Source organism: Coregonus clupeaformis, unplaced genomic scaffold (genome assembly GCF_020615455.1).
Source record: "Coregonus clupeaformis isolate EN_2021a unplaced genomic scaffold, ASM2061545v1 scaf0168, whole genome shotgun sequence".
In the NCBI taxonomy this organism is placed as follows: domain Eukaryota; kingdom Metazoa; phylum Chordata; class Actinopteri; order Salmoniformes; family Salmonidae; genus Coregonus; species Coregonus clupeaformis.
In genome coordinates, this window is record NW_025533623.1 from 305,402 (window position 1) to 366,349 (window position 60,948).

Genomic DNA, 60,948 nt, shown 5'->3' on the forward strand with positions numbered 1-60,948 from the left:
TGATAGATACCACTACCATTACAGTACCACCTAACCCTGATGATAGATACCACTACCATTACAGTACCACCTAACCCTGATGATAGATACCACTACCATTACAGTACCACCTAACCCTGATGATAGATACCACTACCATTACAGTACCACCTAACCCTGATGATAGATACCACTACCATTACAGTACCACCTAACCCTGATGATAGATACCACTACCATTACAGTACCACCTAACCCTGATGATAGATACCACTACCATTACAGTACCAACCTAACCCTGATGATAGATACCACTACCATTACAGTACCACCTAACCCTGTTGATAGATACCACTACCATTACAGTACCACCTAACCCTGATGATAGATACCACTACCATTACAGTACCACCTAACCCTGATGATAGATACCACTACCATTACAGTACCACCTAACTCTGTTGATAGATACCACTACCATTACAGTACCACCTAACCCTGATGATAGATACCACTACCATTACAGTACCAACCTAACCCTGTTGATAGATACCACTACCATTACAGTACCACCTAACCCTGATGATAGATACCACTACCATTACAGTACCACCTAACCCTGATGATAGATACCACTACCATTACAGTACCACCTAACCCTGATGATAGATACCACTACCATTACAGTACCACCTAACCCTGATGATAGATACCACTACCATTACAGTACCACCTAACCCTGATGATAGATAGCACTACCATTACAGTACCACCTAACCCTGATGATAGATACCACTACCATTACAGTACCACCTAACCCTGATGATAGATACCACTACCATTACAGTACCACCTAACCCTGATGATAGATACCACTACCATTACAGTACCACCTAACCCTGATGATAGATACCACTACCATTACAGTACCAACAAAACCTAACCCTGATGATAGATACCACTACCATTACAGTACCACCTAACCCTGATGATAGATACCACTACCATTACAGTACCACCTAACCCTGATGATAGATACCACTACCATTACAGTACCACCTAACCCTGATGATAGATACCACTACCATTACAGTACCACCTAACCCTGATGATAGATACCACTACCATTACAGTACCACCTAACCCTGATGATAGATACCACTACCATTACAGTACCACCTAACCCTGATGATAGATACCACTACCATTACAGTACCACCTAACCCTGATGATAGATACCACTACCATTACAGTACCACCTAACCCTGATGATAGATACCACTACCATTACAGTACCACCTAACCCTGATGATAGATACCACTACCATTACAGTACCACCTAACCCTGTTGATAGATACCACTACCATTACAGTACCACCTAACCCTGATGATAGATACCACTACCATTACAGTACCACCTAACCCTGTTGATAGATACCACTACCATTACAGTACCACCTAACCCTGATGATAGATACCACTACCATTACAGTACCACCTAACCCTGTTGATAGATACCACTACCATTACAGTACCACCTAACCCTGATGATAGATACCACTACCATTACAGTACCACCTAACCCTGTTGATAGATACCACTACCATTACAGTACCACCTAACCCTGATGATAGATACCACTACCATTACAGTACCACCTAACCCTGATGATAGATACCACTACCATTACAGTACCACCTAACCCTGATGATAGATACCACTACCATTACAGTACCACCTAACCCTGATGATAGATACCACTACCATTACAGTACCACCTAACCCTGATGATAGATACCACTACCATTACAGTACCACCTAACCCTGATGATAGATACCACTACCATTACAGTACCACCTAACCCTGATGATAGATACCACTACCATTACAGTACCACCTAACCCTGTTGATAGATACCACTACCATTACAGTACCACCTAACCCTGATGATAGATACCACTACCATTACAGTACCACCTAACCCTGATGATAGATACCACTACCATTACAGTACCACCTAACCCTGATGATAGATACCACTACCATTACAGTACCACCTAACCCTGATGATAGATACCACTACCATTACAGTACCACCTAACCCTGATGATAGATACCACTACCATTACAGTACCACCTAACCCTGATGATAGATACCACTACCATTACAGTACCACCTAACCCTGATGATAGATACCACTACCATTACAGTACCACCTAACCCTGTTGATAGATACCACTACCATTACAGTACCACCTAACCCTGATGATAGATACCACTACCATTACAGTACCACCTAACCCTGATGATAGATACCACTACCATTACAGTACCACCTAACCCTGATGATAGATACCACTACCATTACAGTACCACCTAACCCTGTTGATAGATACCACTACCATTACAGTACCACCTAACCCTGATGATAGATACCACTACCATTACAGTACCACCTAACCCTGATGATAGATACCACTACCATTACAGTACCACCTAACCCTGTTGATAGATACCACTACCATTACAGTACCACCTAACCCTGATGATAGATACCACTACCATTACAGTACCACCTAACCCTGATGATAGATACCACTACCATTACAGTACCACCTAACCCTGATGATAGATACCACTACCATTACAGTACCACCTAACCCTGATGATAGATACCACTACCATTACAGTACCACCTAACCCTGTTGATAGATACCACTACCATTACAGTACCACCTAACCCTGATGATAGATAGCACTACCATTACAGTACCACCTAACCCTGTTGATATATAGCACTACTATTACAGTACCACCTAACCCTGATGATAGATACCACTACTATTACAGTACCACCTAACCCTGATGATTGATACCACTACCATTACAGTACCAATAAACCTAACCCTGATGATAGATACCACTACCATTACAGTACCACTTAACCCTGATGATAGATACCACTACAATTACAGTACCACCTAACCCTGTTGATAGATACCACTACCATTACAGTACCACCTAACCCTGATGATAGATACCACTACCATTACAGTACCACTTAACCCTGATGATAGATACCACTACCATTACAGTACCACCTAACCCTGATGATAGATACCACTACCATTACAGTACCACCTAACCCTGATGATAGATACCACTACCATTACAGTACCACCTAACCCTGATGATAGATACCACTACCATTACAGTACCACCTAACCCTGATGATAGATACCACTACCATTACAGTACCACCTAACCCTGATGATAGATACCACTACCATTACAGTACCACCTAACCCTGTTGATAGATACCACTACCATTACAGTACCACCTAACCCTGATGATAGATACCACTACCATTACAGTACCACCTAACCCTGATGATAGATACCACTACCATTACAGTACCACCTAACCCTGATGATAGATACCACTACCATTACAGTACCACCTAACCCTGATGATAGATACCACTACCATTACAGTACCACCTAACCCTGTTGATAGATACCACTACCATTACAGTACCACCTAACCCTGATGATAGATACCACTACCATTACAGTACCACCTAACCCTGATGATAGATACCACTACCATTACAGTACCACCTAACCCTGATGATAGATACCACTACCATTACAGTACCACCTAACCCTGATGATAGATACCACTACCATTACAGTACCACCTAACCCTGATGATAGATACCACTACCATTACAGTACCACCTAACCCTGATGATAGATACCACTACCATTACAGTACCACCTAACCCTGATGATAGATACCACTACCATTACAGTACCACCTAACCCTGTTGATAGATACCACTACCATTACAGTACCACCTAACCCTGATGATAGATACCACTACCATTACAGTACCACCTAACCCTGATGATAGATACCACTACCATTACAGTACCACCTAACCCTGATGATAGATACCACTACCATTACAGTACCACCTAACCCTGATGATAGATACCACTACCATTACAGTACCACCTAACCCTGATGATAGATACCACTACCATTACAGTACCACCTAACCCTGATGATAGATACCACTACCATTACAGTACCAACAACTAACCCTGTTGATAGATACCACTACCATTACAGTACCACCTAACCCTGATGATAGATACCACTACCATTACAGTACCACCTAACCCTGATGATAGATACCACTACCATTACAGTACCACCTAACCCTGATGATAGATACCACTACCATTACAGTACCACCTAACCCTGATGATAGATACCACTACCATTACAGTACCACCTAACCCTGATGATAGATACCACTACCATTACAGTACCACCTAACCCTGATGATAGATACCACTACCATTACAGTACCACCTAACCCTGATGATAGATACCACTACCATTACAGTACCACCTAACCCTGATGATAGATACCACTACCATTACAGTACCACCTAACCCTGATGATAGATACCACTACCATTACAGTACCACCTAACCCTGATGATAGATACCACTACCATTACAGTACCACCTAACCCTGATGATAGATACCACTACCATTACAGTACCACCTAACCCTGATGATAGATACCACTACCATTACAGTACCACCTAACCCTGATGATAGATACCACTACCATTACAGTACCACCTAACCCTGATGATAGATACCACTACCATTACAGTACCACCTAACCCTGATGATAGATACCACTACCATTACAGTACCACCTAACCCTGTTGATAGATACCACTACCATTACAGTACCACCTAACCCTGATGATAGATACCACTACCATTACAGTACCAAAACCTAACCCTGATGATAGATACCACTACCATTACAGTACCACCTAACCCTGATGATAGATACCACTACCATTACAGTACCACCTAACCCTGATGATAGATACCACTACCATTACAGTACCACCTAACCCTGTTGATAGATACCACTACCATTACAGTACCACCTAACCCTGATGATAGATACCACTACCATTACAGTACCACCTAACCCTGATGATAGATACCACTACCATTACAGTACCACCTAACCCTGATGATAGATACCACTACCATTACAGTACCACCTAACCCTGATGATAGATACCACTACCATTACAGTACCACCTAACCCTGATGATAGATACCACTACCATTACAGTACCACCTAACCCTGTTGATAGATACCACTACCATTACAGTACCACCTAACCCTGATGATAGATACCACTACCATTACAGTACCACCTAACCCTGATGATAGATACCACTACCATTACAGTACCACCTAACCCTGATGATAGATACCACTACCATTACAGTACCACCTAACCCTGATGATAGATACCACTACCATTACAGTACCACCTAACCCTGATGATAGATACCACTACCATTACAGTACCACCTAACCCTGATGATAGATACCACTACCATTACAGTACCAACCTAACCCTGATGATAGATACCACTACCATTACAGTACCACCTAACCCTGATGATAGATACCACTACCATTACAGTACCACCTAACCCTGATGATAGATACCACTACCATTACAGTACCACCTAACCCTGATGATAGATACCACTACCATTACAGTACCACCTAACCCTGATGATAGATACCACTACCATTACAGTACCAACCTAACCCTGATGATAGATACCACTACCATTACAGTACCACCTAACCCTGATGATAGATACCACTACCATTACAGTACCACCTAACCCTGATGATAGATACCACTACCATTACAGTACCACCTAACCCTGATGATAGATACCACTACCATTACAGTACCACCTAACCCTGATGATAGATACCACTACCATTACAGTACCACCTAACCCTGTTGATAGATACCACTACCATTACAGTACCACCTAACCCTGATGATAGATACCACTACCATTACAGTACCACCTAACCCTGATGATAGATACCACTACCATTACAGTACCACCTAACCCTGATGATAGATACCACTACCATTACAGTACCACCTAACCCTGATGATAGATAGCACTACCATTACAGTACCACCTAACCCTGATGATAGATAGCACTACCATTACAGTACCACCTAACCCTGATGATAGATACCACTACCATTACAGTACCACCTAACCCTGATGATAGATACCACTACCATTACAGTACCACCTAACCCTGATGATAGATACCACTACCATTACAGTACCACCTAACCCTGATGATAGATACCACTACCATTACAGTACCACCTAACCCTGATGATAGATACCACTACCATTACAGTACCACCTAACCCTGATGATAGATACCACTACCATTACAGTACCACCTAACCCTGATGATAGATACCACTACCATTACAGTACCACCTAACCCTGATGATAGATACCACTACCATTACAGTACCACCTAACCCTGATGATAGATACCACTACCATTACAGTACCACCTAACCCTGATGATAGATACCACTACCATTACAGTACCACCTAACCCTGATGATAGATACCACTACCATTACAGTACCACCTAACCCTGATGATAGATACCACTACCATTACAGTACCACCTAACCCTGATGATAGATACCACTACCATTACAGTACCACCTAACCCTGATGATAGATACCACTACCATTACAGTACCACCTAACCCTGATGATAGATACCACTACCATTACAGTACCACCTAACCCTGATGATAGATACCACTACCATTACAGTACCACCTAACCCTGATGATAGATACCACTACCATTACAGTACACACCTAACCCTGTTGATAGATACCACTACCATTACAGTACCACCTAACCCTGTTGATAGATACCACTACCATTACAGTACCACCTAACCCTGATGATAGATACCACTACCATTACAGTACCAACCTAACCCTGATGATAGATACCACTACCATTACAGTACCACCTAACCCTGTTGATAGATACCACTACCATTACAGTACCACCTAACCCTGATGATAGATACCACTACCATTACAGTACCACCTAACCCTGTTGATAGATACCACTACCATTACAGTACCACCTAACCCTGATGATAGATACCACTACCATTACAGTACCACCTAACCCTGTTGATAGATACCACTACCATTACAGTACCACCTAACCCTGATGATAGATACCACTACCATTACAGTACCACCTAACCCTGATGATAGATACCACTACCATTACAGTACCACCTAACCCTGATGATAGATACCACTACCATTACAGTACCACCTAACCCTGATGATAGATACCACTACCATTACAGTACCACCTAACCCTGATGATAGATACCACTACCATTACAGTACCACCTAACCCTGATGATAGATACCACTACCATTACAGTACCACCTAACCCTGATGATAGATACCACTACCATTACAGTACCACCTAACCCTGTTGATAGATACCACTACCATTACAGTACCACCTAACCCTGATGATAGATACCACTACCATTACAGTACCACCTAACCCTGATGATAGATACCACTACCATTACAGTACCACCTAACCCTGTTGATAGATACCACTACCATTACAGTACCACCTAACCCTGTTGATAGATACCACTACCATTACAGTACCACCTAACCCTGATGATAGATACCACTACCATTACAGTACCACTTAACCCTGATGATAGATACCACTACCATTACAGTACCATCTAACCCTGATGATAGATACCACTACCATTACAGTACCACCTAACCCTGATGATAGATAGCACTACCATTACAGTACCACCTAACCCTGATGATAGATACCACTACCATTACAGTACCACCTAACCCTGATGATAGATACCACTACCATTACAGTACCACCTAACCCTGATGATAGATACCACTACCATTACAGTACCACCTAACCCTGATGATAGATACCACTACCATTACAGTACCACCTAACCCTGATGATAGATACCACTACCATTACAGTACCACCTAACCCTGATGATAGATACCACTACCATTACAGTACCACCTAACCCTGATGATAGATACCACTACCATTACAGTACCAACACCTAACCCTGTTGATAGATACCACTACCATTACAGTACCACCTAACCCTGATGATAGATACCACTACCATTACAGTACCACCTAACCCTGATGATAGATACCACTACCATTACAGTACCACCTAACCCTGTTGATAGATACCACTACCATTACAGTACCACCTAACCCTGATGATAGATACCACTACCATTACAGTACCACCTAACCCTGATGATAGATACCACTACCATTACAGTACCACCTAACCCTGATGATAGATACCACTACCATTACAGTACCACCTAACCCTGATGATAGATACCACTACCATTACAGTACCACCTAACCCTGATGATAGATACCACTACCATTACAGTACCACCTAACCCTGATGATAGATACCACTACCATTACAGTACCACCTAACCCTGTTGATAGATACCACTACCATTACAGTACCACCTAACCCTGATGATAGATACCACTACCATTACAGTACCACCTAACCCTGATGATAGATACCACTACCATTACAGTACCACCTAACCCTGATGATAGATACCACTACCATTACAGTACCACCTAACCCTGATGATAGATACCACTACCATTACAGTACCACCTAACCCTGTTGATAGATACCACTACCATTACAGTACCACCTAACCCTGATGATAGATACCACTACCATTACAGTACCACCTAACCCTGATGATAGATACCACTACCATTACAGTACCACCTAACCCTGATGATAGATACCACTACCATTACAGTACCACCTAACCCTGATGATAGATACCACTACCATTACAGTACCACCTAACCCTGTTGATAGATACCACTACCATTACAGTACCACCTAACCCTGATGATAGATACCACTACCATTACAGTACCAACCTAACCCTGATGATAGATACCACTACCATTACAGTACCACCTAACCCTGATGATAGATACCACTACCATTACAGTACCACCTAACCCTGATGATAGATACCACTACCATTACAGTACCAACACCTAACCCTGATGATAGATACCACTACCATTACAGTACCACCTAACCCTGATGATAGATACCACTACCATTACAGTACCACCTAACCCTGATGATAGATACCACTACCATTACAGTACCACCTAACCCTGATGATAGATACCACTACCATTACAGTACCACCTAACCCTGATGATAGATACCACTACCATTACAGTACCACCTAACCCTGTTGATAGATACCACTACCATTACAGTACCACCTAACCCTGATGATAGATACCACTACCATTACAGTACCACCTAACCCTGATGATAGATACCACTACCATTACAGTACCACCTAACCCTGATGATAGATACCACTACCATTACAGTACCACCTAACCCTGATGATAGATACCACTACCATTACAGTACCACCTAACCCTGATGATAGATACCACTACCATTACAGTACCACCTAACCCTGATGATAGATACCACTACCATTACAGTACCACCTAACCCTGTTGATAGATACCACTACCATTACAGTACCACCTAACCCTGATGATAGATACCACTACCATTACAGTACCACCTAACCCTGATGATAGATACCACTACCATTACAGTACCACCTAACCCTGATGATAGATACCACTACCATTACAGTACCACCTAACCCTGTTGATAGATACCACTACCATTACAGTACCACCTAACCCTGATGATAGATACCACTACCATTACAGTACCACCTAACCCTGATGATAGATACCACTACCATTACAGTACCACCTAACCCTGATGATAGATACCACTACCATTACAGTACCACCTAACCCTGATGATAGATACCACTACCATTACAGTACCAACAAACCTAACCCTGTTGATAGATACCACTACCATTACAGTACCACCTAACCCTGATGATAGATACCACTACCATTACAGTACCACCTAACCCTGATGATAGATACCACTACCATTACAGTACCACCTAACCCTGATGATAGATACCACTACCATTACAGTACCACCTAACCCTGATGATAGATACCACTACCATTACAGTACCACCTAACCCTGATGATAGATACCACTACCATTACAGTACCACCTAACCCTGATGATAGATACCACTACCATTACAGTACCACCTAACCCTGATGATAGATACCACTACCATTACAGTACCACCTAACCCTGATGATAGATACCACTACCATTACAGTACCACCTAACCCTGATGATAGATACCACTACCATTACAGTACCACCTAACCCTGTTGATAGATACCACTACCATTACAGTACCACCTAACCCTGATGATAGATACCACTACCATTACAGTACCACCTAACCCTGATGATAGATACCACTACCATTACAGTACCACCTAACCCTGATGATAGATACCACTACCATTACAGTACCACCTAACCCTGATGATAGATACCACTACCATTACAGTACCACCTAACCCTGATGATAGATACCACTACCATTACAGTACCACCTAACCCTGTTGATAGATACCACTACCATTACAGTACCACCTAACCCTGATGATAGATACCACTACCATTACAGTACCACCTAACCCTGATGATAGATACCACTACCATTACAGTACCACCTAACCCTGATGATAGATACCACTACCATTACAGTACCACCTAACCCTGATGATAGATACCACTACCATTACAGTACCAACAAAACCTAACCCTGTTGATAGATACCACTACCATTACAGTACCACCTAACCCTGATGATAGATACCACTACCATTACAGTACCACCTAACCCTGATGATAGATACCACTACCATTACAGTACCACCTAACCCTGATGATAGATACCACTACCATTACAGTACCACCTAACCCTGATGATAGATACCACTACCATTACAGTACCACCTAACCCTGATGATAGATACCACTACCATTACAGTACCACCTAACCCTGATGATAGATACCACTACCATTACAGTACCACCTAACCCTGTTGATAGATACCACTACCATTACAGTACCACCTAACCCTGATGATAGATACCACTACCATTACAGTACCACCTAACCCTGATGATAGATACCACTACCATTACAGTACCACCTAACCCTGTTGATAGATACCACTACCATTACAGTACCACCTAACCCTGATGATAGATACCACTACCATTACAGTACCACCTAACCCTGATGATAGATACCACTACCATTACAGTACCACCTAACCCTGTTGATAGATACCACTACCATTACAGTACCACCTAACCCTGATGATAGATACCACTACCATTACAGTACCACCTAACCCTGATGATAGATACCACTACCATTACAGTACCACCTAACCCTGTTGATAGATACCACTACCATTACAGTACCACCTAACCCTGATGATAGATACCACTACCATTACAGTACCACCTAACCCTGATGATAGATACCACTACCATTACAGTACCACCTAACCCTGATGATAGATACCACTACCATTACAGTACCACCTAACCCTGTTGATAGATACCACTACCATTACAGTACCACCTAACCCTGATGATAGATACCACTACCATTACAGTACCACCTAACCCTGATGATAGATACCACTACCATTACAGTACCACCTAACCCTGATGATAGATACCACTACCATTACAGTACCACCTAACCCTGATGATAGATACCACTACCATTACAGTACCACCTAACCCTGATGATAGATACCACTACCATTACAGTACCACCTAACCCTGATGATAGATACCACTACCATTACAGTACCACCTAACCCTGATGATAGATACCACTACCATTACAGTACCACCTAACCCTGATGATAGATACCACTACCATTACAGTACCACCTAACCCTGATGATAGATACCACTACCATTACAGTACCACCTAACCCTGATGATAGATACCACTACCATTACAGTACCACCTAACCCTGATGATAGATACCACTACCATTACAGTACCACCTAACCCTGTTGATAGATACCACTACCATTACAGTACCACCTAACCCTGATGATAGATACCACTACCATTACAGTACCACCTAACCCTGATGATAGATACCACTACCATTACAGTACCACCTAACCCTGATGATAGATACCACTACCATTACAGTACCACCTAACCCTGATGATAGATACCACTACCATTACAGTACCACCTAACCCTGTTGATAGATACCACTACCATTACAGTACCACCTAACCCTGATGATAGATACCACTACCATTACAGTACCACCTAACCCTGATGATAGATACCACTACCATTACAGTACCACCTAACCCTGATGATAGATACCACTACCATTACAGTACCACCTAACCCTGATGATAGATACCACTACCATTACAGTACCACCTAACCCTGATGATAGATACCACTACCATTACAGTACCACCTAACCCTGATGATAGATACCACTACCATTACAGTACCACCTAACCCTGATGATAGATACCACTACCATTACAGTACCACCTAACCCTGATGATAGATACCACTACCATTACAGTACCACCTAACCCTGATGATAGATACCACTACCATTACAGTACCACCTAACCCTGATGATAGATACCACTACCATTACAGTACCAACAAAACCTAACCCTGTTGATAGATAGCACTACCATTACAGTACCACCTAACCCTGATGATAGATACCACTACCATTACAGTACCACCTAACCCTGATGATAGATACCACTACCATTACAGTACCACCTAACCCTGATGATAGATACCACTACCATTACAGTACCACCTAACCCTGATGATAGATACCACTACCATTACAGTACCACCTAACCCTGTTGATAGATACCACTACCATTACAGTACCACCTAACCCTGATGATAGATACCACTACCATTACAGTACCACCTAACCCTGATGATAGATACCACTACCATTACAGTACCACCTAACCCTGTTGATAGATACCACTACCATTACAGTACCACCTAACCCTGATGATAGATACCACTACCATTACAGTACCACCTAACCCTGATGATAGATACCACTACCATTACAGTACCACCTAACCCTGATGATAGATACCACTACCATTACAGTACCACCTAACCCTGATGATAGATACCACTACCATTACAGTACCACCTAACCCTGATGATAGATACCACTACCATTACAGTACCACCTAACCCTGATGATAGATACCACTACCATTACAGTACCACCTAACCCTGATGATAGATACCACTACCATTACAGTACCACCTAACCCTGTTGATAGATACCACTACCATTACAGTACCACCTAACCCTGATGATAGATACCACTACCATTACAGTACCACCTAACCCTGATGATAGATACCACTACCATTACAGTACCACCTAACCCTGATGATAGATACCACTACCATTACAGTACCACCTAACCCTGATGATAGATACCACTACCATTACAGTACCACCTAACCCTGATGATAGATACCACTACCATTACAGTACCACCTAACCCTGATGATAGATACCACTACCATTACAGTACCACCTAACCCTGATGATAGATACCACTACCATTACAGTACCACCTAACCCTGATGATAGATACCACTACCATTACAGTACCACCTAACCCTGATGATAGATACCACTACCATTACAGTACCACCTAACCCTGATGATAGATACCACTACCATTACAGTACCACCTAACCCTGATGATAGATACCACTACCATTACAGTACCACCTAACCCTGATGATAGATACCACTACCATTACAGTACCACCTAACCCTGATGATAGATACCACTACCATTACAGTACCACCTAACCCTGTTGATAGATACCACTACCATTACAGTACCACCTAACCCTGATGATAGATACCACTACCATTACAGTACCACCTAACCCTGATGATAGATACCACTACCATTACAGTACCACCTAACCCTGATGATAGATACCACTACCATTACAGTACCACCTAACCCTGATGATAGATACCACTACCATTACAGTACCACCTAACCCTGATGATAGATACCACTACCATTACAGTACCACCTAACCCTGATGATAGATACCACTACCATTACAGTACCACCTAACCCTGATGATAGATACCACTACCATTACAGTACCACCTAACCCTGATGATAGATACCACTACCATTACAGTACCACCTAACCCTGATGATAGATACCACTACCATTACAGTACCACCTAACCCTGATGATAGATACCACTACCATTACAGTACCACCTAACCCTGATGATAGATACCACTACCATTACAGTACCACCTAACCCTGTTGATAGATACCACTACCATTACAGTACCACCTAACCCTGATGATAGATACCACTACCATTACAGTACCACCTAACCCTGATGATAGATACCACTACCATTACAGTACCACCTAACCCTGATGATAGATACCACTACCATTACAGTACCACCTAACCCTGATGATAGATAACACTACCATTACAGTACCACCTAACCCTGATGATAGATAACACTACCATTACAGTACCACCTAACCCTGATGATAGATAACACTACTGATATGACGTATTTTAACATGTAACACATAACATGTTGCTGTGACGTCATACCTACAACACTACTCTATTCTAATCTAACCCCTCTACTGTTTATAGACAACATGTTGCTGGGACGTCATACCTACTACTACTTATTATTATAAATAAATATAGTTAACAGTGAAGGCTCCTCAGAGGAGGAATGGGAGGACCATTCTCCTCAGTGAATTTTAATAAAATAAAAATAGTGAAACATTTTAAATGTTATCCATTTTAGATCAAACTATACTAAATATGTTCACGTCCCCAAATAATTGATTAAAACACACTGTTTTGCAATGAAGGTCTACAGTAGCCTCAACAGCACTCTGTAGGGTAGCACCATGGTGTAGCCGGAGGACAGCTAGCTTCCGTCCTCCTATGGGTACATTGACGTCAATACAAAACCTAGAAGGACTATGGTTCTCACCCCCTTCCATAGACTAACAGTAATTATGACAACTTCCAGAGGACGTCCTCCAACCTATCATTTACATTACATTTTAGTCATTTAGCAGACACTCTTATCCAGAGCGACTTACAGTTAGTGAGTGCATACATTTTTATACTGGAATTGAACCCACAACCTTGGCGTTGCAAACGCCATGCTCTACCTACTGAGCTACATCCCTGCCGGCCATTCCCTCCCCTACCCTGGACGACGCTGGGCCAATTGTGCACCGCCCCATGGGTCTCCCGGTCGCGGCCGGCTACGACAGAGCCTGGATTCAAACCAGGATCTCTAGTGGCACAGCTAGCACTGCGATGCAGTGCCTTAGACCACTGCGCCACTCAGAGCTCTTGCAGCTTGAACTGACATGTTGTCCACCCAATCAAAGGATTAGAGAATTAATCTAGTACTGAAAGCATAAACTACAGCTAGCTAGCATAGCAGTGCATAAAATGTGGTGAGTAGTTGACTCAAAGAGAGAGACAATAGTTGAACAGTTTTGAACAATTACATTTCTTATGGTCCTGTGTAGCTCAGTTGGTAGAGCATTGTGCTTGCAACACCAGTGTTGTTGGTTTGATTCCCATGGGGGACCAGTATGAAAATGTATGCACACACTACTGTAAGTTGCTCTGGATAAGAGCGTCTGCTAAATGACTAAAATGATGAGAGAGAGAGAAAAAAAAAATCACCACTTACTTAGGAAATGCAGCTAGGTTAGCCTACTGGCTAGGTTAGCCTACTGGCTAGTTTAGCCTACTGAAACAGAGGATGCAGCTAGCTAGTTTAGCCTACTGGCTAGTTTAGCCTACTGGAACAGAGGGATGCAGCTAGCTAGTTTAGCCTACTGGCTAGTTTAGCCTACTGAAACAGAGGGATGCAGCTGGCTAGTTTAGCCTACTGAAACAGAGGAATGCAGCTAGCTAGTTTAGCCTACTGGCTAGTTTAGCCTACTGAAACAGAGGGATGCAGCTGGCTAGTTTAGCCTACTGAAACAAAGGGATGCAGCTAGCTAGTTTAGCCTACTGAAACAGAGGGATGCAGCTGGCTAGTTTAGCCTACTGGCTAGTTTAGCCTACTGAAACAGAGGGATGCAGCTAGCTAGTTTAGCCTACTGGCTAGTTTAGCCTACTGAAACAGAGGGATGCAGCTAGCTAGTTTAGCCTACTGAAACAGAGGGATGCAGCTAGCTAGTTTAGCCTACTGAAACAGAGGGATGCAGCTAGCTAGTTTAGCCTACTGGAACAGAGGGATGCTATGTTAACTAGCTAGCTGGTTTAGCCTACTGAAACAGAGGGATGCAGCTGGCTAGTTTAGCCTACTGAAACAGAGGGATGCAGCTAGCTAGTTTAGCCTACTGAAACAGAGGGATGCAGCTGGCTAGTTTAGCCTACTGAAACAGAGGGATGCAGCTAGCTAGTTTAGCCTACTGAAACAGAGGGATGCAGCTTGCTAGTTTAGCCTAATGGAACAGAGGGATGCTATGTTAACTAGCTAGCTAGTTTAGCCTACTGAAACAGAGAGATGAAGCTGGCTAGTTTAGCCTACTCAGACAGAGGGATGCTATGTTAACTAGCTAGCTAGTTTAGCCTACTCAAACAGAGGGATGCTATGTTAACTAGCTAGCTAGTTTAGCCTACTCAAACAGAGGGATGCTATGTTAACTAGCTAGCTAGTTTAGCCTACTCAAACAGAGGGATGCAGCTAGCTAGTTTAGCCTACTGAAACAGAGGGATGCAGCTAGCTAGTTTAGCCTACTGAAACAGAGGGATGCAGCTAGCTAGTTTAGCCTACTGAAACAGAGGGATGCAGCTGGCTAGTTTAGCCTACTCAAACAGAGGGATGCAGCTAGCTAGTTTAGCCTACTCAAACAGAGGGATGCAGCTGGTTAGTTTAGCCTACTCAAACAGAGGGATGCAATGTTAACTAGCTGGCTAGTTTAGCCTACTCAAACAGAGGGATGCTATGTTAACTAGCTGGCTAGTTTAGCCTACTCAAACAGAGGGATGCTATGTTAACTAGCTGGCTAGTTTAGCCTACTCAAACAGAGGGATGCTATGTTAACTAGCTAGCTAGTTTAGCCTACTCAAACACTAGCTGACTATGACTCTCCAACACAACACTGGAACTCTTTCAAGTCAAGGTACGTTTTTGGGTGTATTAATTTATTGCCACTGGGGCCCACCAGTGTAACTGCTAAACTGCTTACTGACTGTACACTGTACTGCATGATTGTAGCAGGTTTACAGCGGTGAGGAATGTTAGCTCCAGGAGACGCTGGAAGGAGGGAGGGAGGGAAGAGAGAGAGGAGTGAAAGAAACAGAACATACAGAATACATTGCAGAAGTCACGGTAGTCTGCCGTCACATTAGTCTGCCGTCACATTAGTCTGCAGTCACATTAGTCTGCCGTCACATTAGTCTGCAGTCACGGTAGTCTGCCGTCACATTAGTCTGCAGTCATGGTAGTCTGCCGTCACATTAGTCTGTCGTCACGGTAGTCTGCAGTCACGGTAGTCTGCCGTCACGGTAGTCTGCCGTCACATTAGTCTGGCGTCACGGTAGTCTGCAGTCACGGTAGTCTGCCGTCACGGTAGTCTGCCGTCACATTAGTCTGCCGTCACATTAGTCTGCCGTCACATTAGTCTGCCGTCACGGTAGTCTGCAGTCACGGTAGTCTGCCGTCACGGTAGTCTGCCGTCACATTAGTCTGCCGTCACATTAGTCTGCAGTCACGGTAGTCTGCCGGTACATTAGTCTGCAGTCACGGTAGTCTGCCGTCACATTAGTCTGCCGTCACATTAGCCTGCCGTCACAGTAGTCTGCCGTCACATTAGTCAGCCGTCACGGTAGTCTGCCGTCACGGTAGTCTGCCATCACATTAGTCTGCCGTCACGGTAGTCTGCCGTCACAGTAGTCTGCCGTCACAGTAGTCTGCCGTCACAGTAGTCTGTAGTGTTTGGCTATACTGCCCTCTAGTGGCAACATTCACCACCCACACTCACACAGATTTTGAGGGGTGTTTGTATGTGTTACCCAGTGCGGAGCTGCAGAGACAGGTGTGTGTGCGAGGCTGGGGTTTGGTCTGTTGCGACTCCAGGATCTGTTGAGCCAGTTGTTCTATAGAGAACTCTGATGATCCATTACCTTCTCCACATGACCACTTCATGCTGTGGACTAGAGACACAGACAGAGAGGGAGAGAAGAGAGAGAGAGGACAGAGAGAGAGGATAGAGGGAGAGAGAGAGAGAGAGAGAGAGAGAGAGAGAGAGAGAGAGAGAGAGAGAGAGAGAGAGAGAGAGAGAGAGAGAGAGGAGAGAGAGAGAGAGAGAGAGAGAGAGAGAGAGAGAGGGAGAGGAAAGAGAGCGAGAGAGAGGAGAGAGAGAGAGGCGAGAGGGAGAGGAGAGAGGGAGAGGAGAGAGAGAAATAGAAAGAGGAGAGAGAGAGAGGAGAGAGAGAGGAGAGAGGGCGAGGAGAGAGGAGAGAGAGAGGCGAGAGGAGAGAGAGAGGCGAGAGGGAGAGGAGAGAGGAGAGAGGAGAGAGGAGAGAGGGAGAGAGAGGAGAGAGGGAGAAGAGAGAGGAGAGGAAGAGGAGAGAGAGAGAGGGAGAGGAGAGGGAGAGAGAGAGAGAGAGAGGGGAGAGGGAGAGGGAGAGGGAGAGGGAGAGGGAGAGGAGAGAGGAGAGAGGAGAGAGGAGAGAGGAGAGATGGAGAGATGAGAGGACAGAGGGAGAGGAGAGAGGGGTGTGAGAGAGAGAGAGGAGAGAGGGAGAGGAGAGAGGAGAAAGGAGAGAGGGAGAGGAGAGAGGGAGAGGAGAGAGGAGAGAGGGAGAGGAGAGAGGGAAGGGGAGAGGGGAGAGGAGAGAGGGAGAGGGGAGAGGAGAGAGCGAGAGGAGAGAGAGAGGGAGAGGAGAGAGGAGAGATGGAGAGAGGGAGAGGAGACAGGGAGAGGAGACAGGGAAGGGGAGAGGGGAGAGGAGAGAGGGAGAGGGGAGAGGAGAGAGGAAGAGGAGAGAGAGAGGGAGAGGAGAGAGAGGAGAGAGAGAGATGCGAGAGAGAGAGAGGCAAGAGAGAAGAGAGGAGAGAGAAGAGAGGGAGAGGAGAGAGGAGAGGAGAGAGGGAGAGGAGAGAGGGAGAGGAGAGAGGAGAGAGGAGAGAGGAGAGAGGGAGAGGAGAGAGGGAGAGGCGAGAGGGAGAGGAGAGAGGGAGAGGCGAGAGGGAGAGGGGAGAGGAGAGAGAGGAGAGAGAGAGGGAGAGGAGAGAGGAGAGGAGAGGAGAGGAGAGAGGAGAGAGAGGAGAGAGAGGAGAGAGAGACATCCACACACACCATAGATATTAGTCAGCCATCACATTGCCAGGATTTATCGTGCCTTCAAGTGTCGTGGGAATGAACACCTCTCAAGTCTGACCTCTGAGTTGGAGAAGGCGCTAACGCCGGCGTTTCATCACTGACCTTTCACCTTTTCAACCAAAAGATGACATGTCTTTGATTAGTTTGTTGTCGTCAAACTGAATTTGTTTTCTTTTCTTTTGGTTGAAGAATTGTTCTGATTTCAAAAGCACCTGAACACAATCAAATCGGACTTACGACTTCCTAACTGGTAAGTTTCGCAATTCTGAGGAGCATTAGCTATGTGTGTGTGTGTGTGTGTGTGTGTGTGTGTGTGTGTGTGTGTGTGTGTGTGTGTGTGTGTGTGTGTGTATGTATGTATGTGTGTGTGTGTGTGTGTGTGTGTGTGTGTGTATGTGTGTGTGTGTGTGTGTGTGTGTGTGTGTGTGTGTGTGTGTGTGTGTGTGTGTGTACGTGTGTGTATGTATGTATGTGTATGTGTGTGTGTGTGTGTGTGTACGTGTGTGTATGTATGTAGTGTATGTGTGTGTGTGTGTGTGTGTGTGTGTGTGTGTGTATGTATGTGTGTGTGTCGTGTGTGTGTGTGTGTGTGTGTGTGTGTGTGTGTGTGTGTGTGTGTGTGTGTGTGTGTGTGTGTGTGTGTGTGTGTGTGTGTGTGTGTGTGTGTGTATGTATGTATGTGTATGTGTGTGTGTGTGTGTGTGTGTATGTATGTGTGTGTGTGTGTGTGTGTGTAGTAGTGTGTGTGTGTGTGTGTGTGTATGTGTGTGTGTGTGTGTGTGTGTGTGTGTGTGTGTGTGTGTGTGTGTGTGTGTGTGTGTGTGTGTGTGTACTAACACATAGGTTTGAGCTGAGCCAGTAGTTCATCTCGGCTCCAGCGTAGTGAGTCTCGGCGGTCGGCAACGGCGCATAGCAATGGGCCGCATGCCTTCCCATGATCCTCCAGCGACGGAACATTCAGGTAGTGAACCAGCACCATGTCTGGGTTCTACACACACACAGAGAGATGTACCCATCATACACACACACACACACACACACACACACACACACACAGAGATGAGGTTAACACATACACACAGAGATGTACCCATACACACACACACACACACACACACACACACACACACACACACACACACACACACACACACACACACACACACACACACACACACACACACACATACAGAGATGAGGTTAACACATACACACAGAGATGTACCCACACACACACACACACACACCAGGGTTTCCGTTAGCCGGCAACTATTAATTTTTAAAGCCGATAAATAAAACTGTTGATGGCCAAAACGACAGGGAGAAAAAAAATCCCATTGCAAAATCATGCTTTTTAGTCACTGATGGAAATACATTTCACTGTCATGCTTATCGGTCTATAGGTTAATTTGCATTATTTAGTGGAATTAAATTGGCCTGTGTGTATTTTCGTTAGCGATCATGTACAGTGAGGGAAAAAAGTAAAAATAACAACAAAAAAATCCAGAAAAACGCATGTCAAAAATGTTATAAATTGAATGTCATTTTAATGAGGGAAATAAGTATTTGACCCCCTCTCAATCAGAAAGATTTCTGTCTCCCAGGTGTCTTTTATACAGGTAACGAGCTGAGATTAGGAGTACACTCTTAAAGGGAGTGCTCCTAATCTCAGCTTCTTACCTGTATAAAAGACACCTGTCCACAGAAGCAATCAATCAATCAGATTCCAAACTCTCCACCATGGCCAAGACCAAAGAGCTCTCCAAGGATGTCAGGGACAAGATTGTAGACCTACACAAGGCTGGAATGGGCTACAAGACCATCGCCAAGCAGCTTGGTGAGAAGATGACAACAGTTGGTGAGATTATTCGCAAATGGAAGAAACACAAAAGAACTGTCAATCTCCTTCAGCCTGGGGCTCCATGCAAGATCTCACCTCGTGGAGTTGCAATGATCATGAGAACGGTGAGGAATCAGCCCAGAACTACACGGGAGGATCTTGTCAATGATCTCAAGGCAGCTGGGACCATAATCACCAAGAAAACAATTGGTAACACACTACGCCGTGAAGGACTGAAATCCTGCAGCACCCGCAAGGTCCCCCTGCTCAAGAAAGCACATATACAGGGCCGTCTGAAGTTTGCCAATGAACATCTGAAAGATTCAGAGGAGAACTGGGTGAAAGTGTTGTGGTCAGATGAGACCAAAATCGAGCTCTTTGGCACCAACTCAACTCGCCGTGTTTGGAGGAGGAGGAATGCTGCCTATGACCCCAAGAACACCATCCCCACCATTGGACGGGGCCATGTACCGTCAAATCTTGGGTGAGAACCTCCTTCCCTCAGCCAGGGCATTGAAAATGGGTCGTGGATGGGTATTCCAGCATGACAATGACCCAAAACACACGGCCAAGGCAACAAAGGAGTGGCTCAAGAAGAAGCACATTAAGGTCCTGGAGTGGCCTAGCCAGTCTCCAGACCTTAATCCTATAGAAAATCTGTGGAGGGAGCTGAAGGTTTGAGTTGCTAAACGTCAGCCTCGAAACCTTAATGACTTGGAGAAGATCTTCATAGAGGAGTGGAACAAAATCCCTCCTGAGATGTGTACAAACCTGGTGGCCAACTACAAGAAACGTCTGACCTCTGTGATTGCCAACAAGGGTTTTGCCACCAAGTACTAAGTCATGTTTTGCAGAGGGATCAAATACTTATTTCCCTCATTAAAATGCAAATCAATTCATAACATTTTTGACATCCGTTTTTCTGGATTTTGTTGTTGTTATTCTGTCTCTCACTGTTCAAATAAACCTACCATTAAAATTATAGACTGATCTTGTCTTTGTCAGTGGGCAAACGTACAAAATCAGCAGGGGATCAAATACTTTTTTCCCTCACTGTATGAGCCTATCTGATCTTCAGGCTTACTACTGCCAGATATATCCTAAAAGAGATGGTGCTTAAATGGATGTACCTTAGAGAGGAGGTAACACAACTTTGACAGTATAAACAGTCTATTTAGGGGTTTCAGCTGGTTGCTGCTGGAGTAAAACAGGTGCTTTTAGAAGCCCTTTCAGTTAAAGCAGTTACAGTTGAAGTCAGAAGTTTACATACACTTAGGTTGGAGTCATTAAAACGTGTTTTTAAACCACTCCACAAATTTCTTTTTAACAAACTATAGTTTTGGCAAATCGGTTAGGACATCTACTTTGTGCTTGACACAAGTAATTTTTCCAACAATTGTTTACAGACAGATTATTTCACTTATAATTCACTGTATCACAATTCCAGTGGGTCAGAAGTTTAAATACACTAAGTTGACTGTGCCTTTAATTAGCTTGGAAAATTCCAGAAAATGATGTCATGGCTTTAGAAGCTTCTGATAGGCTAATTGACATCATTTGAGTTTGAGTACTGTGGATGTATTTCAAGGCCTACCTTCAAACTCAGTGCCTCTTTGCTTGACATCATGGGAAAATCCAAATAAATCAGCCAAGACCTCCAAATGATTGTAGACCTCCACAAGTCTGTTTCATCCATGGGAGCAATTTCCAAACGCCTGAAGGTACCACATTCATCTGTACAAACAATAGTATGCAAGTATAAACACCATGGGACCACGCAGCCGTCATACCACTCAGGAAGGAGACGTGTCTCCTAGAGATGAACGTACTTTGGTGCGAAAAGTGCAAATCAATCCCAGAACAACAGCAAAGGACCTTGTGAAGATGCTTGAGGAAACAGGTACAAAAGTATCTGTATCTACAGTAAAACGAGTCCTATATCGACATAACCTGAAAGGCCGCTCAGCAAGGAAGAAGCCACTGCTCCAAAACCGCCATAAAAAAGCCAGATAACGGTTTGCAACTGCACATGGGGACAAAGATCGTACTTTTTGGAGAAATGTCCTTTGGTCTGATGAAACAAAAATAGAACTGTTTGGCCATAATGACCATCGTTATGTTTGGAGGAAAAAGGGGGTACTTGCCAACCGTGAAGCACGGGGGTGGCAGCATCATGCTGTGGGGGTACTTTGCTGCAGGAGGGACTGGTGCACTTCACAAAATAGATGGCATCATGAGGAAGGGAAATTATGTGGATATATTGAAGCAACATCTCAAGACATCAGTCAGGAAGTTAAAGCTTGGTCACAAATGGGTCTTCCAAATGGACAATGGCCCCAAGCATACTTCCAAAGTTGTGGCAAAATGGCTTAAGGACAACAAAGTCAAGGTATTGGAGTGGCCATCACAAAGCCCTGACCTCAATCCTACGGAATATTTGTGGGCGAGCAAGGAGGCCTACAAACCTGACTCAGTTACACCAGCTCTGTCAGGAGGAATGGGCCAAAATTCACCCAACTTATTGTGGGAAGCTTGTGGAAGGCTACCCGAAACGTTTGACCCAAGTTAAACAATTTAAAGGCAATGCTACCAAATACTAATTGAGTGCATGTAAACTTCTGACCCACTGGGAATGTGATGAAAGAAATAAAAGCTGAAATAAATAATTCTCTCTACTATTATTCTGACATTTCACATTCTTAAAATAAAGTGGTGATCCTAACTGGCCTAAGGCAGGGAATATTTACTAGGATTAAATGTCAGGAATTGTGAAAAACTGAGTTTAAATGTATTTGACTAAGGTGTATGTAAACTTCCGAATTCAACTGGAGGTGCACGATTAAAAACAGCTGCTAGCTATATATATATATATATATATATATATATATATATATATATATATATATATATATATCTCAAATGGTAATTGAAGAACCTCCCATTCACCATTGAAGGCTATCAGCACATCAACATGTGAGCTGGAGGTAGTATGCATTTTGAAAACATACTTAAACAATCTGTACTTAATTGTTTGAAACCGTAATGTTTTATTTCATATTATAAGGCATGTCTTACCTTGCTTCAAAGTAGCATTTAGGCAAATTCCCACCATGGAAAGTATTTATTATAAAGACTTTATTGGCGGCATGTGAGTTATAAGTTTGGGGAAGCTTGCAATTTACCCTACCATTTCTACCATTCTGCGTGCCATATGCACATTTTCGTGGAACAGTTTCATTTCCATAATAACGTTTTTTGTTTTCTCAAAATCATTGTCACGAGGTTAATCATAAAAATCTGAATTAAAATGATAAAATCTCAAAGTTGAAAGTAAACTTATGTGAGATCACGTGAGATCACCAGCCTCTGCCATATGGACACCAGTGGAAGGAAGGGGCGTACCATGCTAGGGTTATAGCGAGGTTAGAGTAATGGATATGTAGGGTTAGGGTTATCGAGAACATAGTTATACACTATCAGTGGAGGCTCCTCGGAGGAGGAAAGGGCGGACCATGCTCCTCAGTGAAATTTCAGACAAATTTAAATAGTGAAACATTAAAAAATTGTTCCTTTTTAGATAAAACTATACTAAATATATGCACGTCAATAAATAATTGATTAAAACAGAGTTTTGCAATGAAGGTCTACAGTAGCCTCAACAGCACTCTGTAGGGTAGCACCATGGTGTAGTCGGAGGACAGCTAGCTTCTGTCCTCCTCTGGGTACATTGACTTCAATACAAAACCTAGGAGGCTCATGGTTCTCACCCCCTTCCATAGACTTACACAGTAATTATGACATCTTCCGGAGGACGTCCTCCAACCTATCAGAGTTCTTGCAGTATGAACTGACATGTTGCCCACCCAATCAAAGGATCAGAGAATGAATCTAGTACTGAAAGCATAAGCTACAGCTAGCTAGCATAGCAGTGCATAACATGTGGTGAGTAGTTGACTCAAAGAGAAAGAGAGACAATAGTTGAACAGTTGTTGTTTTTTTAAGGAAGGAGAAGCAAGAGAGAGAGTGCGAGAGATAGAGCTATATTTCATGTATTTTTTCTTATATATCTTTCACTTTCTTAGCTAACGAATGCAGCTAGCTAGTTTAGCCTTCTCAAACACCCGGGTAAAACAGAGAGGGATGCTATGTTAGCTAGCTGGCTATCCAACACTGGAACTCTTCCAAGTCAAGGTACGTTTTTGGTTGTATTAATTTATTGCCACTGGGGCCCACCAGTGTAACTGCTAAACTGCTTACTGACTGTACACTGTACTGCATGATTGTAGCAGGTTTACTAACACGTTAGTTCTATTAGCTATGTTGACTATGACGTTACTTTAACTAATATTGTGACAACGATGTAGGCTGTGTGTAACGGTTATGACATGGTTTGGCTTGGAAAGGTGTTTTCACCTGGTCACATACAGCTGATGTGTTGTTCATTGAAGTCCACAAGCGAAGGGAAAAGGAGAAGAGCGCATAGAAGGAATACAACGTGGCTGCTATGAAAGTGAACTGTGTTTACAGGGGTGTCTTCATGCCGCGTATTCTGTTGAAAACGGGGATAAAAATACCTTGAATTTGTCCAATAGGAACTTGTGTGCAACTGTTGGACTAATGATTACACCCCATATCAGCCAGATGCAGGCAACAGTGTGCAAGGAGGTATTGAATGTGTCACTGTCTGTCCATGTGTCACTGTCTGTCACCTCTAATGTGTCTCTCGACCTGTGTGCACCTACGTTGTAATCTTTCATTCATAGGCTGGGATGTAGCAACCTCATGATGGGTACAGGGAACAATAGAGTATCATGTAGTAGCATAAACCTATCGATGTTACATTGAACTGGGTGAATGGAATATGAATGAGTCGTCCACTATGCTGTAATAGAAATAAGGCCCTGCTCATAAAAAAAAGAATTGTCCTCCCTCATCTTAAACGGCACCAACCGCCGGTGATAGTTAACTACTTATTATTATTATTATTCTGTCTGAAGTAACTATAGCAGGAGTCAAATAAATACTGGCCTCCCGACCTCTCCTCTGATTGGTTGACGCTTTCCACCTCTCCTCTGCTCTGATTGGTCCATTCAAGGACAAGGGTGGTGACATGAGAGGAGGGTCCTCAAGGCGAGCTGTTCTGTTAGGGTTAGGGTTAGAGAACAGCTAATCATGGTTAGTTTGTTTAACTCGGTTAGGGTGGTGACATGAGAGGAGGGTCCTCAAGGCGAGCTGTTCTGTTAGTTCTCAAGTTTGTTTGCAGTTGAACTCCGTTAGGAAGGTGAACTAGAGTCCAGCAACAACCGAATAACGGAACTTCCACGGTGCTGTACGAGCCTATCTATCACTCAGCAACGTGTTCCCTCATACACACACGGAGACAGACAGAGAGAAGGGGACCAGGCGGACTAACCCTAACCCTAACCCTAACCCTTCCACGGTGCTGTACGAGCCTATCTATCACTCAGCAACGTGTTCCCTCATACACACACGGAGACAGACAGAGAGAAGGGGACCAGGCGGACTAACCCTAACCCTAACCCTAACCCTAACCCTTCCACGGTGCTGTACGAGCCTATCTATCACTCAGCAACGTGTTCCCTCATACACACACGGAGACAGACAGAGAGAAGGGGACCAGGCGGACTAACCCTAACTTGTAGCCGGAAAGGTTGTGTCTTTCTCGGGGATGAAGATCCAGTTTGCTCCGCTGAACATCCCGCTGCGGAGGAGACTCCAGACAGCCGCGGTGCTGCAGTGGGTTTTCTCTTTCCTGGCGCTAGGTAAGTCTCTCTCTCTCTCTGGGTGTGTGTGTGTGTGTGTGTGTGTGTGTGTGTGTGTGTGTGTGTGTGTGTGTGTGTGTGTGTGTGTGTGTGTGTGTGTGTGTGTGTGTGTGTGTGTGTGTGTGTGTGTGTGTGTGTGTGTGTGTGTGTGAGAGAGAGAGAGAGAGAGAGAGAGAGAGAGAGAGGGGTTCACTAGCTGACATTAGTGTGGTGGTGCTGTAATGTTCTCAAGGGTTTGTTGCTAAATAGAGTAAATAGTCATAAACTCTGATGAGGCTAGAGAGAGAATATTTCTCAGCAAAAGTACGTAAGATAAAGGCTTGCACAAATGAATCAATATCTTTATTGACTGTCTGGTCCAAGGTCCTGGATCAGTGGTTAGGTTAGTATCTAATGGTTTAGGTTAAAGTGGTCTTAGATCAGTGGTTAGGTTAGTATCTAATGGTTTAGGTTAGGACTGGTCCTGGATCAGTGGTTAGGTTAGTATCTAATGGTTTAGGTTAAAGTGGTCTTAGATCAGTGGTTAGGTTAGTATCTAATGGTTCAGGTTAGGACTGGTCCTGGATCAGTGGTTAGGTTAGTATCTAATGGTTCAGGTTAAAGTGGTCTTAGATCAGTGGTTAGGTTAGTATCCAATGGTTATGATTGGGTCAGGGTGATCTGGTCCTAAATCAGGGGTTAGATTAGTATCTAATGGTTATGATTGGGTCAGGGTGATCTGGTCCTAAATCAGTGGTTAGATTAGTATCTAATGGTTATGATTGGGTCAGGGTGATCTGGTCCTAAATCAGGGGTTAGATTAGTATCTAATGGTTATGATTGGGTCAGGGTGATCTGGTCCTAGATCAGTGGTTATCATTACCTTGTATAGTGTAACAGAGTCAAATGGTTCTGGATAAGCTAGGTGGACCTGCTCCACAGCTTGACATGGCACTAATGGCGCCATCGAAGAGGTTCCTTTTTGGTGACGCTGTTGGTTAGTACGTTGTCAAGCGGGCGGTGTGTTGGTGAGCTGAGGACCACTGGTTGGAGCCCAGTAAAGGGAACAGTGGAGATGCCTAACTGTTAGGTGGAGGTGGTACAGAGCCTTTCTCTGTTTTCTGGTCCACATGATTGACTCTCTCTGGACTCCCTGACCGCACGATGAACTGATCTGTCTAACCCTTACACTGACTCTGTCTCTGCTCCGTCTCAATAGTGAATCTGGGGTTCATTGGCAGGAGTAAGCGACGGGGGGTGCTGTGTGTGTAGGGGGCAGTGGGTGAGAGTGCATGGCTGGACTGTGCTTTCGCCCACTTGGCTCTGCTCACACACACACACAAAGACACTCACACTCACACACACACACACACACATTTGCTCTCTGCTCTCCTTTACCAACCATGTGACCTTATTCTCCTCCTGCCAACTCCTCCCCCAAGGTGAGAGGAGAAGAGCGTATAGAAGGAATACAACATGTCTCCCCCCCCCAGAGAGTAACTGACCAATGACATGTCTCCCCCCCAGAGAGTAACTGACCAATGACATGTCTCCCCCCCAGAGAGTAACTGACCAATGACATGTCTCCCCCAGAGAGTAACTGACCAATGACATGTCTCCCCCCAGAGAGTAACTGACCAATGACATGTCTCCCCCCAGAGAGTAACTGACCAGTGACATGTCTCCCCCCCCCCCAGAGAGTAACTGACCAATGACATGTCTCCCCCCCCCCAGAGAGTAACTGACCAATGACATGTCTCCCCCAGAGAGTAACTGACCAATGACATGTCTCCCCCAGAGAGTAACTGACCAATGACATGTCTCCCCCTCCCCCCAGAGAGTAACTGACCAGTGACATGTCTCCCCCCTCCCAGAGAGTAACTGACCAATGACATGTCTCCCCCAGAGAGTAACTGACCAATGACATGTCTCCCCCCCCCCCAGAGAGTAACTGACCAATGACATGTCTCCCCCCCCCAGAGAGTAACTGACCAATGACATGTCTCCCCCCAGAGAGTAACTGACCAGTGACATGTCTCCCCCCCCCACAGAGAGTAACTGACCAATGACATGTCTCCCCCCAGAGAGTAACTGACCAATGACATGTCTCCCCCCAGAGAGTAACTGACCAATGACATGTCTCCCCCCCAGAGAGTAACTGACCAATGACATGTCTCCCCCCAGAGAGTAACTGACCAATGACATGTCTCCCCCCTCCCCCCAGAGAGTAACTGACCAGTGACATGTCTCCCCCCCCAGAGAGTAACTGACCAATGACATGTCTCCCCCCAGAGAGTAACTGACCAATGACATGTCTCCCCCCAGAGAGTAACTGACCAATGACATGTCTCCCCCCCCCCCAGAGAGTAACTGACCAGTGACATGTCTCCCCCAGAGAGTAACTGACCAGTGATATGTCTCCCCCAGAGAGTAACTGACCAGTGACATGTCTCCCCCCAGAGAGTAACTGACCAATGACATGTCTCCCCCCAGAGAGTAAATGACCAATGACATGTCTCCCCCCCAGAGAGTAACTGACCAATGACATGTCCCCCCCCCCCATCCTCTCTCCCCAGCCCAGTGTTGTCTAGCAGGCTATGTGTTGCTGTGCATCTCTAATTGGTGGGTTCTGGCTGCGCTGTATGCTGGTTGGCTGTATCTGGACAGGGACACACCCACCAGCGGAGGTCGGAGGTCAGAGTGGCTTCGGAACTGCAGCGTCTGGAAACACTTCAGAGACTACTTCCCTCTCAATGTAAGACTGACCCTAACCTGAACATAACCTAAAGAACAAAAACCTGAACACTAACAGGCTAAAACCATGAACACTAACCTGACCTCTAACCTGAACACTAACAGGCTTCCAAAATTGTCAAAGACTCCAGCCACCCTAGTCATAGACTGTTCTCTCTGCTACCGCACGGCAAGCGGTACCGGAGCGCCAAGTCTAGGTCCAAAAGACTTCTCAACAGCTTCTACCCCAAGCCATAAGACTCCTGAACAGCTAATCATGGCTACCGGACTATTTGCACTGCCCCCCAACCCCAACCCCATCTTTTACGCTGCTGCTACTCTGTTAATTATTTATGTATAGTCACTTTAACTCTACCCACATGTACATATTACCTCAACTACCTCAACTAGCCGGTGCCCCCGCACATTGACTCTGCACCGGTACCTCCCTGTATATATAGCCTCCCTTCTGTTATTTTATTTTACTGCTGCTCTTTTTTTCTCAACACTTTTTTGTTGTTGTTTTATTTTACTTTTTTTTATAAAAATAAATGCACTGTTGGTTAAGGGCTGTAAGTAATCATTTCACTGTAATGTCTGCACCTGTTGTATTCGGCGCATGTGGCCAATAAAATGTGATTTGATTTGATTTGATTTATGGGCCGTAACTTTAGCAGAGTTTGAGACGCTACAAACACACACACCAATACACACACACACACCAATACACACACCAATACACACACACACCGATACACACACACACCAATACACACACCAATACACACACCAATACACACACACACCAATACACACACACACCTATACACACACACCAATACACACACACACCAATACACACACATACACACCAATACACACACACACCAATACACACACACACACCAATACACACACACACACACCAATACACACACACACAAATACACACACACACACAAATACACACACACACACACACCAATACACACACACACAAATACACACACATACCAATACACACACACACACACACACCAATACACACACACACCAATACACACACACACACCAATATACACACACATACACACACAAATACACACACACACCAATACACACACACACAAATACACATACACACACCAATACACACACACACAAATACACACACACACAAATACACACACACACACCAATACACACACACACCAATACACACACACACCAACACACACACACACACACCAATACACAAACACACACACCAATACACACACACACACCAATACACACACACATACCAATACACACACACACCAATACACACACACACACAAACACACCAATACAAACACACACCAATACAAACACACACACCAATACAAACACACACACCAATACAAACACACACACACCAATACAAACACACACACACCAATACAAACACACACACCAATACAAACACACACGCCAATACAAACACACACACACACCAATACACACACACACCAATACACACACACACCAATACACACACACACCAATACAAACACACACACCAATACAAACACACACACACCAATACAAACACACACACCAATACAAACACACACACCAATACAAACACACACACACCAATACAAACACACACACACCAATACAAACACACACACCAATACAAACACACACACCAATACACACACATACACCAATACAAACACACACACCAATACAAACACACACACCAATACAAACACACACACCAATACAAACACACACACCAATACAAACACACACGCCAATACAAACACACACACACACCAATACAAACACACACACCAATACAAACGCACACACACACACCAATACACACACACACACCAATACAAACACACACACCAATACACACACACACCAATACACACACACACACCAATACACACACACACCAATACACACACACTCACACACCAACACAAACACACACACACTAATAAACACACACACATCAATATATTTTTCTCTGTCCTCTCCCTCTCTCTCTCTCTCTCTCTCTACTCTCCTCTCTCTCTCTCTCTCTCTCTCTCTCTCTCTCTCTCTCTCTATCCATCCCTCTCTCTCTCTCTCTCTCTCTCTCTCTCTCTCTCTCCTCTCTCTCCCCCTCTCCACTCCCCCTCTCTACTCCCCCTCTCTATCTATCCCTCTCTCTCCAGCTCATAAAGACGGTGGATCTGGACCCTGATTCTAACTACATCTTTGGGTTCCACCCCCATGGTGTTCTGGTGGCGGGGGGCTTTGGGAACTTCTGTACGGAGGCATCAGGGTTCTCCTCGCTGTTCCCTGGGCTGACCCCCTACCTCCTGATGCTGCCCTTCTGGTTCAGAATACCCTTCTTCAGGGACTACATCATGTGTGGAGGTTAGTACTCTAACCTCTGACCTATAACCCTTGACCTCTAATCCCTAATCTCTAACCCTAATACCCCTCTTCAGGGACTACATAGTGTGTGGAGGTTAGTAACCCTAATCTCTAACCCCTAATCTCTGACCCTAATACCCCTCTTCAGGGACTACATAGTGTGTGGAGGTTAGTAACCCTAACCCCTAATCTCTGACCCTAATACCCCTCTTCAGGGACTACATAGTGTGTGGAGGTTAGTAACCCTGACCTCTAACCCCTAATCTCTGACCCTAATACCCCTCTTCAGGGACTACATAGTGTGTGGAGGTTAGTAACCCTGACCCCTAACCCCTAATCTCTGACCCTAATACCCCTCTTCAGGGACTACATAGTGTGTGGAGGTTAGTAACCCTGACCTCTGACCCCTAATCTCTGACCCTAATACCCCTCTTCAGGGACTACATAGTGTGTGGAGGTTAGTAACCCTAACCTCTAACCCCAATCTCTGACCCCAATACCCCTCTTCAGGGACTACATAGTGTGTGTGGAGGTTAGTAACCCTGACCCTAATCTCTGACCCTAATACCCCTCTTCAGGGACTACATAGTGTGTGGAGGTTAGTAACCCTGACCCCTAATCTCTGACCCTAATACCCCTCTTCAGGGACTACATAGTGTGTGGAGGTTAGTAACCCTGACCCCTAACCCCTAATCTCTGACCCTAATACCCCTCTTCAGGGACTACATAGTGTGGAGGTTAGTAACCCTGACCTCTAATCCCTAACCTCTGACCCTAATACCCCTCTTCAGGGACTACATAGTGTGTGGAGGTTAGTAACCCTAACCTCTAACCCCTAATCTCTGACCCTAATACCCCTCTTCAGGGACTACATAGTGTGTGGAGGTTAGTAACCCTGACCCCTAATCTCTGACCCTAATACCCCTCTTCAGGGACTACATAGTGTGGAGGTTAGTAACCCTGACCTCTAATCCCTAACCTCTGACCCTAATACCCCTCTTCAGGGACTACATAGTGTGTGGAGGTTAGTAACCCTGACCCCTGACCTATAACCCTTGACCTCTGACCCTAATACCCCTCTTCAGGGACTACATAGTGTGTGGAGGTTAGTAACCCTGACCCCTAATCTCTGACCCTAATACCCCTCTTCAGGGACTACATAGTGTGTGGAGGTTAGTAACCCTAACCTCTAACCCCTAATCTCTGACCCTAATACCCCTCTTCAGGGACTACATAGTGTGTGGAGGTTAGTAACCCTAACCTCTAACCCCTAATCTCTGACCCTAATACCCCTCTTCAGGGACTACATAGTGTGTGGAGGTTAGTAACCCTGACCCCCTAACCCCTAATCTCTGACCCTAATACCTCTTCAGGGACTACATAGTGTGTGGAGGTTAGGTAACCCTGACCCCTAATCTCTGACCCTAATACCCCTCTTCAGGGACTACATAGTGTGTGAGGTTAGTAACCTGACCCCCTAACCCCCTAAATCTCTGACCCTAATACCCCTCTTCAGGGACTACATATGTGTGGAGGTTAGTAACCCTGACCCCTAACCCCTAATCTCTGACCCTAATACCCCCTCTTCAGGGACTACATAGTGTGTGGAGGTTTAGTAACCCTGACCTATAACCCCTAATCTCTGACCCCTACACCCTCTTCAGGGACTACATAGTGTGTGGAGGTTAGTAACCCTAACCCTAATCTCTGACCCTAATACCCTCTTCAGGGACTACATAGTGTGTGGAGGTTAGTAAACCCTGACCCCTAACCCCTAATCTCTGACCCTAAACCCCTCTTCAGGGACTACATATGTGTGGAGGTTAGTAACCCTGACCCCTAACCCCAATCTCTGACCCAATACCCCTCTTCAGGGACTACATAGTGTGTGGAGGTTAGTAACCCTGACCCCTAACCTAATCTCTGACCCTAATACCTCTTCAGGGACTACATAGTGTGGAGGTTAGTAACCCTGACCCCTAACCCCTAATCTCTGACCCTAATACCCCTCTTCAGGGACTACATAGTGTGTGGAGGTTAGTAACCCTGAACCCTAACCCCAATCTCGACCCTAATACCCTTCTTTAGGACTACATAGTGTGTGGAGGTTAGTAACCCTGACCCCTAATCTCTGACCCTAATACCCCTCTTCAGGGACTACATAGTGTGTGGAGGTTAGTAACCCTGACCCCTAACCCCTAATCTCTGACCCTAATACCCCTCTTCAGGGACTACATAGTGTGTGGAGGTTAGTAACCCTGACCCCTAACCCCTAATCTCTGACCCTAATATCCCTCTTCAGGGACTACATAGTGTGTGGAGGTTAGTAACCCTAACCTCTGACCCCTAATCTCTGACCCTAATACCCCTCTTCAGGGACTACATAGTGTGTGGAGGTGAAGCTGAGTCTCTGTGAGCTGTCTGAGTGGTTAGTGTGTGTAGTGTGTGTAGTGTGTGTAGTGTGTGTGTGTAATGTGTGTGTGTAGTGTGTGTAGTGTGTGTAGTGTGTGTAGTGTGTGTAGTGTGTAGTGTGTGTGTGTAATGTGTGTGTGTGTACACACTGTGTTTTCTCAGTCACAGGGTTGTCCAGTTGTGAAAGTTTCTGTTGAAATGTCTGACAACGCTGACCAAGTAGGTAACACTGACACACACTGACACACACACACATATCTCCCCCCTCCTGTCAGACAGACTGACTCAACTCTATTTCACAACAGGCCAGTGGCTGACTGCGTAAATACAGTGTGTGAGCTCGCATGTACTTGTCTGTGTGTTACCTTCAGTGTCAATAGGTCCTGAATACATGTCTCTCTCTCTGTGTCTACAGGGTTACCTTCAGAACATCCTGAATACATGTCTCTCTCTCTACAGGGTCACCTTCAGAACATCCTGAATACATGTCTCTCTCTCTACAGGGTCACCTTCAGAACATCCTGAATACATGTCTCTCTCTGTCTCTACAGGGTCACCTTCAGAACATCCTGAATACATGTCTCTCTCTCTCTGTGTCTACAGGGTTACCTTCAGAACATCCTGAATACATGTCTCTCTCTGTGTCTACAGGGTCACCTTCAGAACATCCTGAATACATGTCTCTCTCTCTACAGGGTCACCTTCAGAACATCCTGAATACATGTCTCTCTCTCTCTACAGGGTCACCTTCAGAACATCCTGAATCACATGTCTCTCTCTGTGTCTACAGGGTCACCTTCAGAACATCCTGAATACATGTTCTCTCTGTGTCTACAGGGTCACCTTCAGAACATCCTGAATACATGCTCTCTCTCTCTCTCTCTACAGGGTCACCTTCAGAACATCCTGAATACATGTCTCTCTCTCTCTACAGGGTCACCTTCAGAACATCCTGAATACATGTCTCTCTCTCTGTGTCTACAGGGTCACCTTCAGAAACATCCTGAATACATGTCTCTCTCTGTGTCTACAGGGTCACCCTTCAGAACATCCTGAATACATGTCTCTCTCTGTGTCTACAGGGTCACCTTCAGAAACATCCTGAATACATGTCTCTCTCTGTGTCTACAGGGTCACCTTCAGAACATCCTGAATACATGTCTCTCTCTGTCTACAGGGTCACCTTCAGAACATCCTGAATACATGTCTCTCTCTCTGTGTCTACAGGGTCACCTTCAGAACATCCTGAATACATGTCTCTCTCTGTCTCTACAGGGTCACCTTCAGAACATCCTGAATACATGTCTCTCTCTGTCTCTACAGGGTCTCCTTCAGAACATCCTGAATACATGTCTCTCTCTCTGTGTCTACAGGGTCACCTTCAGAACATCCTGAATACATGTCTCTCTCTGTGTCTACAGTGTGTGTAATTGGGGTTAGGGTGTGTAATGTGTGTGTAATTGGGGTTAGGGTGTGTAATGTGTATAATGTGTTTATGCCAGGTCTGGTATCCAGTGAGAAAGCCAGTCTGTCCTACCTGGTCTCAGCTCCTAGAGGAGGTAATGTGGCGGTGGTGGCTGTAGGGGGCGCTCCAGAGTCTCTAGACGCCCGGCCAGGAGCTCTCACCCTTCAGGTTCTACACCGCAAGGGATTCATCAAACTGGCACTCAAACACGGGTAGGTCTGAAACACGGGTAGGTCTGAAACACGGGTAGGTCTGAAACACGGGTAGGTCTGAAACACGGGTAGGTCTGAAACACAGGTAGGTCTGAAACACGGGTAGGTCTGAAACACGGGTAGGTCTGAAACACGGGTAGGTCTGAAACACAGGTAGGTCTGAAACACGGGTAGGTCTGAAACACGGGTAGGTTTGAACAAGGTTGGGGTCAATTCCATTTAAATGCCAGTCAATTCTGAAAGTAAACCGTATTCCTGGATCCTGGGGGGTGCAGCGGTCTAAAGCCCTACAGCCTAAGGGTCGATCCGGGCCGTGTACAACCAGGTCGGGAGCGTGTCCGGGAGCCGTGGTCGGGAGCTGCACAACCGCCGGTCCGGGAGGCGGACGGGAGCGTGTCACAACCGGCCGTGTCCGGGAGCCCCATAGGACGGCTCCCGGTCGTGATAAGAAGTAGGCGGCCAGGCGGGTCATTGCAGAGATGAGCCAAGGGTTAGGGTTACACGCCTGTTCTGGGTCGGGCCTGGTTAGTGCTGGGATGGAGACAGCCTGTTCAGGGTCGGGCCTGGTTAGTACGGGCCTGGTTAGTGGTGGGATGGAGACAGCCTGTTCAGGGCCTGGTTAGTGCTGGGATGGAGACAGCCTGTTCAGGGTCGGGCCTGGTTAGTACGGGCCTGGTTAGTGCTGGGATGGAGACAGCCTGTTCAGGGTCGGGCCTGGTTAGTACTGGGATGGAGACAGCCTGTTCAGGGTCGGGCCTGGTTAGTTCGGGCCTGGTTAGTGCTGGGATGGAGACAGCCTGTTCAGGGTCGGGCCTGGTTAGTACGGGCCTGGTTAGTGCTGGGATGGAGACAGCCTGTTCAGGGTCAGGCCTGGTTAGTACGGGCCTGGTTAGTGCTGGGATGGAGACAGCCTGTTCAGGGTCGGGCCTGGTTAGTACGGGCCTGGTTAGTGCTGGGATGGAGACAGCCTGTTCAGGGTCAGGCCTGGTTAGTACGGGCCTGGTTAGTGCTGGGATGGAGACAGCCTGTTCAGGGTCGGGCCTGGTTAGTACGGGCCTGGTTAGTGCTGGGATGGAGACAGCCTGTTCAGGGTCGGGCCTGGTTAGTACGGGCCTGGTTAGTGCTGGGATGGAGACAGCCTGTTCAGGGTCGGGCCTGGTTAGTTCGGGCCTGGTTAGTACTGGGATGGAGACAGCCTGTTCAGGGTCGGGCCTGGTTAGTGGTGGGATGGAGACAGCCTGTTCAGGGTCGGGCCTGGTTAGTGGTGGGATGGAGACAGCCTGTTCAGGGTTGGGCCTGGTTAGTGGTGGGATGGAGACAGCCTGTTCAGGGTCGGGCCTGGTTAGTGGTGGGATGAAGACAGCCTGTTCAGGGTTGGGCCTGGTTAGTGGTGGGATGGAGACAGCCTGTTCAGGGTCAGGCCTGGTTAGTACTGGGATGGAGACAGCCTGTTCAGGGTCGGGCCTGGTTAGTACGGGCCTGGTTAGTGCTGGGATGGAGACAGCCTGTTCAGGGTCGGGCCTGGTTAGTACGGGCCTGGTTAGTGCTGGGATGGAGACAGCCTGTTCAGGGTCGGGCCTGGTTAGTACGGGCCTGGTTAGTGCTGGGATGGAGACAGCCTGTTCAGGGTCAGGCCTGGTTAGTACGGGCCTGGTTAGTGCTGGGATGGAGACAGCCTGTTCAGGGTCGGGCTGGTTGGTTCGGGCCTGGTTAGTGCTGGGATGGAGACAGCCTGTTCAGGGTCGGGCCTGGTTGGTACGGGCCTGGTTAGTGCTGGGATGAGACAGCCTGTTCAGGGTCAGGCCTGGTTAGTAGGCTGTTAGTGCTGGGATGGAGACAGCTGTTCAGGGTCGGGCCTGGTTAGTACGGGCTGGTTAGTGCTGGGATGGAGACAGCCTGTTCAGGGTCAGGCCTAGTTGAAGTACGGGCCTGGTAGTGCTGGGATGGAGACAGCCTGTTCAGGGTCGGGCCTGGTTAGTACGGGCCTGGTTAGTGCTGGGATGGAGACAGCCTGTTCAGGGTCGGGCCTGGTTAGTACGGGCCTGGTTAGTGCTGGGATGGAGACAGCCTGTTCAGGGTCGGGCCTGGTTAGTTCGGGCCTGGTTAGTACTGGGATGGAGACAGCCTGTTCAGGGTCGGGCCTGGTTAGTGGTGGGATGGAGACAGCCTGTTCAGGGTCGGGCCTGGTTAGTGGTGGGATGGAGACAGCCTGTTCAGGTTGGGCCTGGTTAGTGGTGGGATGGAGACAGCTGTTCAGGGTCGGGCTGGTTAGTGGTGGGATGAAGACAGCCTGTTCAGGTTGGGCCTGGTTAGTGGTGGGATGGAGACAGCCTGTTCAGGGTCAGGCCTGGTTAGTACTGGGATGGAGACAGCCTGTTCAGGGTCGGGCCCGTTAGTACGGGCCTGGTTAGTGCTGGGATGGAGACAGCCTGTTCAGGGTCGGGCCTGGTTAGTACGGGCCTGGTTAGTGCTGGGATGGAGACAGCCTGTTCAGGGTCGGGCCTGGTTAGTACGGGCTGGTTAGTGCTGGGATGGAGACAGCCTGTTCAGGTCAGGCCTGGTTAGGTACGGGCCTGGTTAGTGCTGGGATGGAGACAGCCTGTTCAGGGTCGGGCCTGGTTAGTGCTGGGATGGAGACAGCCTGTTCAGGGTCGGGCCTGGTTAGTACGGGCCTGGTTAGTACTGGCATGGAGACAGCCTGTTCAGGGTCGGGCCTGGTTAGTACGGGCCTGGTTAGTACTGGGATGGAGACAGCCTGTTCAGGGTCAGGCCAGGTTAGTACGGGCCTGGTTAGTACTGGGATGGAGACAGCATGTTCAGGGTCAGGCCAGGTTAGTACGGGCCTGGTTAGTACTGGGATGGAGACAGCATGTTCAGGGTCGGGCCTGGTTAGTACTGGGATGGAGACAGCCTGTTCAGGGTCGGGCCTGGTTAGTTCGGGCCTGGTTAGTACTGGGATGGAGACAGCCTGTTCAGGGTCGGGCCTGGTTAGTGGTGGGATGGAGACAGCCTGTTCAGGGTCGGGCCTGGTTAGTGGTGGGATGGAGACAGCCTGTTCAGGGTTGGGCCTGGTTAGTGGTGGGATGGAGACAGCCTGTTCAGGGTCGGGCCTGGTTAGTGGTGGGATGAAGACAGCCTGTTCAGGGTTGGGCCTGGTTAGTGGTGGGATGGAGACAGCCTGTTCAGGGTCAGGCCTGGTTAGTACTGGGATGGAGACAGCCTGTTCTGGGTCGGGCCTGGTTAGTACTGGGATGGAGACAGCCTGTTCAGGGTCAGGCCTGGTTAGTACTGGGATGGAGACAGCATGTTCAGGGTCGGGCCTGGTTAGTACTGGGATGGAGACAGCCTGTTCTGGGTCGGGCCTGGTTAGTGGTGGGATGGAGACAGCCTGTTCTGGGTCGGGCCTGGTTAGTGGTGGGATGGAGACAGCATGTTCAGGGTCAGGCCTGGTTAGTACGGGCCTGGTTAGTACTGGCATGGAGACAGCCTGTTCAGGGTCAGGCCTGGTTAGTACTGGGATGGAGACAGCATGTTCAGGGTCGGGCCTGGTTAGTGGTGGGATGGAGACAGCCTGTTCTGGGTCGGGCCTGGTTAGTGGTGGGATGGAGACAGCCTGTTCAGGGTCGGGCCTGGTTAGTACGGGCCTGGTTAGTGCTGGGATGGAGACAGCCTGTTCAGGGTCGGGCCTGGTTAGTACGGGCCTGGTTAGTGCTGGGATGGAGACAGCCTGAAAAAAAGAAAAAAAAGAAAGTAAGCCGAATTTCAATTCCAAATGTTCCTAATTTAAAAGCAGTGAAGAGAATTGGATTTCTTGTTTAAATATCAGTTTACTTCCTGAATTGACTGGAATTTAACTGGAATTTACCCCAATCCTGGGTCTGAAACACGGGTAGGTTTGAAGCATGTCTGAACACGGGTAGGTGTGAAACACGGGTAGATGTTAAACATGGGTAGGCTAAAAGCACGTCTGAACACAGGTAGGTATGAAACAAGGGTAGATGTGAAACATGGGTAGGTCTGAGACACGGGTAGGTTAAAACTGAAACACGGGTATTCAATCTAGTAATTCAATATTACGTGTGGTGTGTGTAATGTTTAAGTACTGTATGTGTGTGGTGTTCCTTAGGGCCCAGCTGGTCCAATTGTAATGTTATTGCCAAGCTGGTCCCAGTGTAATGCTAATCCCCAGCTGGTTCCAGTGTAATGTTAATGCCCAGCTGGTCCCAGTGTAATGCTAATGCACAGCTGGTTCCAGTGTAATGCTAATGCCCAGCTGGTCCCAGTGTAATATTATTGCCCAGTTGTTCCCAGTTTAGTGTTAATGCCCAGATGGTCCCAGTGTGATGTTGATGCCCAGCTGGTCCCATTGTAGTGTTAATCCCCAGATGGTCCCAGTGTAATGTTGATGCCCAGCTGGTCCCAGTGTAATGTTAATGCCCAGATGGTCCCAGTGTAATGTTATTCCCCAGCTGGTCCCAGTGTAATGTTGATGCCCAGCTGGTCCCAGTGTAATGTTATTGCCCAGCTGGTCCCAGTGTAATGTTAATGCCCAGATGGTCCCAGTGTAATGTTAATCCCCAGCTGGTCCCAGTGTAATGTTATTGCCCAGTTGTTCCCAGTGTAGTGTTAATGCCCAGTTGTTCCCAGTGTAGTGTTAATGCCCAGTTGTTCCCAGTGTAGTGTTAATGGCCAGCTGGTCCCATTGTAATGTTAATGCCCAGATGGTCCCAGTGTTTAGGGGGGAGTATGTAAACCAGTTGAACCACTTTAATATGTTTAATTTGTTATTTTATATGTGAGATAAGATGACAAACATTAGGCTGGGTATCAGTCAAGCAAGAACTGATGAGAAGTTTGATGACATGTGCCCAAGCCTACCACGCAAAGGCACTATGGAGTTATTTTCCCAGGTTGACTCAGACATGCACAGGAAAGTGATATCACAACTTAAGCCTTCTACCTGCCTTCTCGATCCTATCCCCACCACCTTCTTCAAAACAGTTAATTGCATATCTGAAGAAGTGCAAGCTATTGCTAATCACTCCCTGTTCACAGGCACTTTCCCCACTGCACTACAAACTGCTATGGTGAAACCCCTTCTGAAGAAAAGTCATCTGGATTCTTCAGCTCTTAGCAATTTTCGGCCAATCTCCAATCTTCCATTCTTAGGCAAAATTCTGGACAAATTAGTTTTCAAATTATTCCTATCTGTTTTTTGTGCAGAGACAGCCTTAGCTAAAGTGATAAATGATCTTAGAGCCAACACAGATGCCAAACAGCTCTCTGTCCTTGTGCTCTTGGATTTAAGTGCCGAGACTGTACCATGATGTTTAGAAGTGACAGAGGCAGACGGAGAGGTGGGCGGAGAGGTGGGGGTTGGCCCTGCTGACCAAAAAGGATGTCTTCTGGACAGCCTGGAGAGGTGGGTTGGCCTTTTCAGTCCAGTTCTAAATTGGTTTAAGACCAATTTAACCGGTCGAGAGTTTTTGGTCACCCTTGGTGTTGACAATATGGCACCAATAGACATGGCAGCTCTACTTCTAGCTCCTTAGCCACTTTGCAGTATTTTTTATGTATTTGTGTGTTTTTCTTACATTATTAGCCCAGAATGTTTTTTGCATTATTACATACAGACGGAAAGAACTTCTGGATATCAAAGCGGTGGTAACTCACCAGCATTTCGACCAGAAATACGACTTTCCTGAATTGGATCCTTTGTTCGTACCCCCCAAAGCGATTGAATTTACAGCGCATTTGGAAAGTATTCAGACCCCTTCCCCTTTTCCACATTTTGTTACGTTACAGCCTTATTCTAAAATTGATTAAATTAATTGTTTTCCTCACAATACCCCATAATTGTCATGACTTCCTCCAAAGCTGCCTCCTCTCCTTGTTAGGGCAGGCTTCGGCGTTCGTCGTCACCGGCCTTCTAGCCACTGCCGCTCCTCATCTCATCATTCCATTTGTTTTGTCTTGTTTTTACACACACCTGGTTCATATCCCGTCATCAGTACCTGTATAAGTGTTCCCTCTGCCCCCCATGTCTTTGTGTGTGATTGTTTATTGTGGAGGTGACGGTAGCTCGGTGGAGCTTTATATATTTGCATCGCCAGGATATTCACCCGTGTGCTTTGTTTTCTCCAGTGTGCCGTTATACCGCACTGTAGTGTTTTACTCATTGCTGCGTACCGCTGTATTTGCCGAACAAACCATTTATTCTGTAATTTACCCTCCTGTGCCTGACTCCATCAAAATCACCCGCTACAATAATGATAAAGTGAAAACAGGTTTTCAGATTGTTTTGCAAATTTATTACAAATAAAAAACAGAAATACCTTATTTACAAGTATTCAGACCCTTTGCTATGAGACTAAAAATTGAGCACAGGCGCGTCCTGTTTTCATTGATCATCCTTGAGATATTTCTACAACTTGATTGGAGTTCACCTGTCGTAAATTCAATTGATTGGACATGACCTGCAAAGGCACACACCTGTCTATATAAGGTCCCACAGTTGACAGCGCATATCAAAGTAAAAACCAAGCCATGAGGTCGAAGGAAATGTCTGTAGAGCTCTGAGACAGGATTGTGTCGAGGCACAGATCTGGGTAAGGGTACAAAAAACAAAAACAAATTCTGCAGCAATGAAGGTCCCCAAGAACAGGAGCAAGCCAACCAAGAGGTTGAGACGACTCTCCGCTGCCTGATCTCCGCCAACCCCACCACATGAAGCCAGCAACTAGTGTGGGTTGAATACGCCCTCAACACCCTTCCCTGCTCTGCCACAGGTCTTTCAACCTTTGAGTGTTCCCTGGGTTATCAGCTCCCGCTCTTCCCAGAGCAAGAGAAAGAGGTCGGCATACCCTCGGCCCAGATGTTTGTCCGCCGCTGTCGTTGTACCTTCTGTTGCCCCGTACCCTCCATATACATCCCACATTTCATGTGTCTAGGATCAAACCCATGTCTCACAGCCCTTTGTCTCCTGTTTCCAGGCCCACTCCTCTCCCTGTCTCATCGACGGCCAGCTGGCCGTGTTGTGAGGCGTCTCCTGAAGGTTCGACCTTGGGGCAGGGGATTCCAGTACCTGGTTGACTGGGAGGGTTATGGCCCAGTGGAGAGGTGCTGGGTCCCCGCTAGGGACATCCTAGACCCAGGCCTCATCGCTGAGTTTCAACGCCGACACCCCGGTCAACCAGGTATGCACCCAGGTAGGACGCCAGGCCCTAGAGGGGGGATACTGTCACACCCTGATCTGTTTCACCTGTCTTTGTGATTGTCTCCAACCCCTCCAGGTGTCGCCCATCTTCCCCATTATCCCCAGTGTATTTATACCTGTGTTTTCTGTTTGTCTGTTGCCAATTTGTTTTGTTTCGTCAAGCCTACCAGCGTTTTTCCCCTTGCTCCTGTCTTTCTCAAGTTCCTGTTTTCTAGTTTTCCCGGTTTTGACCATTCTGCCTGCCCTGACCCTGAGCCTGCCTGCCATTTGGTACCTTGTCACACAACCCTGAATAATTTACCTCTGCCTGCCCTGACCCTGAGACTGCCTGCCGTTCTGTACCTTTTGGACTCTGATCTGGATTACTGACCTCTGCCTGCCCTTGACCTGTTGTTTGCCTGCCCCCTGTTTTTGTAATCAACTTTTGTTACTTCGACACTGTCTGCATCTGGGTCTTCTCCTGAAACGTGATAACTCGCTAATGTCCCTGGACAATAAAGTAGACGAGCTCAGGGCGAAGATTTCCTTCCAGAGAGACATCAGGGACTGTAACATACTCTGTTTTACGGAATCATGGTTCTCTCCGGATATACTGTCCCCGTCCATGCAGCCAGCTGGGTTCTCAGTACATCGCGCAGATAGGAATAAAGAACTCTCCGGGAAGAAGAAAGGCGGAGGTGTTTCATGATTAACTACTCATGGTGTGATTGTGGTAACGTACAGGAACTCAAGTCCTTTTGTTCACTCGACCTTGAATACCTCACAATCAAATGCTGACTGCATTACCTCCCAAGAGAATTCTCTTCGGTTATTGTCACAGCTGTGTATTTTGGTATTTGGTATTTTATTAGGATCCCCATTAGCTGTTGAGAATGCAGCAGCTACTCTTCCTGGGGTCCACACACAACATTAAACATGACATAATACGGAACTACATTAATTATGTATATTCCCCCTCAAGCCGATACCATGACGGCTCAAAAGGAACTACACTGGACTTTGTGCAAACTGGAAACCGCATATCCTGAGGCCGCATTTATTGTAGCTGGGGACTTTGACAAAGCAAAATCTGAGGGATACTCTTCCAAAGTTCTATCAACACATTGCCTGTAGTACTCGCGCTTCGAAAACGTTCAATCATTGTTACTCTCCCTTCCGGGATGGCTATAAGGCCCTCCCCCGCCCTCCCTTTGGCAAGTCAGATCATGACTCCATTCTGCTCCTCCCTTCCTATAGGCAGAAACTCAAAGAGGAAGTACCCGTGCTAAGGTCTATTCAATGTTGGTCAGACCAATCGGAATCAATGCTTCAAGATTGTTTTGATCATGTGGACTTGGATATGTTCCGGGTTGCCTCTGAGAATAACATTGACATGTAAACGGTCACGGAGACTGAGTTAATCAGGGAGTGTATAGGGGATGTTGTTCCCACTGTGACAATTAAAACCTACCAAACCAAAAACCGTTTCAAGGTGACTGGGAATATGGTAGAATACAAACAGTCCAGTTATGCCCTCCATAAGGGAATCAAACAGGCAAAACATCAGTACAGAGACAAAGTGTAGTCGCAATTCAAAGGCTCAGACCAGAGACGTATGTGGCATGGACTCCAGACAATCACGGATTACAAAGGGAAAACCAGGCACATCGTGGACACCAGCGTCTTGAAACACCTTCTTTGTCTGCTTTGAGGATAACACCGTGCCACCTATGCAGCCACTCCCGAGGACTGTGAGCTTTCGTTCTCCACGGCCGACGTGAGTAAGACATTTAAGCGTGTTAACCCTAGCAAGGCTGCCGGCCCAGACGGCATCCCTAGCCGCGTCCTCAGAGCATGTGCAGACCAGCTGGCTGGTGTGTTTACGGACACATTCAATCTCTCCCTTTCCCAGTCTGCTGTCCCCTCTTGCTTCAAGATGTCCACCATTGTTCCTTTACCCAAGAAAGCAAAGGTAATTGAACTAAATGTCTATCGCCCCATAGCGCTTTGAAGTGCTTTGAGAGGCTAGTTAAGGATCATATCACCTCGCCTTTGCACTGCACACTGCCCTATCCCATCTGGACAAGAGGAATACCTATGTTAGAATGCTGTTCATTGACTGTAGCTCAGCCTTCAACACCATAGTAAGCTCCAAGCCCATCATTAAGCTCGGGGCCCTGGGTCTGAACCCCGCCCTGTGCAACTGGGTCCTGGATTTCCTGACAGGCCGCCCCCAGGTGGTGAAGATAGGAAACAACACCTCCACTTCGCTGATCCTCAACACAGGGGCCCCACAAGGGTGCGTGCTAAGCTCCCTCCTGTACTCCCTGTTCACCCATGACTGCGTAGCCACGCACATCCCAACACAATCATCAAGTATGCAGACGACACAACAGTGGTAGGCCTGATTACAACAACGACGAGACAGCCTACAGGGAGGAGGTGAGGGCCTTGGCAGAGTGGAGCCAGGAAAATAACCTCTCTCTCAACGTCAACAAAACGAAGCAGCTTATCGTGTACTTCAGGAGACAGCAGAGGGAGCACGCCCCTATCCACATCGACGGGGCCGCAGTGGAGAAGGTAAAAAGCTTCAAGTTCCTCTGCGAATACATCAATGACAATCTGAAATGGTCAATCCAACAACGCCTTTTCAAATTCAGGAGGCTGAAGAAATTCAGCTGCACTGTTGGAGCTACACAAGCATTTCACCATAACAGAGAAAATAGAAAACTCAGAGAAAATAGATATAACATGTGGCGTTCCACAAGATTCGATTTTGGGACCGGTTCAGTTTATGTACACTATACAGTATATACAAATGTATGTGGACACCCCTTCAAATTAGTGGATTCGGTTATTTCAGCCACACCCGTTGCTGACAGGTGTATAAAATCGAGCACACAGCCATGCAATCTCCATAGACAAACATTGGCAGTAGAATGGCCCGTACTGAAGAGCTCGGTGACTTTCAACGTGGCACCAATATATGATGTCACCTTTCCAACAAGTCAGTTCGTCAAAATTCTGCCCTGCTAGAGCTGCCCCGGCTCAGCCACGAAGTGGTAGGCCACATGTGCTCACAGAACGGGACTGCTGAGTGCTGAAACGTGTAACGCGTAAAAATCATCTGTCCTTGGTTGCAACACTCACTACCGAGTTCCCAACTGCCTCTGGAAGCAACGTCAGCACAAGAACTGTTCGTCGGGAGCTTCATGAAATGGGTTTCCATGGCCGAGCAGCCATTGGACTCTGGAGTAGTGGAAACTCGTTCTCTGGAGTGATGAGTCACGCTTCACCATCTGGCAGTCCGACGGATTAATCTAGGTTTGGTGGATGCCAGGAAAATGCTACCTACCCGAATGCATAGTGCCAACTGTAAAGTTTGGTGGATGAGGAATAATGGTCTGGGGTTGTTTTTCATGGTTTGGGCTTTCATGGTTCGGGCTAGGCCCCTTAGTTCCAATGACATTCTAGACGATTCTGTGCTTCCAACTTTGTGGCAACAGTTTGGGGAAGGCCCTTTCCTGTTTCAGCATGACAATGCCCCTGTGTACAAAGCGAGGTCCATACAGAAATGGTTTGTCGAGATCGGTGTGGAAGAACTTGACTTGCCTGCACAGAGCCCTGATCTCAACCCCATCGAACACCTTTGGGATTAATTGGAACGCCGACTGCGAGCCAGGCCTAATCGCCCAACATCAGTGCCCGACCTCACTAATGCATCTTGTGGCTGAATGGAAGCAAGTCCCTGCAGCAATGTTCCAACATCTAGTGGAAAGCCTTCCCAGAAGAGTGGAGGCTGTTATAGCAGCAAACGGGGGACCCACCCAATATTAATGCCCATGATTTTGGAATGAGATGTTCGCCGAGCAGGTGTTCATATACTTTTGGTCATTTGGTGTATGTTACCCCTTGGCAGCATTATCAGAAAGCACAGCATTTATTTTCACTGCTACGCAGACGATACACAACTTTTTAGTTCCACAGATAAATTATCAGACTATATCAGTGATTTAAATAATTGGATGGCTCACAACTTCCTCCAGCTAAATCAAGTCAAGACCGAGGTACTTATTGTTGGAGCCAAAGCACAGAGAGAATCTGGCCGCAAATTTTAATTCACGGGCAATAAAGATAAAACACCAGGTAAAAAACAGTGTTTCTGAACTCAATTTCGAATCACACATTAGGAATGTTACCATAATAGCTTTTTACCACCTGAGGAACATTGCCAAGGTGCGTCTGTTTCTCTCTCAGGGTGGTACAGAGAGACTCATCCATGCTTGGCTTGACTACTGTAATGCTCTCCTGTCTGGTCTACCCAAGACAGCCATTGGTCAACTGCAAAACACACAGAATGCTGCAGCACGGGTACTGACCAAGACCAGACGGAGAGCACACATTACACCGGTTTTACACCAGATAATGGCCGGGGACAAATTTAAATCAGTTTTACATCATTTCCACCAGCAAGCAGAAACAACTCTAAACTACACACACAGAGACGCGTACAAAGCTCTCCCTCGCCCTCCATTTGGCAAATCTGACCATCATTCTATTCTATTGATTCCTGCTTACAAGCAAAAACTAAAGCAGGAAGTACCAGTGACTCACTCAATACGGAAGTGGTCAGATGACGCAGATGCTAAGCTACAGGACTGTTTTGCTAGCACAGACTGGAATATGTTCCGGGATTCATCCAATGGCATTGAGGAGTACACCACCTCAGTCACTGGCTTCATCAATAAGTGCATTGATGATGTCGTCCCCACAGTGACCATACGTACATTTCCCAACCAGAAGCCATGGATTACAGGAAACATCCGCAGTGAGCTAAAGGGTAGAGCTGCCGCTTTCAAGGAGCGGGACGCTAACCCGGACACTTATAAGAAATCCCGCTACGCCCTCAGATAAACCATCAAACAGGCAAAGCGTCAATACAGGACTAAGATTGAATCGTACTACACCGGCTCTGACACTCGTCGGATGTGGCAGGGCTTGTAAACTATTACAGACTACAAAGGGAAATCCAGCTGCGAGCTGCCCAGTGACGCGAGCCTACCAGATGAGTTAAATGCCTTTTATGCTCGCTTCGAGGCAAGCAACACTGAAGCATGCATGACAGCATCATCTGTTCCGGACGACTGTGTGATCACGCTCTCCGTAGCTGATGTGAGCAAGACCTTTAAACAGGTCAACATTCACAAAGCCGCGGGGCCAGACGGATTACCAGGACGTGTAATCAGAGCATGCGCGGACCAACTGGCAAGTGTCTTTACTGACATTTTCAACCTGTCCCTGACCAAGTCTGTAATACCTACATGTTTCAAGCAGACCACCATAGTCCCTGTGCCCAAGAAAGCAGAGGTAACCTGCCGTAGCCATGTGTCACACCAACCTTCGCTTTGGCTCCCCCTCTTGTCCAGCTCAGGCTTTCGGCATCACCGGCCTTCTAGCTGCTGCCGAAACTACTGCTGGCAAACGCCCTTCACTCATCAACCCTTGTCTCGTCATCATTACACACACCTGGTTCCAATCCCCACTCTATCACTGTATATACAGTATACTCCCTCTGCCATTTGTCTTTGTCGGTCATTGTAAATGTTACTTGTTTTCCTGAGAGGAATCTCTCCTACTATTTCCTGAGTACTTTATATTTTGCACTTTGGGTTCGCCCTGTGCCTTTTTGTTTATGAAGATATATTTTGAGCACAACAGCGTTTGGTTTTCATCCCACTTTGATCGATGGTGCTTAAATAAATTCAGTACTTCTAAACCTGCAACTCCCTCCTGCACACTCCTCTCTACACCAGTGACACCATGAAGTGCTTTGAAAGGCTGGTCAATGAACACCATTATCCCAGAAACCCTAGACCCACTCCAATTCGCATACCGCCCCAACAGATCCACAGATGACGCAATCTCAAATGCACTCCACACTGCCCTTTCCCACCTGTACAAGAGGAACACCTATGTGAGAATGCTATTCATTGACTACAGCTCAGCGTTCAACACCATAGCGCCCTCAAAGCTCATCACTAAGCTAAGGACCCTGGGACTAAACACCTCCCTCTGCAACTGGATCCTGGACTTCCTGACAGGCCGCCCCCAGGTGGTAAGGGTAGGCAACAACACATCTGCCACGCTGATCTTCAACACGGGGGCCCCTCAGGGGTGCGTGCTCAGTCCCCTCCTGTACTCCCTGTTCACCCACGACTGCATGACCAAGTACGACTCCAACACCATCATCAAGTTTGCTGATGACACAATGGTGGTAGGCCTGATCACGACAACAATGAGAAAGCCTATAGGGAAGATGTAAGAGACCTGGCAGTGTGGTGCCAGGACAACAACCTCTTCCTCAATGTGAGCAAGACAAAGGAGCTGATCGTGGACTACAGGAAAAGGAGGGCCAAACACGCCCCCATTCACATCGACGGGCTGTAGTGGAACAGGTTGAGAGCTTCAAGTTCCTTGGTGTCCACATCACCAACAAACTAACATGGTCCAAACACACCAAGACAGTCGTGAAGAGGGCATGACAAAGCCTATTCTCCCTCAGGAGACTGAAAAGATTTGGCATGGGTCCTCAGCTCCTCAAAAAGTTCTACAGCTGCACCATCGATAGCATCCTGACAGGCTGCATCACCGCCTGGTACGGCAACTGCTCTGCATCTGACCGTAAGGCGTTACAGAGGGTAGTGCGTATGGCCCAGTACATCACTGGGGCCAAGCTTCCTGCCATCCAGGACCTCTATGCTAGGGCCCCAAAAATTGTGAAAGACTCCAGCCACCCTAGTCATAGACTGTTCTCTCTGCTACCCCACAGCAAGCGGTACCGAAGCGCCAAGTCTAGGTCCAAAAGGCTCCTTAACAGCTTCTACCCCCAAGCCATAAGACTGCTGAACAATTCATCAAATGGATACCCAGACTATTTGCATTGACTCGGTACCGGTACCCCCTGTATATAGCCTCGTTATTGTTATTTTATTGTGTTGTTTTTATTTATTTTTATTTTGTAACTTTTGTTAATTTAGTAAATATTTTCTTTACTCTTATTCTCTTCAAATGGCATTGTTGGTTAAGGGCTTGTCAGTCAGCATTTCACTGTAAGGTCTACACCTGTTGTATTTGGTGCATGTGACAAATAACATTTGATTTGATTTGCACTGGCTGCCAGTGAGTGAATTAATTTAAAGATTCTTCTATTGGTTTTTAAATCAATCCACAATTGTGCACCCTAATACATGTCAGACATGCTTTTGAGTTATGTACCCAGTAGGACCCTCAGGTCCTCTGGCACTGGCCTTTTAACCATCCCAAAGCCTAGGACCAAGAGGCATGGCGAGGCAGCCTTTAGTTACTATGCCCCCAGCCTCTGAGGCATGGAGAGGCAGCCTTTAGTTACCATGCCCCCAGCCTCTGGGGGATGGGGAGGCAGTCTTTAGTTACTATGGCCCCAGCCTCTGGGGGATGGAGAGGCCAGCCTTTAGTTACTATGCCCCCAGCCTCTGGGGCATGGGGAGGCAGCCTTTAGTTACTATGCCCCCAGCCTCTGGGGGATGGGGAGGCAGTCTTTAGTTACTATGCCCCCAGCCTCTGCGGGATGGGGAGGCAGCCTTTAGTTACTATGCCCCCAGCCTCTGCGGGATGGGGAGGCAGTCTTTAGTTACTATGCCCCCAGCCTCTGAGGGATGGGGAGGCAGACTTTAGTTACTATGCCCCCAGCCTCTGGGGGATGGGGAGGCAGACTTTAGTTACTATGCCCCCAGCCTCTGCGGGATGGGGAGGCAGCCTTTAGTTACTATGCCCCCAGCCTCTGAGGCATGGAGAGGCAGACTTTAGTTACTATGCCCCCAGCCTCTGAGGCATGGAGAGGCAGCCTTTAGTTACTATGCCCCCAGCCTCTGGGGCATGGGGAGGCAGTCTTTAGTTACTATGCCCCCAGCCTCTGGGGGATGGGGAGGCAGCCTTTAGTTACTATGCCCCCAGCCTCTGGGGGATGGAGAGGCAGCCTTTAGTTACTATGCCCCCAGCCTCTGAGGCATGGGGAGGCAGCCTTTAGTTACTATGCCCCCAGCCTCTGGGGCATGGGGAGACAGCCTTTAGTTACTATGCCCCCAGCCTCTGGGGGATGGGGAGACAGCCTTTAGTTACTATGCCCCCAGCCTCTGAGCCATGGAGAGGCAGTCTTTAGTTACTATGCCCCCAGCCTCTGGGGGATGGGGAGGCAGCCTTTAGTTACTATGCCCCCAGCCTCTGAGGCATGGGGAGGCAGCCTTTAGTTACTATGCCCCCAGCCTCTGGGGCATGGGGAGGCAGCCTTTAGTTACTATAACCCCAGCCTCTGGGGCATGGGGAGACAGCCTTTAGTTACTATGCCCCCAGCCTCTGGGGCATGGAGAGGCAGCCTTTAGTTACTATGCCCCCAGCCTCTGGGGGATGGAGAGGCAGCCTTTAGTTACTATGCCCCCAGCCTCTGGGGGATGGGGAGGCAGCCTTTAGTTACTATGCCCCCAGTCTCTGGGGGATGGAGAGGCCAGCCTTTAGTTACTATGCCCCCAGCCTCTGGGGCATGGGGAGGCAGCCTTTAGTTACTATGCCCCCAGCCTCTGAGGGATGGAGAGGCAGCCTTTAGTTACTATGCCCCCAGCCTCTGGGGCATGGGGAGGCAGCCTTTAGTTACTATGCCCCCAGCCTCTGAGGCATGGAGAGGCAGACTTTAGTTACTATGCCCCCAGCCTCTGGGGGATGGGGAGGCAGCCTTTAGTTACTATGCCCCCAGCCTCTGGGGCATGGGGAGGCAGTCTTTAGTTACTATGCCCCCAGCCTCTGGGGGATGGGGAGGCAGTCTTTAGTTACTATGCCCCCAGCCTCTGGGGGATGGAGAGGCAGCCTTTAGTTACTATGCCCCCAGCCTCTGGGGGATGGGGAGGCAGTCTTTAGTTACTATGCCCCCAGCCTCTGGGGGATGGAGAGGCCAGCCTTTAGTTACTATGCCCCCAGCCTCTGGGGCATGGGGAGACAGCCTTTAGTTACTATGCCCCCAGCCTCTGGGGCATGGGGAGGCAGTCTTTAGTTACTATGCCCCCAGCCTCTGGGGGATGGAGAGGCCAGCCTTTAGTTACTATGCCCCCAGCCTCTGAGGGATGGAGAGGCCAGCCTTTAGTTACTATGCCCCCAGCCTCTGGGTGATGGAGATGCAGCCTTTAGTTACTATGCCCCCAGCCTCTGGGGCATGGAGAGGCCAGCCTTTAGTTACTATGCCCCCAGCCTCTGAGGCATGGAGAGGCAGACTTTAGTTACTATGCCCCCAGCCTCTGAGGCATGGGGGAGACAGCCTTAGTTACTATGCCCCCAGCCTCTGGGGGGATGGAGAGGCCAGCCTTTAGTTACTATGCCCCAGCCTCTGGGGCATGGGGGAGGCAGCCTTTAGTTACTATGCCCCCAGCCTCTGGGGGATGGGGAGGCAGCCTTTAGTTACTATGCCCCCAGCCTCTGGGGGTGGGGGAGGCAGCCTTTAGTTACTATGTCCCCAGCCTCTGGGGGATGGAGAGGCATCCTTTAGTTACTATGCCCCCAGCCTCTGGGGGATGGGGAGGCAGCCTTTAGTTACTATGCCCCCAGCCTCTGGGGGATGGAGAGGACAGCCTTTAGTTACTATGCCCCCAGGCTCTGAGGGATGGAGAGGCCAGCCTTTAGTTACTATGCCCCCAGCCTCTGGGGCATGGGGAGGCAGCCTTTAGTTACTATGGCCCCAGCCTCTGAGGGATGGGGAGGCAGCCTTTAGTTACTATGCCCCCAGCCTCTGAGGCATGGAGAGGCAGACTTTAGTTACTATGCCCCCAGCCTCTGGGGGATGGGGAGGCAGCCTTTAGTTACTATGCCCCCAGCCTCTGGGGCATGGGGAGGCAGTCTTTAGTTACTATGCCCCCAGCCTCTGGGGGATGGAGAGGCCAGCCTTTAGTTACTATGCCCCCAGCCTCTGGGGCATGGGGAGGCAGTCTTTAGTTACTATGCCCCCAGTCTCTGGGGGATGGAGAGGCCAGCCTTTAGTTACTATGCCCCCAGCCTCTGAGGGATGGAGAGGCCAGCCTTTAGTTACTATGCCCCCAGCCTCTGAGGGATGGAGAGGCAGCCTTTAGTTACTATGCCCCCAGCCTCTGGGGGATGGAGAGGCAGCCTTTAGTTACTATGTCCCCAGCCTCTGGGGGATGGAGAGGCAGCCTTTAGTTACTATGCCCCCAGCCTCTGAGGCATGGGGAGGCAGCCTTTAGTTACTATGCCCCCAGCCTCTGGGGCATGGGGAGACAGCCTTTAGTTACTATGCCCCCAGCCTCTGGGGCATGGAGAGGCAGCCTTTAGTTACTATGCCCCCAGCCTCTGGGGGATGGAGAGGCAGCCTTTAGTTACTATGCCCCCAGCCTCTGGGGGATGGGGAGGCAGCCTTTAGTTACTATGCCCCCAGCCTCTGGGGGATGGGGAGGCAGCCTTTAGTTACTATGCCCCCAGCCTCTGGGGGATGGGGAGGCAGTCTTTAGTTACTATGCCCCCAGCCTCTGAGGGATGGAGAGGCAGCCTTTAGTTACTATGCCCCCAGCCTCTGGGGGATGGGGAGGCAGCCTTTAGTTACTATGCCCCCAGCCTCTGAGGGATGGAGAGGCAGCCTTTAGTTACTATGCCCCCAGCCTCTGGGGCATGGAGAGGCAGCCTTTAGTTACTATGCCCCCAGCCTCTGGGGCATGGGGAGGCAGCCTTTAGTTACTATGCCCCCAGCCTCTGAGGCATGGAGAGGCAGCCTTTAGTTACTATGCCCCCAGCCTCTGGGGCATGGAGAGGCAGCCTTTAGTTACTATGCCCCCAGCCTCTGGGGCATGGAGAGGCAGCCTTTAGTTACTATGCCCCCAGCCTCTGAGGGATGGAGAGGCAGCCTTTAGTTACTATGCCCCCAGCCTCTGGGGGATGGAGAGGCAGCCTTTAGTTACTATGCCCCCAGCCTCTGGGGGATGGGGAGGCAGCCTTTAGTTACTATGCCCCCAGCCTCTGGGGGATGGGGAGACAGCCTTTAGTTACTATGCCCCCAGCCTCTGAGGGATGGAGAGGCAGCCTTTAGTTACTATGCCCCCAGCCTCTGGGGCATGGGGAGGCAGTCTTTAGTTACTATGCCCCCAGCCTCTGGGGCATGGGGAGGCAGTCTTTAGTTACTATGCCCCCAGCCTCTGGGGCATGGGGAGGCAGCCTTTAGTTACTATGCCCCCAGCCTCTGGGGCATGGGGAGGCAGTCTTTAGTTACTATGCCCCCAGTCTCTGGGGGATGGAGAGGCCAGCCTTTAGTTACTATGCCCCCAGCCTCTGAGGGATGGAGAGGCCAGCCTTTAGTTACTATGCCCCCAGCCTCTGAGGCATGGAGAGGCAGACTTTAGTTACTATGCCCCCAGCCTCTGAGGCATGGGGAGACAGCCTTTAGTTACTATGGCCCCAGCCTCTGGGGGATGGAGAGGCAGCCTTTAGTTACTATGCCCCCAGCCTCTGGGGGATGGGGAGGCAGCCTTTAGTTACTATGTCCCCAGCCTCTGGGGGATGGGGAGGCAGCCTTTAGTTACTATGTCCCCAGCCTCTGGGGGATGGAGAGGCAGCCTTTAGTTACTATGCCCCCAGCCTCTGGGGGATGGGGAGGCAGCCTTTAGTTACTATGCCCCCAGCCTCTGGGGGATGGAGAGACAGCCTTTAGTTACTATGCCCCCAGCCTCTGAGGCATGGGGAGGCAGCCTTTAGTTACTATGCCCCCAAACTCTGAGGCATGGGGAGGCAGCCTTTAGTTACTATGCCCCCAGCCTCTGAGGCATGGGGAGGCAGCCTTTAGTTACTATGCCCCCAGCCTCTGAGGCATGGGGAGGCAGCCTTTAGTTACTATGCCCCCAGCCTCTGAGGCATGGGGAGGCAGCCTTTAGTTACTATGCCCCCAGCCTCTGAGGCATGGGGAGGCAGCCTTTAGTTACTATGCCCCCAGCCTCTGGGGGATGGGGAGGCAGCCTTTAGTTACTATGCCCCCAGCCTCTGGGGGATGGAGAGGCAGTCTTTAGTTACTATGCCCCCAGCCTCTGGGGGATGGGGAGGCAGCCTTTAGTTACTATGCCCCCAGCCTCTGGGGCATGGAGAGGCAGCCTTTAGTTACTATGCCCCCAGCCTCTGAGGCATGGAGAGGCAGACTTTAGTTACTATGCCCCCAGCCTCTGAGGCATGGGGAGGCAGCCTTTAGTTACTATGCCCCCAGCCTCTGAGGCATGGGGAGGCAGCCTTTAGTTACTATGCCCCCAGCCTCTGAGGCATGGGGAGGCAGCCTTTAGTTACTATGCCCCCAGCCTCTGGGGGATGGAGAGGCAGCCTTTAGTTACTATGCCCCCAGCCTCTGAGGCATGGGGAGGCAGCCTTTAGTTACTATGCCCCCAGCCTCTGAGGCATGGGGAGGCAGCCTTTAGTTACTATGCCCCCAGCCTCTGAGGCATGGGGAGGCAGCCTTTAGTTACTATGCCCCCAGCCTCTGAGGCATGGGGAGGCAGCCTTTAGTTACTATGCCCCCAGCCTCTGAGGCATGGGGAGGCAGTCTTTAGTTACTATGCCCCCAGCCTCTGGGGCATGGAGAGGCAGCCTTTAGTTACTATGCCCCCAGCCTCTGAGGCATGGAGAGGCAGACTTTAGTTACTATGCCCCCAGCCTCTGAGGCATGGGGAGGCAGCCTTTAGTTACTATGCCCCCAGCCTCTGGGGGATGGAGAGGCAGCCTTTAGTTACTATGCCCCCAGCCTCTGAGGCATGGGGAGGCAGCCTTTAGTTACTATGCCCCCAGCCTCTGAGGCATGGGGAGGCAGCCTTAGTTACTATGCCCCCAGCCTCTGAGGCATGGGGGAGGCAGCCTTTAGTTACTATGCCCCCAGCCTCTGATGCATGGGGAGGCAGCCTTTAGTTACTATGCCCCCAGCCTCTGAGGCATGGGGAGGCAGTCTTTAGTTACTATGCCCCCAGCCTCTGGGGCATGGGGAGACAGCCTTTAGTTACTATGCCCCCAGCCTCTGGGGGATGGAGAGGCAGCCTTTAGTTACTATGCCCCCAGCCTCTGGGGGATGGAGAGGCAGCCTTTAGTTACTATGCCCCCAGCCTCTGGGGGATGGAGAGGCAGCCTTTAGTTACTATGCCCCCAGCCTCTGGGGGATGGAGAGGCAGCCTTTAGTTACTATGCCCCTATGCTTTGCTTTTCCTCAGGAGGCTTTTTTAGTCGTTCAGCCTTTATTGTTATTCTTTAGTTTGTTTTCCTCTTCTGTTTGCTGTGTAGTATTTCAGTTTTTTCTCTCCGTTTTTTTTCATTTATGTTTTTTCCTGTGAAGCGCATTGCGTTCAATCCATATCTGAAATGTACTGTAGATATAAAGCTTGATTTGATGTTAATATACTGTATCTATAGGGCCCAGTTAGTCCCTGTGTTCTCCTTTGGGGAAAACGAGCTCTTCGACCAGATGACCAACCCTGCCGGCTCGCCACTCCGCTGGCTACAGGACCACCTGCAAAGGCTCATGGGAGTGGCACTGCCGCTGTTCACCGGGAGAGGAGTGTTCCAGTACAGCTTTGGTCTACTGCCCTACAGACAGCCCATACACACTGTTGGTACGACACACAACCTGCTGCCCTACAGACAGCCCATACACACTGTTGGTACGACACACAACCTGCTGCCCTACAGACAGTCCATACACACTGTTGGTACGACACACAACCTGCTGCCCTACAGACAGCCCATACACACTGTTGGTACGACACACAACCTGCTGCCCTACAGACAGCCCATACACACTGTTGGTACGACACACAACCTGCTGCCCTACAGACAGCCCATACAGACTGTTGGTACGACACACAACCTGCTGCCCTACAGACAGCCCATACACACTGTTGGTACGACACAACCTGCTGCCCTACAGACAGCCCATACAGACTGTTGGTACGACACACAACCTGCAGCCCTACAGACAGCCCATACACACTGTTGGTACGACACACAACCTGCTGCCCTACAGACAGCCCATACACACTGTTGGTACGACACACAACCTGCTGCCCTACAGACAGCCCATACACACTGTTGGTACGACACACAACCTGCTGCCCTACAGACAGCCCATACACACTGTTGGTACGACACACAACCTGCTGCCCTACAGACAGCCCATACACACTGTTGATACGACACACAACCTGCTGCCCTACAGACAGCCCATACACACTGTTGGTACGACACACAACCTGCTGCCCTACAGACAGCCCATACACACTGTTGGTACGACACACAACCTGCTGCCCTACAGACAGCCCATACACACTGTTGGTACGACACACAACCTGCTGCCCTACAGACAACCCATACACACTGTTGATACGACACACAACCTGCTGCCCTACAGACAGCCCATACACACTGTTGGTACGACACACAACCTGCTGCCCTACAGACAGCCCATACACACTGTTGGTACGACACACAACCTGCTGCCCTACAGACAGCCCATATACACTGTTGGTACGACACACAACCTGCTGCCCTACAGACAGCCCATACACACTGTTGGTACGACACACAACCTGCAGCCCTACAGACAGCCCATACACACTGTTGGTACGACACACAACCTGCTGCCCTACAGACAGCCTCTACAGACTGTTGGTACACAAACCCTTTCTCCCCTATCTCTCCAATGAGTAGACCATCCCAGTGGGTTATATAGAGATAAATATGGTTGAAACCTCTTCCTCGCTCCTTCCATCTCTCTATCCCCCCCTCTCTCTCTCTCTCCAGTGGGTAGGCCTATTCCAGTGGTCCAGACCCCCTCTCCCACTAAGGATGATATAGACTGTCTCCATTCTCTAACCTTCTCCTCTCTCTCTCTCCAGTGGGTAGGCCTATTCCAGTGGTCCAGACCCCCTCTCCCACTAAGGATGATATAGACCGGCTCCATTCTCTCTACCTGGAGGGACTCACTGCTGTGTTTGAAGACAACAAGGACAACTATGGCGTTGCAACAGACAAACACCTCCACTTCATCTAGACACACGTCTGTGTGAAGAGTTGTTCACACGCATAATCAGAAGAAAAATAAGCTTTACAGATGAACCCAAAGATGCTGCAACACCTTCTAGATCAGAGTTCTAGCTGGAGGTTAGGGTTAGGGTTAGGGTTAGGGTTAGGGTTAGGGTTAGGGTTAGGGTTAGGGTTAGGAGGTTAGGCTTCTGTAGAGGTTTGAAGGGTTGTTACCAATAAAACGTCACAATACGTTGCAGAGCGTTCTATTTGCCTGCTGGGGGGCAGGAGACCTCCAGCTCTGCTGAAACCACTGACAACTGCGTGCCATTTTCAAGGAATTGTTAAATACATTTTGTAATATTACCTCTTGAACAGCATAGTCAGAATTACAAATGTCTGATTATTCCATTCAAAACAATCAGGCACATTTATCTCCATCATCAGAGTTATACAGCAAGTAACTGCATGGTTTTCATGATCAGTAAACGTGAGGGTAGCTTCATGATATCTCAATATTGTCCACCATTTATTGATCACTGTATATAAATGTTCTATTGTGTTATTGACTGTATGTTTTGTTTACCCCATATGTAACTCTGTGTTGTTGTTGTTTTTATCGCACTGCTTTGCTTTATCTTGGCCAGGTCGCAGTTGTAAATGAGAACTTGTTCTCAACTGGCTTACCTGGTTAAATAAAGGTGAAATAAAAATTTTAATAATTGGATATTTGAGTGATATAAAATACACTGAACAAAAATATAAACACAACATGTAAAGTGTTGGTCCAATGTTTCATGAGCTGAAATAAAAGATCCCAGAAATGTTCCATACAAACAAAAAGCTTATTTCTCTCAAATTGTGTGCACAAATTTGTTTATCTCCCTGTTAGTGAGCATTTCTCCTTTGCCAAGATAATCCATTCACATGACAGGTGTGGCATATCAAGAAGCTGATTAAACAGCATGATCATTACACAGATGCACCTTGTGCTAGGGACAATAAAAGGCCTCTAAAATGTGATGTTTTGTCATACAACACAATGCCACAGATGTCTCAAGTTTTGAGGGAGCGTGCAATTGGCATGCTGACTCCAGGAATGTCCACCAGAGCTGTTGCCATTTCTCTACCATAAGCCGCCTCCAAAGTCATTTTAGAGAATTTGGCAGCACGTCCAACCGGCATCACAACCGTAGACCACATGTATGGCGTCGTGTGGGTGAGCGGTTTGCTGATGTCAACGTTGTTAACAGAGTGCCCCATGGCGGCGGTGGGGTTATGGTATAACAACGAACACAAATGCATTTTATCGATGGCAATTTGAATGCACAGAGATCCTGAGGCCCATTGTCGTGCCATTCATTCGCCGCCATCACCTCATGTTTCAGCATGATAATGCACGGCTCCATGTCGCAAGGATCTGTACACAATTCCTGGAAGCTGAAAATGTCCCCGTTTTTCCATTGCCTGCATACTCACCAGACATGTCACCCATTGAGCATGTTTGGGATGCTCTGGATCGACGTGCTCCAGTTCCCGCCAAGGTATCTGTGACCAATATAAGAAGTGTAACCTCAAATTGTTGCATGTTACATTTATATTTTTATTCAGTATAAAAGTGATCTATACCTAACAAGTATTAGTGATTTAGGTTAATTGGGCTCTGCCTGACAAGGAGCAGAAGGATGCATTTGCTGATGTTATTAATTATAATGTTTACTTTGCTACCGGTAGAAACTTTGCACAGTTGGCTAAGTAGACACCTAATGTACTTTCTTTCTCCAACCAACATAGGCCTACCTAACATTATCCCCTTTTCAACATTGTTTTAACGAGTGTTTAATCACGATTGTTGCTGACAGAGATGATAGGCTACATTGATTGGTGGACCACGCCAAATTGGCTAGCTAGCTAATAACAATGCCATGCTGCGGGAGGGGAAGCGGACCAACAGAGAAAAACTGGAGAGAGCCTTCACAGCAGCCAACAGCAGCCAACCCTAGGCTAGAGAGCCTTCACAGCAGCCAACCCTAGGCTAGAGAGCCTTCACAGCAGCCAACCCTAGGCTAGAGAGCCTTCACAGCAGCCAACAGCAGCCAACCCTAGGCTAGAGAGCCTTCACAGCAGCCAACAGCAGCCAACCCTAGGCTAGAGAGCCTTCACAGCAGCCAACCCTAGGCTAGAGAGCCTTCACAGCAGCCAACAGCAGCCAACCCTAGGCTAGAGCGCCTTCACAGCAGCCAACCCTAGGCTAGAGAGCCTTCACAGCAGCCAACCCTAGGCTAGAGAGCCTTCACAGCAGCCAACCCTAGGCTAGAGCGCCTTCACAGCAGCCAACCCTAGGCTAGAGAGCCTTCACAGCAGCCAACCCTAGGCTAGAGAGCCTTCACAGCAGCCAAC

General features: G+C 47.5%; 2 protein-coding genes across 3 annotated transcripts; one reads left to right on the forward strand and one right to left on the reverse strand.

Moving 5' to 3' along the window:
- Positions 1 to 15,007: 15,007 nt before the first annotated feature.
- On the reverse strand, positions 15,008 to 20,486 carry LOC123481134 (calmodulin-binding transcription activator 2-like). Its single transcript, XM_045213888.1, has 4 exons — positions 20,280 to 20,486; positions 18,130 to 18,270; positions 17,211 to 17,371; positions 15,008 to 15,022 (listed from the first exon to the last, which is right to left on the reverse strand). The coding sequence occupies exons 1-4, from the start codon at positions 20,419 to 20,421 to the stop codon at positions 15,008 to 15,010; spliced, it is 459 nt and encodes a 152-aa protein (XP_045069823.1). The 5' UTR covers positions 20,422 to 20,486.
- A 6,325-nt stretch (positions 20,487 to 26,811) lies between these two features.
- LOC121556908 (2-acylglycerol O-acyltransferase 2-A) lies at positions 26,812 to 59,174 on the forward strand. 2 transcript variants are annotated; one of them, XM_041870791.2, is made up of 6 exons: positions 26,812 to 27,065; positions 29,621 to 29,799; positions 31,994 to 32,198; positions 36,113 to 36,287; positions 56,941 to 57,140; positions 58,327 to 59,174. In XM_041870791.2, exons 1-6 carry the CDS (start codon positions 26,972 to 26,974, stop codon positions 58,473 to 58,475), a joined length of 1,002 nt encoding a protein of 333 aa, XP_041726725.1. In that variant the 5' UTR covers positions 26,812 to 26,971; the 3' UTR covers positions 58,476 to 59,174. The 2 variants fall into 2 exon arrangements, with proteins under 2 accessions (XP_041726725.1, XP_041726726.1); XM_041870792.2 differs by having other exon boundaries at positions 58,422 to 59,174.
- The last annotated feature ends 1,774 nt before the right edge of the window (positions 59,175 to 60,948 follow it).

Coding starts and splice junctions, on each gene's coding strand:
- LOC123481134 (XM_045213888.1), bottom strand. CDS start 20,421: ATGGTGCTGGTTCACTACCTGAATGTTCCGTCGCTGGAGGATCATGGG. Junction 18,271..20,279: donor GGCTCAGCTCAAACCTATGT/GTTAGTACACAC, acceptor CTGTGTCTCTAG/TCCACAGCATGAAGTGGTCA. Junction 17,372..18,129: donor TCTCTGCAGCTCCGCACTGG/GTAACACATACA, acceptor CCCTCCTTCCAG/CGTCTCCTGGAGCTAACATT.
- LOC121556908 (XM_041870792.2), top strand. CDS start 26,972: ATGAAGATCCAGTTTGCTCCGCTGAACATCCCGCTGCGGAGGAGACTC. Junction 29,800..31,993: donor GAGACTACTTCCCTCTCAAT/GTAAGACTGACC, acceptor CTCTCTCTCCAG/CTCATAAAGACGGTGGATCT. Junction 32,199..36,112: donor GGACTACATCATGTGTGGAG/GTTAGTACTCTA, acceptor TGTTTATGCCAG/GTCTGGTATCCAGTGAGAAA.